General features: G+C 36.6%; 2 protein-coding genes across 4 annotated transcripts; one reads left to right on the top strand and one right to left on the bottom strand.

Moving 5' to 3' along the window:
- Positions 1-17,261: 17,261 nt before the first annotated feature.
- On the bottom strand, positions 17,262-31,512 carry LOC144444630 (mRNA turnover protein 4 homolog). Its single transcript, XM_078134125.1, has 7 exons — positions 31,410-31,512; positions 31,231-31,289; positions 25,168-25,271; positions 24,146-24,295; positions 22,688-22,839; positions 17,936-18,012; positions 17,262-17,519 (listed from the first exon to the last, which is right to left on the bottom strand). The coding sequence occupies exons 1-7, from the start codon at positions 31,435-31,437 to the stop codon at positions 17,367-17,369; spliced, it is 723 nt and encodes a 240-aa protein (XP_077990251.1). The 5' UTR covers positions 31,438-31,512; the 3' UTR covers positions 17,262-17,366.
- Positions 31,513-31,774: 262 nt separating this feature from the next.
- LOC144445126 (14-3-3 protein zeta-like) lies at positions 31,775-45,511 on the top strand. Of its 3 annotated transcripts, none has more exons than XM_078134681.1 (6): positions 31,775-31,912; positions 32,151-32,478; positions 37,827-37,953; positions 39,431-39,594; positions 42,635-42,730; positions 43,693-45,511. In XM_078134681.1, exons 2-6 carry the CDS (start codon positions 32,170-32,172, stop codon positions 43,747-43,749), a joined length of 753 nt encoding a protein of 250 aa, XP_077990807.1. In that variant the 5' UTR covers positions 31,775-31,912; positions 32,151-32,169; the 3' UTR covers positions 43,750-45,511. The 3 variants fall into 3 exon arrangements, with proteins under 3 accessions (XP_077990807.1, XP_077990809.1, XP_077990806.1); XM_078134683.1 differs by having other exon boundaries at positions 31,785-31,912; positions 32,166-32,478; XM_078134680.1 differs by lacking the exon at positions 31,775-31,912 and having other exon boundaries at positions 32,043-32,478.
- Positions 45,512-72,089: the final 26,578 nt, after the last annotated feature.

Genomic DNA, 72,089 nt, shown 5'->3' with positions numbered 1-72,089 from the left:
TGCTACATCTGATAATGTACAACATTGCATTCAAAGCTAGTCTGTGTGATTCTAAGATGCCCTGCTACATCTGATAATGTACAACATTGCATTCAAAGCTAGTCTGTGTGATTCTAAGATGCCCTGCTACATCTGATAATGTACAACATTGCATTCAAAGGTAGTCTGTGTGATTCTAAGATGCCCTGCTACATCTGATAATGTACAACATTGCATTCAAAGGTAGTCTGTGTGATTCTAAGATGCCCTGCTACATCTGATAATGTACAACATTGCATTCAAAGCTAGTCTGTGTGATTCTAAGATGCCCTGCTACATCTGATAATGTACAACATTGCATTCAAAGGTAGTCTGTGTGATTCTAAGATGCCCTGCTACATCTGATAGTGTACAACATTGCATTCAAAGCTAGTCTGTGTGATTCTAAGATGCCCTGCTACATCTGATAATGTACAACATTGCATTCAAAGCTAGTCTGTGTGATTTTAAGATGCCCTGCTACATCTGATAATGTACAACATTGCATTCAAAGGTAGTCTGTGTGATTTTAAGATGCCCTGCTACATCTGATAATGTACAACATTGCATTCAAAGGTAGTCTGTGTGATTTTAAGATGCCCTGCTACATCTGATAGTGTACAACATTGCATTCAAAGGTAGTCTGTGTGATTCTAAGATGCCCTGCTACATCTGATAATGTACAACATTGCATTCAAAGGTAGTCTGTGTGATTCTAAGATGCCCTCCTACATCTGATAATATACAACATTGCATTCAAAGGTAGTCTGTGTGATTCTAAGATGCCCTGCTACATCTGATAATGTACAACATTGCATTCAAAGCTAGTCTGTGTGATTTTAAGATACCCTGCTACATCTAATAATGTACAACATTGCATTCAAAGGTAGTCTGTGTGATTCTAAGATGCCCTGCTACATCTGATAATGTACAACATTGCATTCAAAGGTAGTCTGTCTGTGTGATTCTAAGATGCCCTGCTACATCTGATAATGTACAACATTGCATTCAAAGGTAGTCTGTGTGATTCTAAGATGCCCTCCTACATCTGATAATGTACAACATTGCATTCAAAGGTAGTCCATGTGGTTCTAAGATGCCCTGCTACATCTGATAATGTACAACATTGCATTCAAAGGTAGTCTGTGTGTCTGTGTGATTCTAAGATGCCCTGCTACATCTGATAATGTACAACATTGCATTCAAAGGTAGTCTGTGTGGTTCTAAGATGCCCTCCTACATCTGATAATATACAACATTGCATTCAAAGCTAGTCTGTGTGATTCTAAGATGCCCTGCTACATCTGATAATGTACAACATTGCATTCAAAGGTAGTCTGTGTGGTTCTAAGATGCCCTGCTACATCTGATAATATACAACATTGCATTCAAAGGTAGTCTGTGTGGTTCTAAGATGCCCTGCTACATCTGATAATGTACAACATTGCATTCAAAGCTAGTCTGTGTGGTTCTAAGATGCCCTGCTACATCTGATAATGTACAACATTGCATTCAAAGGTAGTCTGTGTGATTCTAAGATGCCCTGCTACATCTGATAATGTACAACATTGCATTCAAAGGTAGTCCATGTGTGTGATTCTAAGATGCCCTCCTACATCTGATAATGTACAACATTGCATTCAAAGGTAGTCTGTGTGATTTTAAGATGCCCTGCCACATCTGATAATGTACAACATTGCATTCAAAGGTAGTCTGTGTGATTTTAAGATGCCCTGCCACATCTGATAATATACAACATTGCATTCAAAGGTAGTCTGTGTGATTTTAAGATGCCCTGCTACATCTGATAATGTACAACATTGCATTCAAAGCTAGTCTGTGTGATTCTAAGATGCCCTGCTACATCTGATAATGTACAACATTGCATTCAAAGGTAGTCTGTGTGGTTCTAAGATGCCCTCCTACATCTGATAATATACAACATTGCATTCAAAGCTAGTCTGTGTGATTTTAAGATGCCCTGCTACATCTGATAATGTACAACATTGCATTCAAAGGTAGTCTGTGTGGTTCTAAGATGCCCTGCTACATCTGATAATGTACAACATTGCATTCAAAGCTAGTCTGTGTGGTTCTAAGATGCCCTGCTACATCTGATAATGTACAACATTGCATTCAAAGGTAGTCTGTGTGGTTCTAAGATGCCCTGCTACATCTGATAATGTACAACATTGCATTCAAAGGTAGTCTGTGTGATTCTAAGATGCCCTGCTACATCTGATAATGTACAACATTGCATTCAAAGGTAGTCTGTGTGATTCTAAGATGCCCTGCTACATCTGATAATATACAACATTGCATTCAAAGGTAGTCTGTGTGATTCTAAGATGCCCTGCTACATCTGATAATGTACAACATTGCATTCAAAGCTAGTCTGTGTGATTCTAAGATGCCCTGCTACATCTGATAATGTATAACATTGCATTCAAAGCTAGTCTGTGTGATTCTAAGATGCCCTGCTACATCTGATAATGTACAACATTGCATTCAAAGGTAGTCTGTGTGATTCTAAGATGCCCTGCTACATCTGATAATGTACAACATTACATTCAAAGGTAGTCTGTGTGATTCTAAGATGCCCTCCTACATCTGATAATATACAACATTGCATTCAAAGGTAGTCCATGTGTGTGATTCTAAGATGCCCTGCTACATCTGATAATGTACAACATTGCATTCAAAGGTAGTCTGTGTGGTTCTAAGATGCCCTCCTACATCTGATAATATACAACATTGCATTCAAAGGTAGTCTGTGTGTCTGTGTGATTCTAAGATGCCCTGCTACATCTGATAATGTACAACATTGCATTCAAAGGTAGTCTGTGTGGTTCTAAGATGCCCTCCTACATCTGATACTATACAACATTGCATTCAAAGCTAGTCTGTGTGATTCTAAGATGCCCTGCTACATCTGATAATGTACAACATTGCATTCAAAGGTAGTCTGTGTGGTTCTAAGATGCCCTGCTACATCTGATAATGTACAACATTGCATTCAAAGGTAGTCTGTGTGGTTCTAAGATGCCCTGCTACATCTGATAATGTACAACATTGCATTCAAAGGTAGTCTGTGTGGTTCTAAGATGCCCTGCTACATCTGATAATGTACAACATTGCATTCAAAGGTAGTCTGTGTGATTCTAAGATGCCCTGCTACATCTGATAATGTACAACATTGCATTCAAAGCTAGTCTGTGTGATTCTAAGATGCCCTCCTACATCTGATAATGTACAACATTGCATTCAAAGGTAGTCCATGTGTGTGATTCTAAGATGCCCTCCTACATCTGATAATGTACAACATTGCATTCAAAGGTAGTCTGTGTGATTTTAAGATGCCCTGCCACATCTGATAATGTACAACATTGCATTCAAAGGTAGTCTGTGTGATTTTAAGATGCCCTGCCACATCTGATAATATACAACATTGCATTCAAAGGTAGTCTGTGTGATTTTAAGATGCCCTGCTACATCTGATAATGTACAACATTGCATTCAAAGCTAGTCTGTGTGATTCTAAGATGCCCTGCTACATCTGATAATGTACAACATTGCATTCAAAGGTAGTCTGTGTGGTTCTAAGATGCCCTCCTACATCTGATAATATACAACATTGCATTCAAAGCTAGTCTGTGTGATTTTAAGATGCCCTGCTACATCTGATAATGTACAACATTGCATTCAAAGGTAGTCTGTGTGGTTCTAAGATGCCCTGCTACATCTGATAATGTACAACATTGCATTCAAAGGTAGTCTGTGTGGTTCTAAGATGCCCTGCTACATCTGATAATGTACAACATTGCATTCAAAGCTAGTCTGTGTGGTTCTAAGATGCCCTGCTACATCTGATAATATACAACATTGCATTCAAAGGTAGTCTGTGTGGTTCTAAGATGCCCTGCTACATCTGATAATATACAACATTGCATTCAAAGCTAGTCTGTGTGATTCTAAGATGCCCTGCTACATCTGATAATGTACAACATTGCATTCAAAGGTAGTCTGTGTGATTCTAAGATGCCCTGCTACATCTGATAATGTACAACATTGCATTCAAAGCTAGTCTGTGTGATTCTAAGATGCCCTGCTACATCTGATAATGTATAACATTGCATTCAAAGGTAGTCTGTGTGATTCTAAGATGCCCTGCTACATCTGATAATGTACAACATTGCATTCAAAGGTAGTCCATGTGATTCTAAGATGCCCTGCTACATCTGATAATGTACAACATTGCATTCAAAGGTCGTCTGTGTGGTTCTAAGATGCCCTGCTACATCTGATAATATACAACATTGCATTCAAAGCTAGTCTGTGTGATTCTAAGATGCCCTGCTACATCTGATAATGTACAACATTGCATTCAAAGCTAGTCTGTGTGATTCTAAGATGCCCTGCTACATCTGATAATGTACAACATGGCATTCAAAGGTAGTCTGTGTGATTCTAAGATGCCCTGCTACATCTGATAATGTACAACATTACATTCAAAGGTAGTCTGTGTGATTCTAAGATGCCCTGCTACATCTGATAATGTACAACATTGCATTCAAAGCTAGTCTGTGTGATTCTAAGATGCCCTGCTACATCTGATAATGTACAACATTGCATTCAAAGGTAGTCTATGTGGTTCTAAGATGCCCTGCTACATCTGATAATGTACAACATTGCATTCAAAGCTAGTCTGTGTGATTCTAAGATGCCCTGCTACATCTGATAATGTACAACATTGCATTCAAAGCTAGTCTGTGTGATTCTAAGATGCCCTGCTACATCTGATAATGTACAACATTGCATTCAAAGGTAGTCTGTGTGATTCTAAGATGCCCTCCTACATCTGATAATGTACAACATTGCATTCAAAGGTAGTCTGTGTGGTTCTAAGATGCCCTGCTACATCTGATAATATACAATATTACATTCAAAGGTAGTCTGTGTGATTCTAAGATGCCCTGCTACATCTGATAATGTACAACATTGCATTCAAAGGTAGTCTGTGTGATTTTAAGATGCCCTGCTACATCTGATAATGTACAACATTGCATTCAAAGGTAGTCTGTGTGATTTTAAGATGCCCTGCTACATCTGATAATGTACAACATTACATTCAAAGGTAGTCCATGTGTGTGATTTTAAGATGCCCTGCTACATCTGATAATGTACAACATTGCATTCAAAGGTAGTCTGTGTGATTTTAAGATGCCCTGCTACATCTGATAATGTACAACATTACATTCAAAGGTAGTCCATGTGTGTGATTTTAAGATGCCCTGCTACATCTGATAATGTACAACATTGCATTCAAAGCTAGTCTGTGTGATTCTAAGATGCCCTGCTACATCTGATAATGTACAACATTGCATTCAAAGGTAGTCTGTGTGATTCTAAGATGCCCTGCTACATCTGATAATGTACAACATTACATTCAAAGGTAGTCTGTGTGATTCTAAGATGCCCTGCTACATCTGATAATGTACAACATTGCATTCAAAGCTAGTCTGTGTGATTCTAAGATGCCCTGCTACATCTGATAATGTACAACATTGCATTCAAAGGTAGTCTATGTGGTTCTAAGATGCCCTGCTACATCTGATAATGTACAACATTGCATTCAAAGCTAGTCTGTGTGATTCTAAGATGCCCTGCTACATCTGATAATGTACAACATTGCATTCAAAGCTAGTCTGTGTGATTCTAAGATGCCCTGCTACATCTGATAATGTACAACATTGCATTCAAAGGTAGTCTGTGTGATTCTAAGATGCCCTCCTACATCTGATAATGTACAACATTGCATTCAAAGGTAGTCTGTGTGGTTCTAAGATGCCCTGCTACATCTGATAATATACAATATTACATTCAAAGGTAGTCTGTGTGATTCTAAGATGCCCTGCTACATCTGATAATGTACAACATTGCATTCAAAGGTAGTCTGTGTGATTTTAAGATGCCCTGCTACATCTGATAATGTACAACATTGCATTCAAAGGTAGTCTGTGTGATTTTAAGATGCCCTGCTACATCTGATAATGTACAACATTACATTCAAAGGTAGTCCATGTGTGTGATTTTAAGATGCCCTGCTACATCTGATAATGTACAACATTGCATTCAAAGGTAGTCTGTGTGATTTTAAGATGCCCTGCTACATCTGATAATGTACAACATTACATTCAAAGGTAGTCCATGTGTGTGATTTTAAGATGCCCTGCTACATCTGATAATGTACAACATTACATTCAAAGGTAGTCTGTGTGATTTTAAGATGCCCTTGCTACATCTGATAATATACAACATTGCATTCAAAGGTAGTCTGTGTGATTCTAAGATGCCCTGCTACATCTGATAATGTACAACATTACATTCAAAGGTAGTCTGTGTGATTTTAAGATGCCCTTGCTACATCTGATAATATACAACATTGCATTCAAAGCTAGTCTGTGTGATTTTAAGATGCCCTTGCTACATCTGATAATATACAACATTGCATTCAAAGCTAGTCTGTGTGGTTCTAAGATGCCCTGCTACATCTGATAATGTACAACATTGCATTCAAAGCTACTCTGTGTGATTCTAAGATGCCCTGCTACATCTGATAATATACAACATTGCATTCAAAGCTAGTCTGTGTGATTTTAAGATGCCCTTGCTACATCTGATAATATACAACATTGCATTCAAAGCTAGTCTGTGTGGTTCTAAGATGCCCTGCTACATCTGATAATGTACAACATTGCATTCAAAGGTAGTCTGTGTGATTCTAAGATGCCCTGCTACATCTGATAATATACAACATTGCATTCAAAGCTAGTCTGTGTGATTTTAAGATGCCCTTGCTACATCTGATAATATACAACATTGCATTCAAAGCTAGTCTGTGTGGTTCTAAGATGCCCTGCTACATCTGATAATGTACAACATTGCATTCAAAGGTAGTCTGTGTGATTCTAAGATGCCCTGCTACATCTGATAATATACAACATTGCATTCAAAGGTAGTCTGTGTGATTCTAAGATGCCCTGCTACATCTGATAATGTACAACATTGCATTCAAAGGTAGTCTGTGTGATTCTAAGATGCCCTGCTACATCTGATAGTGTACAACATTGCATTCAAAGGTAGTCTGTGTGATTCTAAGATGCCCTGCTACATCTGATAATATACAACATTGCATTCAAAGGTAGTCTGTGTGATTCTAAGATGCCCTGCTACATCTGATAATATACAACATTGCATTCAAAGGTAGTCTGTGTGATTCTAAGATGCCCTGCTACATCTGATAATGTACAACATTGCATTCAAAGGTAGTCTGTGTGATTCTAAGATGCCCTGCTACATCTGATAATATACAACATTGCATTCAAAGGTAGTCTGTGTGGTTCTAAGATGCCCTGCTACATCTAATAATGTACAACATTGCATTCAAAGGTAGTCTGTGTGTGATTTTAAGATGCCCTGCTACATCTAATAATGTACAACATTGCATTCAAAGGTAGTCTGTGTGATTCTAAGATGCCCTGCTACATCTGATAATATACAACATTGCATTCAAAGGTAGTCTGTGTGATTTTAAGATGCCCTGCTACATCTGATAATATACAACATTGCATTCAAAGGTAGTCTGTGTGATTCTAAGATGCCCTGCTACATCTGATAATGTACAACATTGCATTCAAAGGTAGTCTGTGTGATTCTAAGATGCCCTGCTACATCTGATAATATACAACATTGCATTCAAAGGTAGTCTGTGTGGTTCTAAGATGCCCTGCTACATCTAATAATGTACAACATTGCATTCAAAGGTAGTCTGTGTGTGATTTTAAGATGCCCTGCTACATCTAATAATGTACAACATTGCATTCAAAGGTAGTCTGTGTGATTCTAAGATGCCCTGCTACATCTGATAATATACAACATTGCATTCAAAGGTAGTCTGTGTGATTCTAAGATGCCCTGCTACATCTGATAATGTACAACATTACATTCAAAGGTAGCCCCCACCTTCTCCTGTGTTTCTTATGAAGGATCATGGTACCCTTGTTAGCCCAACAATTCAGTATTTTTGTTACGAATGGTGCCAATGAGTAGATAACATCTACTCTTAGCTACTCTGTGTCTTACCAGGTTTCCCTACCAGTGTTTTGCTAAGAATTGAATTGAACCTCCAACAGAAATTGATGACGATCTCCTGTACAGTTGTAAGGGAGAGATCAATAGTTCAATATAGGATAAACAAATTAATCATTTTACTTCGGCCAGAGGACCCCCCCCCCCTAATGAAATTTATTTCAGACAGCACAATGAATTTCAAATCAGTATGTAGTAGTATGTGGTGATATGAACACACAGCCAGTATGTAGTAGTAGGTGCTATGAACACACAGCCAGTATGTAGTAGTATGTAGTGTTATGAACACAAAGACAGTATGTAGTAGTATGTAGTGCTATGAACACACAGCCAGTATGTAGTAGTGTGTAGTGCTATGAACACACAGCCAGTATGTAGTAGTATGTAGGGATATGAATACAAAGCCAGTATGTAGTAAGGAAAAATAACTTTTATTGAAACTGTAATATATTTTGATAGTGCTATGTATTTACTAAAGCAACTTTTTTTTTCATTTCTTCATTTGACAATTTTTAGGAATATTTGTAATTATGGGTGTCAGAACAGATCCATTAACAGTAAAATTGATTTTGTATGATCAGAACTAGAATGATAGCCCCCCCCCCCCCACCACCACCACCCCCAGACTAAAGAATTTAGTTTATTATGCTACTTTGAGCCATTGATATAATGGACCACATTTTCATAAAATAAAAAATAATGTAGAATGGACTCCCATTTTTGACTCTTCAGCTCGAAAAAAACATACCCCATTTTAGACCAAAGGGCTAGAAAACGTACTCACAAAGGGCTGCACATATACGTATAGTCAGACCCATACTCCACTGCGATTTATTCGACTCTCGTAGCCTGGAGTAGTGGAGTATGGGTAACCGAGACTATGGGTCAACTTACCATGACAGATTAGTAGCGGTTGGACAGAAAGGTCCTTCGTTGTTTCTGCTTATGTAAGCACGTGTTCAGCTGGTGACGTAGTTATATAAGGGGATACAACTCTAGATCGTTCAGTCTTTCATAGTACACTATCGAGTGGCATGTGGGATTTCCAGTCACTTTGACCCAACCCTCTGTCATCTCGCCCCTTTTCAACTGACCCTCGTCATCTCGCCGCCGCCCCCCCCCCCCATACCCTGGTCATCTTGACCCCTGGGTAAAATTGTCGTTACAACAAGACATCGACAGCTAGCTCCACATATAAAAGTTGTAGATTATTAACCACTAGGTGTAACCATATAGTCCATAAGGCTGGGGTCAGAATTTACGGGGGGGGGGGGCTGGGGAGAAATTGGGGGCATAAAAAAATGAGAGTTCAAGGGAGGGGGGCTGCGAAAATTATGATTGTCTGAAAGGGGGGGGGGCGAAATATTTTGCTCATGATTCGAACCAAATTAAACCTCAGGAGCGTTCGTTTACCTTCTCAAACCTAGATTCAGAAATGAGTTGGTGAGAGCCATGCGAATGTATTTGTGTATGCCTTCAGGGAGAGAGAGAGAGAGAGAGAGAGAGAGAGAGAGAGAGAGAGAGAGAGAGAGAGAGAGAGAGAGAGAGAGAGAGAGAGAGAGAGAGAGAGAGAGAGAGAGAGAGAGAGAGAGAGAGAGAGAGACAGAGAGAGAGAGAGAGAGAGAGAGACACACACACACACACACACACACACACACACACACACACACACACAGTCTTTTTTTAAACATCCAAACCTCAGGAGCAATCGTTTACGTCTTGTAGTTTGCAAAATTATACACTTCATTTACCTACCATAGATTTAATTATGAGGCTGTCGATAGCCAATGTGTGTGTGTGTGGGGGGGGGGGGGCTACGAAACTTCTTGGGTTAATTTCGGGGGGTGGGGCATGAAATGTTTTGAGAGCGGGAAGGGGCTGCGAAAAAAATTGTGACCAAAATAATTTCTCCCCAGGTCCCCCTGGCGTAAATTCTGATCCCATCCTAACCATGCTTTGAGTGTGTTTTCGTATCAATTATTAATAAAAATTTTGATTTCAGTGTCGATATGTCGATGTCTTGTTTTAGAACATACTCTATAAAGCAATAATACTAATAGCAATGATTCACGATAATGTGATTATTATTGACATAAACCGGGGGGGGGGGGGGTTCGAGATGGCAAGGGTATGGGGGTCGAGATGACTCTAAGAATATAGGCAAGAAAGACCTAAGAAAGAATCGGGGACAAGAACAAATATCACAGAAAAAACAGAGTGACCCCCCGGCCGAAGGAACCGACCGATCCCTTAGTCAGCTTGCACTCTCGCCGTCTGATGTGTTCACGTTTTCGCGTTCTTTCGATTTCGTCAACAGCTGTACCGTGTTGTAGATAAAATTTTGAGAAGATGGTAGATACGAATAGTTCAGAAATAACAAGTTACCGAGTGAGTTAGTTAGTTAGTTAGTTTGTTAGTTAATTAGTTAGTTAGTTAGTTAGTTAGTTAGTTAGTTAGTTAGTTAGTTAGTTAGTTAGTTACAGCAATTCGTGTTATTTCAGATGGTATTACTGTGATATATTGGGTTAATGTACAAAGGGTCGTTAACAGTGCAAGGCCGAGTTACAGTGCAAGGCTAAGTTACAATATGTGAAAGAATATACGTACATGAAAAAAACCCCACAGTGATTGCTGTAAACACAGACAATGGAGAGTTCCATCTATTGTCTATGCTTTCAAAGATTACATTCTCATAGTTATTACGTAGATGCAGGCCAATTGTTTCCACTTTGGACTAATATAATGAATTTGAATGGATAATTTCAGATTTAATTCAACATGAGTTCAATAGTACTGAATTGTCTGTCATTTACACGAGAGATTGTATATTTTATATGTGGTTTACTCTAGTTATAATTACAATATTTTATGAAGACAAACATAATCGCAAGAGGGTGTAAATGTTCACAATAATTTACTTTTACTGTCATGGTAGTGTGAACGGTCTACAGATACGATTCACGTTCTTGAAATAAATATAAAGTACCACGCGGGTGTTATCTAGAGACAAGTGCTGGCGTCACATTGAATCTGCCCTATTAAAGGTGGTATGTAGCTAGAAATATCACTGGCATAGTATCAATGCCAGTCACGATATTTACATTGTGATAGTTGTTTTGACGTTGTTCTATGACGTCACACATAATGGCACCCTGAGTCCACATCGTCATGTGTAATATCAAGAGCAATAATTTCATGAATAAATTATACATGCGGGCATATTCATAAAAGTGTACATGTTGTCAACCCTCGACTTTCTTCGAGGTTGGCACAATTTGCACAAATTAAAGTTTTGTATTATACAGAATCGAGGTGGAGGGTCTATGGTATATTGGGGATATTTTTTTCTTTCAGGGCTTTTTTCAAAGGAGTTAGATAGTTTTCACATCCACACCATCTGAATGGGCGATCCCGACTTAAGTATATTTCTACACAATATTAAAAAAATACCTTTAACAGTGTTGTTTAAAGTGCTTGTAAAAATTACTAAATATGAACTCTACATAGTTTCTAGAAGTCCGTTAGCCGTTCACGTCTGATACGTAACCACTGGGAAGTTTAGATTGTCATTTACACGGAAGGCCAGGATTGTTTAGTATCTATCAAAATTCACATCAACAAAGCCGACTTGTAACCTCATAGGGACGTACCTACGTCATTCAGTGCAGAGAGGGAATACCAATGACCCCATACCGTAGATTGTATGCGATCCGGTTTATCCAGTGAACACCATGGAATATCTGCTTTATGTTGGGATGCACGTTTGTCACATGTGGCACACATTAACTAGAACAAACATTACAAATGTAACGAGCAGCGTGATAATCACTTTCGGGAGGGCTGTTTTCGATTGCTCCGATACATATCATCTGTTCATTTCAATTGTACGATGTAATACTAGTGTATATCTGTTCATTTCAATTGTACGATGTAATACTAGTGTATATCTGTTCATTTCAATTGTACGATGTAATACTAGTGTATATCTGTTCATTTCAATTGTACGATGTAATACTAGTGTATATATGATTGAATCGTTAAAATTTAGACAGTCGAGGGACGCGTCGACGGTTAATGTAATATATAATAAATGCACTCACAATGTGTAGATGTTGTTATTTTTTTGCAAACACATGTACATAAACACAGACAGGCAGACAGACAGGCAAACAGACAGACAGACAGACAGACAGACAGACAGACAGACAGACAGACAGACAGACAGACAGATACGCACGCACGCACGCACGCACGCACACACACACACACGCACACATACATACATACATACGTACATACATACATACATACATCATGCATGCATGCAGACAGACAGACAGACAGACAGACATACACACATATACAGACAGACACACATATACATATAGACAGACAGACGCACACACACACACACACACACACACACACACACACACATATATATATATATACAACATATATATGGATAAATGAACACCGACCACTACAATGTACATATTACCATACTGTATATACTCAGTCATCGCCTCAATGAGACGAGAGTCAGTGGCAAACACTTGAAATGAGTTGCATGCCTTCTGACCATCTGTGATTCTCATAACCAGTTAGTCAGTTGAGTCATGTACACGATCGCATTGAGTAACATTTTAATACATGCTGAAATAAATGGAACCACAGACGTCTACGATGGAACAGACCGAATTGGTTAAATTGATCCCCAGGAGACGATAAAATCTGTCAATTATGTTATTATTGTTTTGACTGCCAAGAATGTACCACGGACTGGACGGCAGGTGCAATGTGGTGAATTTAAAATGTCAGATCGTTCCTTTCGAATTCACTGATGATCACAATCACAAAAGGTGGGAAAAAATACAACATGTATGACCTAGTACCTGTTTATCTTGGGCTGAGGTGTTTTTCCTGCTTGCAGACGGAAATAATTAAGTCCACACTCGATTCTGACATTATCCCTCTATCTCTTTCTCCGTTGAGCGACATGTCAGTATTGTGTCCCATACACCGTCTGCAAACAGGACCAGGGTGTTTTATGCCTGTATTTTACAATTTAGGATCGACTGCGATGGGAGAACTGCACAGAATCTCATATAGGCTGTCTGAGCTGATAGATTTCTTTGGTCGCACGTGCCTTAATCAGTGTAGATGAAAATCTTAGGATTATTTTTATGTTTAGAAACTTTATATGCTTGCAATATTCAGTTATGGAAAGATGAAATTTGAGAGAAGATGAAAAACTGTACAAGAAATAAATATGGCACGTATACGTACATGCCCAGATTGATGATTGAATATTGACCTCTAGAGGGCGCCACATTAAAAAAATGCAAAAGACGTCTGTATTTGATTATGACGACATACACGGAAACCCCGAAATAGACGGATGACTCACCTGGGTGGAGATCTTTTCTTTCCAATAAACTTCAAAGGCTGAATAATGCAATTAAAACTGGTTTCATGGCATTATATGCTATCTTTCTGGGCAAATGAAACGCGACCCGTTGCATATTATTATTATACTTATAGCCTAGGGACCGGTCAGTTTCTTCGGCCTAGGGGGGGGGGGGGGTTCGGTGGATTGGGAGGGGGGCCACTCTGTTTTTGAAATTGGCAGTAGGGGGGTCATGCTGTTTTCAGAATTGTGGATAGGGGGGGGGGGTCATTGTGTTTTGGATTGTGATGGAAGAAAAAAATCCTTTTTCTACAATGGCATATAGCCTTGTCTGAAATGTGGTACATGTCAATATTTGTTCTTCTCCCCGTTTCTTACATGAATTCTTTAATATTACTTATTAGTTCAAGCATAACTATAAATATACATATACATGTATTACCTAGCTACCACACCACATGGACCCCCCACATGAGGTGGACATATCCCAGTCTCAAGTTCTTCCCCTCTTACTGTCAAGATGCTATCAAAGTATATTTCAAAAGTACTTCAACCCTGTGTAGTTGCTTTTTATATGTTGATGCTGTCTTGTAAAGCTTTGAAATTATTGTCTGAAAAGGCCTGTATAGTCTCAAAATTGACTTTTCAGAGTAAAAAACCTCCAGGGCTTCTAGGGGGAGACCCCCCCCCCCATAGGACCCCTCGTAAGAGATATACATATTCCCTGCCCAAGCTTTCCTATACCTTTCACTGTCAAGATGCTATTAATCTCCTTTTGGAATATATTTACCTTGTGTAGTCAATAATTATAATTATGATAGTGCTAACCCGGGATCTTATAAAGTAGATGCAAGACAGTCAAGCAGCTGTCCACACTGAGTCACGATCAAAAAATACCTGTCATGTGAATATTATATATATGGGGGGGGGGTCATGTTTTAGAATTAAGTGATGGGGGGGGGGGGGGTCAGCCTGTTTTTGGTTTTACAGATAGGGGGGGGGGGGGTCAGTGACTTTTTGTCGGCCCAATTTAAGAATCCACCGCACCCCCCCCCCCAGGCTGAAGAAACTGACCGGTCCCCTAGTTCTAGGCCTACATGTCTGCGATAGGCTCTAAAGCCTATGGACAGATCGAAAGAGTCGTCACTTTTGGTGCTCTACTAGATTAACAAACTATATCTTACTAATGTATATTTTAATCAAGTACGTGCTTCATGTGTTTGAACATGTGAAACAAATATAAACGTCATACATGTTTCTTACTATAGTGATCCCTGATTCAATTCAAGGGACGTACACAACGACGTGAATACATTGTAAGTATCTAGTCCGCATTTCAATATTTTCACAAGTTTATTGTAAAATGGTAAAAACTAAAGAAACAAAACAATAATCAACATTTTCATTTAGGTTTTGTGTTGTATGTATGTAGGGGTATGACATCGCTACCCATTTTATAAGAATATAGCCAATCCCTATAATGACGTCATCGTTCTGTATTAGGACCGTCATAGACAAGAATAAAACCATTTAGGAAAGGAATAACAGTTTACAAGCGACTGTGATACATTTGCAATACCAAAGCGCATCTGTCCTGAAAATAATATCGATTTAGCTGTTAGTTTTAATAATTTATTGGCATATTTCGGTAATTAGACGCGGTGGCCACACAAAAGAAAGTTGTTGTTTCTGGTCAGGAATCGTTGCCTAGAGTGGTGTGACGACGCAAATATTTTTGTTAATTGTTCATGATTAGTTGTGCAGTTGTTTTCCCTGAAGTACCAATTAATGTAGGGAGAGTTGTTTTGTGTTTTCCTTTGGATCTGCAGTCTGCATTGGCTGGACAAACACGAGAAATTGCGGTTTTCTTAGGAAAATATCGTACGAATCCTGCTGCTACAAATGTATCAATCTTTATACTGGTTTTTCCTTACAGGTAGGAATATATAGTCAAAAGGTTGTTATATTTAGTCTGTAGACCAGGAAAACAACAATCTAAAAAATATTACATGCCGTGGAAACGGGTGTACATATCCCGGGTATATACGGGATCACGAAAGCCGAGTAAAGTCGAGGATGGCAAGCTTTCCTGTGCTGAGAATAGGAGGCGGGCATTTGGACATTTTTGAAAACTAACTTTCATTGGAACTTGAAAAATCACAAATATAGAGCTAAATTTCTTGCATAAATCAAGAAATTGCAAGACTATACCCTTACGGAAGGCATTCAGATTAAATCTGGTGTACGTTGTCAGGCACTAGGAATAGTTGGCAAATCAATAGCGCCCTCAATAGGTACAATAGAAAGTAGTGCTTCTTTCAATATAACACGAGAGAAGAAGAGAAGAGAAGGAATAGGTAGGTGCTGTCTAAAATATTATTCTCCTCAGCCAAAGTTGAAAGAGGTTTGCCTCCCAGGTTCTTAACATCAATCTATTTCTAAGGATGTCTATTGGTGACACAATGGTCCATGACTATAAACATATATGGGCTTCATCATAGACAATGCATAATTTAAAAAGTGATAAATGTATTTCAACACACATACATCACCACATTCTCCTGTCCCTTTCTCTCTCTCCAACGTCTATGGATACATAAACATGACAGCAGGCCACTATCCAGAGCACAAAGATGAGAGCTGATCCTTTTGTGTACACACTGCAGTACAATGTGACATCACATGTCAAATGTTAGGTGTTTACACAGGGAATATATACATCTTTAATATCGAACCTCTGTCTAGGCAATTTTTCATGAAGAAAAATGTTTAGGAACTTTTCAAGGAAAGCGAAAGGTAACCATTCACTGTTTTTCATCTTCCATTGGGAGCACCCACCCTCCAGATTGGGGATATTCCTTATGCATGTAATAGTTAGGTGAACCTTTAACTCCATGTTTTGAAATTTTTCAGACAGAAAAATGGACTCATCATTGTATATAAAAATAATAATAATAATAATAATAATAATAATCTTTATTCATACTGGATAGTTCTTTAAGAATATAAACACTTGTCTCCCAAGAAGTCCAGTGAGGGCCATCCCTCATGGGTTCAGTGTTAATGCAGGAGAAAACCTGCGTTGTTCGGTAGAGTCAAACTAAACGACACCCTTCTTACTTACAGCGTGGTAAATTTAATCGAACCCTGAATGGGGTTCGAACCCCTACCGCAGTGGTAAGAGGCAAGTGGTTTAACCAAACAGCCACCGATGTTTCATGATGAGGACACGCAACCCAACGGTGGCACATACCTGTTTAATCTAGTGCTATCTGTACAGTGGCATGAAATCTCAAGATCTCTCTTTACATCTAGCTCTATGAGGTCCTGAGATGAAATTTCAAATTCATACAAACCCACCCACACAGTCATTAACATCATGTCTTTGTTAATCAATCACAGAATTCTAACCAATAACACTGTCCTTCATAAAGTTAGTGTTTATTGGGAGCAGTCACATAATGTCCATATATGGTATATTTGTCACCTCAGGATGCTGCTCATTTACATGAACAACTAGTGGTTTGTGATTTCTCATTGAGCTTGACAAGATGAGAAGATGATTTGATACCATGGGTAGCATCTAGACTAATATGTGTTTGGGGTGGGGTGGGAGGTGGGGGATGGGATGGGGGTGGGGGCTGTTTTCAACATAAAGGATGAAGGTTTCATACTTGTACATCAATTCTTTTATTGTATGCAATTAAATATATTGTTTACAAAGTTAAATCTTGGAAGTAAAGTGAAATGTATGAACTGAATGGAAAATTAAAATCAATGAAATCAGAGTTTATTCATTCTCTTCTTCCTCCTCCTCTTCACCATCACTTGTTTTGTGTGACTTAGCTGAGGATTTCTTCTTTAGCACTTCAAATTTTCCGTCATTCGACCACATGTAGTCCAACGTGATGTGAAATTCAGCCATTTTATGATCTAAAAGTTTCTGTTGAAATAATAATTGAGAGACAAACATTACTTGAAAAATTCATCTCAAAAAGAGGGACAGTGTTACACGCTAACTCAAGTATGAGGGGGGACCAAGATAAATAACTTTGCCCCCCTTTGGGATGGTACTCACTTTAATAGGTAAGAGAATTGTCACGCCTGTAAAATGTTTTATTTCCTATTTCTGAGATACACTCACTTTTCGCTGGAAATGTTTGAAAAGGTTTCTGTGCAGTTTCATTCCAGTGGGCCAACAGCCATATTGGATTATGCATATGATTTGGCAGCCATATTTGATCATGCAAATGATGTGGCAGCCATATTGGATTGTGCAAATGATGTGGCAGCCATATTGGATTATGCAAATGATTTGGCAGCCATATTGGATTATGCAAATGTCAAGAAAATACTAACCAATAATCTTGCTTGTTCTGGTGTGAGTGTGTCCCCAATTGTACAAACTGTGTAGTCTGACAACAATGTGACTACTCCTAAAAGACACAAGAAGAGCAAAAAGTTACCACTGTGAAATTTAAATAAATAAAATATGAATGCATCCACCAGCTACAACCATGGCACCTAAAGTTAGCCTCTTCATTAACATACAATGGATCATTTAATGGAATGTTGTCTTTTTCCACCTGCCTAAAGTGACAGTCGACAGTCATTATAGTCAAATTGTTTGAGTGGCTGTCTATTGATTTGCAATGCTGATGGTTTGAACCTAGAATCTGCCATTTGTTTTTGAACTTCTAAAACCTCTGGGTGAGGTGTGACCCATTATTGTGCCCAAGTCACCCCAGTTGTATAAATCAAAGATTTGAATGATACGTCTAGGTACATAGTCAGATTTTAGGGCAGTGAAGAAATGAAGTTATGATTGTCAAATATTTTTAGAGTGGCTGATTCTTGATTTGCAAGGCTGTTGGTATACACAGGGAACCTTGCACACCCCTGTAACATTCACATATCTATGACAGGGTTGTGAACATAGCTGTACCAGCTCAGTGGAGGCACAGGGGCTGTACCAGCTATGTGAAAAAATATCCATGTAACAGCTCTGGCCAACACACTAGGTGTACATACCTAGATTTGATAGATGTGTAACTGGTATGCCAACATCAATGTAACATGGATGTGAAAAATAGCAATGCAGCATAGGTTTTTTATACATCTGCTTACGCAAGCTTTTTCCCACAGCAATATACCAGCTGTGTGAGCATAGCTGTAACATGGGTATTTCCCACAGCCATGTACCAGCTATGTCAACATTGCTGTAACAGCGGTATTTCAAACAGCCATGTACCAGCTGTGTGAGCAATGCTAGTCAGATATGAACAAAAGGGTTGCTACAGGGTATTGCTACAGGGTCTGGCATCAATGTGATCGCTGAACTTCATTTTCGCACTTCTAAACCAAATTTCGACGGAAAACTTTCACTCCTTCAATGATAACAGCTTTTAAATTTACTACCATGATGTTGATAAGTTGATAAAAATTTACTTCTAATGTGAGATATGGTGCTGGATTTCTTGTAGAATTTTTATGTACTTACAATAATCAATCGTAGTTGAGTGACACTACAGTTTTCATCATAGTTTACATCATATATAAACGTTTGATGTTGCACTTGTGAATGTTCATTTAGGGGGAGGGGGTTTTGACCTAAACGACTGATGTTTGTTTGCTGAGCTTGTGCGACATTCTGTGAATCAAACAACCTCCCTAAACACCAGATTTTAATCTGACTCAAGGGAGATGTAAGCACAGCAATTGTGAAATACGGTATTTAAAGACTCATGCTAGATTAAGATTAAAATTCAGGTGAGGAGTACAGCTGTCTGACAAAGATATTAAAGTTAGTCCTCTACAAAAGAATGATCCTTTCTAATCTTGATAGCTCCATTGACAAGACAACACTAATGGGAAAACCTGGCATTGAATCATGGGAAAACCTGGCATTGAATCATGGGCCTTTAGAATAAACAAATCATTCCTACTTATTGATCAGATGAGGATTTGGAGTTTAATGTATAATATAATTTTATCATGACTTCCTACTTGCAAAATCAATGAAAAACAACATACATCAAGTCCTTGTTTATAACTCAATAAATTGCAAGAGATTAATAAAGTGGGTGAAATGTTTGTTATCGTACATACAATAACAAACTTTCTTACACATATTTTAGCTGTTTGCAATGTAATGATTTACAAACACAGACTTGCTCAATGTTGTTTCACATTGATTTTTCAAGTAGGAAGCCATGATAAAAGTCCAAAATAAGTACCAAATCGTCGTCCATATGATCACTTTAATTGCTTTACTAAGATTGTGTAATGGAGTCCAGTGGTCAAAAGTCTCTGGGTTAGATTTGGAAACGGAGGCATTATATTATTTTTTTTCAATCTAGAAATCCTAGTGCTGCTAGCTACCTTTGCCTAGAAAATCAAAATAAATATTTGTATGCCTGGTTTACAGTATATCAATTGTTATCAGCCTGTGTACATCTCTCTGGTTACTCTGCATGTTCTGAGCACATACTTCCATGCTCTGAAGGTGGTAAATAGATGTTTCACAGGTAATGTCAGATCTTTCAAGAAGTCATAAAAACAGACTCCTGATTTGGAGTGAACATTTATGTGCGTGTGTCACCTTAACGATTCACATTGTCTAATGTAACACTGTCATCCATGTTGTAGAACTCAACTTTATTACCCGTGCAGTAGAGTTTTGTGTAGCATACACAATCTCCAAGCAGAGATGTTCTTGGATTTTCCACAGCTACTACCATAGAAAATTGAAAGACAGAAAAGGTCCATGATGTATATATTTAGTATACATATGAAATACTTTGCATGTATTTTATGGATGTGGTTACATCATGAAGGGCGGGGGGGGGGGGGGGGGGGGGGCACCAATGTTGCCTGCTATGTGTCATCAAGAACACATGATATGTAAGGTGAGCATGACCTTTGTAGTAATACCGAGTCTAAGTACAGTCATTCCTAAAAACAGCACAATAAAATGTACGTCACAAGCTTGCTCCATTTATGAAAATTTCAGCAATTTCATCTTATTTATCAAATATATATTGCCTATGGTGTCAAAGTCACCAGCTTGTTACTGTTTACATCCTGTCACCCTCAGGGGAAACCAGAGAAAACTATTCATCAGATATTATGTTGATAACAATGGTTGTCATGGCAAAAAATTTGGATTGTTGTGATTTGTGATCATTAAAGGTGGCACACAGCTTGTTAATCTGTATGAATAGTTCACTAATGAGCGATGCATTCTATTCTCCAAGTCATATTCTAATTTGCGAAATAAGAATAATAGTTTCTATTTCCAATATATTTTAAAATAGCAATCTTGAGGGGTTTCTTTGAAGTAATGTCATGCCAAGATGAATAAACAACATACAGCGTGTGTTGACCATATATGAATTTAACAAGTCTTAGTAGAAGACACAGACACCTCAAAACAAAACATTTCCTGTAAATATGTATGTTGTTGTAAACTTGATTCGAGTACAATGAAAATCAGCCATACTACAATATTATCATACATACAAATGTCATCAATTTGTAAGATTAAGGGCAAAGGAGTCACTACCAGGTTCTCACATTCGAGCTAACTTATCAGTGGAGCCATAAGGACAGTATATAGTTATTCTTTTGTTGTGTGCTAACGTTTTCTGTAACTCTGCCAGACAACTGTGTTTTGACACCTACATATTAATTCTAAACTGATCTTGGCTTTTCAAGACTTGTTTTGCCTCAATAACTTAGTGTGGTTAATTGTCCAGTGAGATACATGCACTGAGAAGAGAAATATTTCATGACATCCAATCTAACTGCAGACTGTAAGAAAACATGGTCTCACTCTGCCCTCAATGGCCTGCGCGTATATACCAATGCATGAGGGGGCAGTGAATCATGGCGTACATGACAGACAAGTCTGAATGTAGATTTTGAAATTTTCAGTGTATGTCATCCTGTACTGTTGGTTCTTTGTTCAGTCCAAGCAGTCCAAGATTCTCACCTTAGTGTTATCTCTTATTAGTGGAACAATAATGCTAACACAGTATCACTCAATTGATAATTTATTCCAGTGTTTTCAAATCATTATATCATACTGATTGGACATTGCTCATTTTCCCATCGCACTTTCCAAAAGTTTGTTTGTCAATAGTTTGTTAGTGTTCCTATTTGATTTCTATAATTTATCAGGTATTTATAAAAATGGTATTACAGTAGTGTTCTGGTGTCTGATGTTTGGGGATGGTGGCAATAAATGTATTATGAATTAAACATCTATCTTGTCTAAAGATCATATTCATAATCAGGTTGACTTATTAATAAACTTGATATTCACATTGTATGTCTACTTCTATACAGTATCTAATGAAAAACTCAACATTACATTGGGTTGCAGGACATGATTTTTTTTCACGTCCTGTATATACCAAACTTTGAAATTGTATTTGGCAATAAGGACATTTAGATATTATTCTCCAATATTTTCCTTTGTTCTTTGCATGAGCTTTCCATTATATTATGCTGGAAGAGATACTGGGTATATGACAAATGATGTTACTACGCTATTAATGCACAAAAATCAGCCTTACAGGGAAATAGTCACGATGGTCTAATACTTAGAGTGACCAGCTTGGACTCTGTGTCAGTTCAGTAGATTTGTGCCCTGTTGCTGCCATTTGTTTCTGAATGGCTGAAGTCCTTGGGCAAGATTTGAACAACGACAGTGCTCCAGTCGATTCAGCTGTATATTTAGGAACCTGGTAGGATAGAGGTCACTGTTTGAATGCAGAAGCTGCAATGAACTGTATGCTCCCCTGGGAGTTCAGGAAGTATAAAGGGCCATTGTGCTGCTATAGGTTTATGCTAGGGGTATTAAATGTAAAGTACTTTTAGCACAAAGTGGGTAAGCACTATTGAACGGCTATGTTTCAATCCTTTGTCTTAGCATTAGTGTTACCTTATCAGTGGAGTCGTAATAATCATTTGGACCATCCTTTTCTATATCTCTGCTAGAAAACTGTTTTTCTTACCTAAATTTTAACCCTAATCTGAAATGTGCCTTTAATTAGACCAGGAAGTTGACAAAAACCTCTAACTAAAAATTTCTCCAGCCTCACTCACCTTTCGTTAGTGTTGTTGGCAATCCAAGTTGTCTGAGATGGGGTTCCATTGAATGTGAAAACTCTACAAGTGGGCCTTCATTAAGAGTAACTGTGTATGCAGCTTGGTTTCCAGACCTAGCATAGTCTCCTGCACTGAACTTACTGAACCATCTATCAACAACAACAAAATGATATTAAAGTACTTTTAAAGGCCTACCCTGCATATAAATAGGGGATTACGCTGACGCTCACAGTCTGTAACACACTCACAGAGCTTATAGAGCACCTCTCAAACTACCATTTTAGAGAGTATTACAGATTTTTTATTTCCTTATGTGGGACTAAAATATTATGAATATACAGGAAAGAAACCTGTCACTCTATTTTTGAGATTAGTTGTGTTTTGAAGACTGTATTTATGAATATGTTGGTTTGAATGTTGGAGTGTCAAGACACTGACCTGGGATTGAAAAAAGGAGCATTACTACAACTCACCCAAACATTTTTAGTCACAGCTTCAATTCTATTGAACTTTTTTTTTTTGAATTTCTTCAGATTGAACAAATCTTTTAAATACAGTCTGTACACTCATCTCTTTAAGCAGTAACACAGAGCGTGACTATGTTGTAATCTTTACCTTCATTTTTAGCAATGTAAATTTAAAAAGCACATGGGTAAATTAGGTGACTCAAGGTTTTCCCATAAACCTTTGCAGAAAAACCCCAAAATAGCTCAACACATGTCAAGTGCAATAGCACCTCCTTACAAGATTTCAAAGGTTGACTAAATTACTGCAGTGTTATTTTATCACCCAAAAGTCATGTTTTAAGTTCATAGGCGTGTACAAAAGGTAGAAATAAGTCTGATTGGACTTTTCCTTTAATGCAAATCGGTGACCAATTTTCCTCAAAAATAATGTTCTTGATATCTCTCCAAACTTTGTCATATGAAAGCTTGTAACTTTCTGGAGGTTCACTGTCTAGATTTCAAGGAAACAGACGTTCTTTTATACCCACCGTGTTAACACTGCATTAGGTGGCCATATTGGTTTTAAAATAGGGAACTTGCAAACCCGCCATGTTGAATGTTGCATCATGGGAAATATGATAATAAATACTAATGAATTAGTATTGTAAACAATACTGTCACATTGTTTGCAACCACGAATGATCAATTCATAGTTGCCCTGACCAGTGTGGGAGGTTTATTTTATCGGTAGCTCCAGGTAATAGGTATTACGATAACCACAGATAATCCCATAGTCCTTTACATCTGAGCATGCTCAGTTTGGATTGCAAGTTCCCTATTACTTAATTTCAACATCATTTTGACCTTTATTCCATGGTGACCCCGGATCATTTGTTCTTGAGTTTAACTGAAAGTGATCGTGACTTTTTGTTAAAAAGTAACAGCAATAGTTTAAGATTTATATTTTTCAGGCACATACCATGTTAGAGACTTGACTGCAAGAACTTACTTGGTAACTTCATCTTTGCTTTGATTTGTAAATAACAGTCCAACATTTCCTATTAATTTGTCACTTAATTTGTGTAAGTTGTCTCTGTATTCATCTTCTTTTCTTCTTCCAAGTGCTAGTGATGTCACTTTATTTTTACCAAAGAAAAACCTGGTGAATATTGAAACATGATGGGAGATTAGGCACCATATCAATACACTGCACAAACAGGAAAGTTGAACCAAATGACTGGCGACAGTAAGTTCAAATTATGAAACGATTGGTTCAAATTATGAAATAATTTTTTCAGATTATCAAATGATTGGCCCAGATTATCAAAGTACTTCTCCAGATTATCAAATGATTCGTTCAGATTATCAAATGATTGGTCCAGATTGTGAAATGATTGGAGTCTGCAGCTTCACATTACCAAATGCCTAGCGACTAACTTCAGATTACCAAATGATTGCAGACTATGTCCAGATTATCAAAAGATTGGATAGTAAATTTAGATTATCAAAAGATTGGATAGTAAATTCAGATTATCAAAAGATTGGAGATAGTAAATTTAGATTATCAAATGATTGGAGGTAGTAAATTTAGATTATCAAATGATTGGAGGTAGTAAATTTAGATTATCAAAAGATTGGAGATAGTAAATTTAGATTATCAAAAGATTGGAGATAGTAAATTTAGGTTATCAAAAGATTGGAGATAGTAAATTTAGATTATCAAAAGATTGGATAGTAAATTTAGATTATCAAATGATTGGAGGTAGTAAATTTAGATTATCAAATGATTGGAGGTAGTAAATTTAGATTATCACAAGATTGGAGATAGTAAATTTAGATTATCAAAAGATTGGAGATAGTAAATTCAGATTATCAAAAGATTGGAGATAGTAAATTCAGATTATCAAATGATTGGAGATAGTAAATTTAGATTATCAAAAGATTGGTCAATATCATAAGATGATTGGAGACTATAAATTGTTTACTCTGCAGTATCAAAACTGAATAGTGGGGGAAAAAAGAAGAAGTTACCTGCTGTGTTTCCATTCACTTCTGACATCTTTCAATTTGTTATTCCTCATATTTTGTACTGAGAAAAGAAAAATTCTGGCATAACTGTCAACAGACCCTTGAATCTATAAAAAGGAGAGAGACAGAAAGAGAAGCTGATGTCAGGGGTGAACAAATCGTTTTGTGAACTGGTGGTCCCCGGACCAGTGCCTTAAAAAATCCATTGGTCCTGCTGGAAGAGTTAGTGGTCCAAGGTCCCGCTAATGTGAAACATTAAATCTTGCCTATGAATCTGTATATTCAGACGACTTTTTAACATAGTTATTAACAGTAAGGTACTAGTCCGACAGACCAGACAAGGTAAAATTTGTGTGGTCCGCCCAAAAAGTCACTAGTCCTGGACCCAGGACCAGTGGATTTGTTCACTCCTGGATGTGAATACCAGGGATGTTTTATTGCCTATGTTCAGTTCAGTTTTATCGATGGGACTACTAATTCTTTCAGATTCTAATCATCCCTCTAGTGTAGTTCATGGAAAAGATTTACAGATGTTGATGATATATTATTCAGGTTGTTTGTTCCACTTGGTCATACAACTCTGCTGATGCAAAAATGGTTCCTTATATCTAGATATGATTCTTATACAGTGCATTCGTTTCCACAAAATGAGTTTTATAATGTACAAAAACATTGGGGGTAGATTGGGGGTAATGACAGTTCTAAGCCAAGATGGAACAGCATTCCACAAGCATGGAGTACAAATTTAGAATGCTGAGTGGTTGACATGGATAAATTCAATCTGATTAAAATCTGATGTGGTGAAAGCGGCTACATGCTTTATTTACCTCTATTTCCATCGTTCTGTGTCGTTTGCTTTTGTTCCGAGTGATTGCCACCTTCCCACAGGGTGAAAGCGGCTAATTGCTTTATTTGCCTCTATTTCCATCATTTTATGTCGTTTTTTTTTCTGAGTGATGACCTCTTTCCCACATGATGAAAGCAGCTAAATGCTTTATTTACCTCTATTTCCATAGTTTTGTGTCATTTGTTTTTGTTCGGAGTGATTGCCATTTTCCCACATCAGATGCAAGAGGTAAATAAAGCATTTAGCGGCTTTCAAAAACATCAAATTTTAATCAGATTGGGATGAATTGCACTCCATGAGTTCATTCCTGAGTAGAGCAAAGCTGGTGCTATGCCAAGTTAGCATCTCACCAAGATAGTTTGGTTGAAGCAAAACCACAAAGGACTTTGAATGTTAAGCAGGAGGAGGAGGAGGGGAAATATAATCCAAGTTGACAAAATTATAAACCTTATTAGCCTGAGCTGTGCAGATTGGTGATGTCACTATCTTGGTGTCAATAGATGCAGCATGTATATGTGTATCAAGTCAACCCATGTGGTTAATTTGTGTAGATTGGTCTCGCTGGTGTTGTACTGGTAGCCAGTGCAGCTCTATAGGGCAGGGGTGTGGTTAGTCTTGCTGCTAGACATTCAGGCTTTCTTTCGATGCTATAACTATAAGCGAACGAAGTTCGCATGTGAGGGCCTGCCCGAACAGTCTAGCGAATGTCATTTTCAGACCGGACATTCCACTGAGATTACGATAAGCGGTGGGTTGGGCCATCTATCCATATATATACTTTAATATATTCAATCTCTGCATGCAGGTGTTGACAAACACATTTATGTCATTACTATGTCTTATCAGTTTATGGTAATTGTGTTTGATGAGTGTGTAGACGTTGTCATTCACACATTTTAGTTAACGCATTGGTGGTTATTTTTACAAGCCCCTCCTTAAGATGAATATGCATGAAAATTTAGCCATTGTCCTCTGTTTGTGCTTGTCGCTAATACGGTTCTCTGATTGGCAGTTATTTATATCCTGATGACATTCGCTAGACCTCGGATGTTCCATCCTCGATAGCGTTGTTCGGCTGTGTGTCGTATTTTATCGGAAGAACATCCGAGGGCTAGCTGATAGACTAGGGTGTGGTTACACTTGTCTTTAGTTAATAATTTGGTCAAACAGCAAAGTGTTTACAAATCTCATATTCTAGGTGGTCAAACAGCAAACTCTTGCAGTAATCAAGACATGAATAGACATACATGAATAAGTTTCTCTGGGAATTTTATCAAGCAATGTTTTCCAATCTTGCAGAGGCCAATCTACACAAATTAGCCACATGGGCTGACATGATACATTGCATCCATTGACACCAAGATAATGACATCACCAATCTTCACAGCATAGGCTAATGAAGTTTATAATTTTGTAAACTTGGATTACGTTTCCCCCTCCTCCTTTCGCTAAGTCTTGTATGTTTTGTTGCTTAGGCCTTCCTCGTACATCTATTTTCTACTCCGAGTGAACAAACCTAAATTTACATACTGTTTTATTTACTTCTTAAAATCAGCTCAACAAGGGAAAGAACTAATACTATAGATACTGTAAACTTCTATATTTTCACGTGTGTATTTTTGGGGAATTTGGTACCTTGTGGCACATTTCTAGCCTATACCATGTCATCATGACAACCAATTTTCCATCTCTGCTGATGTGTGATTAACTGTAGACTTAATTATAAACCGATAAACGATACCCAATTAGATTATATAAAATGAATGCCTCATTAAAAATGTTAAATAAAGGAAGTTTTTTGTCACATTTTTTTGTATAGCTGTGTTGTAAATGGGTTGTGCCTTCACACGTATTCTTTTGATACTGCTTGGTTCTGCCTTGTTCACGCCTCGCATTTGCTTAAAGGTTTAGTTTGAATGTAAAGCAGTGCACATACTGAAAGTGTGAACGTTTTCCTTTCATTTTTGCAGTTAAATATAAATTATCAAAGATGTTTTCAGTCTATCAAACGTAAAAATTGCATATAAACTGTTGGTTTTGCGTTAAACTTCACTTGCGATCTGATTGGCATACATAGCTGTTTACTTAACATCACTGATTACGACTATAAAGTATTGACATGTGGCACTACATTATCTGAATACGAATGCTTAAATAGTACCTGGTCTACCTCATCCTATGAGCACGTCCAACCCTGAAAACACTGCAAAAGCTAACAAAGAAGTTTCAAAAGTGCTCACTGAAGTCAACTCAAGTGGTTTAAAGAGAAAGAGAGGCCAGTATGAATACTACAGTTCTGAACTACGGGATGAAATTGGCAAGTTTGCATCAGAGAATGGCAACACAAAAGCTGTACAAAAATATACCACTTTGCTGGGTAGGAAGATCAACGAAAGCACCATTCGCTCGATGAAAAAAGTCTACTTATAAGAAGTTAGAAAGGGACGACCCAAGCCAGTCATGGCACTTCCCATGCAAAACATGGAAGACCATTCCTGCTAGGTGAGCTCGACAACAACATAAAAGCAAACATACACAACATGAGAGATTCAGGCGGTATCATCAATAAAAAGTTTGTGGTAGCCGCTGCAAGAGGCATCGTACTACAGAACAACTGAGGTCTACTCAGTGAATTTGGCCGCCCTATCAACGTAACCCGTACCTGGTCAGAGTCACTCCTTTGATGAATGTGTTTTGTCAAGCGTAAGGGAACCAAGGCAGCTCATAAAGTGCCCGTAGATTTTGCCAAAATTAAAGCCGAGTTCTTAGAATGAATCACCGGCATCGTTTCTACAGAAGCAATACCCCCTGAGTTCGTCATAAACTTTGATCAGTCAGGCATAAACATTCTTCCAGTAAGCTTGTGGACTTTCGCAAGACAAGGTGAAAGTCAAGTGCCGATCATTGGTTTGGAAGATAAGAGGGCTATAACAGCATTGTTTGGTGTAAGTTTGGTGTAAATTTTCAGAGCTCACCAAAGTTAAGTGCAAGTTTTTTGCAGAAACTTCATGATGCTGGCATTGCAGCAGTTTTTGTTCTGGCGAACTGTACCTCAGAATTACAGCCTCTCGGTCTCAGTTTCAATGGCAAGTTCAAAGAGTATATTAAAGAAGAATTCAACAAATGGTATGTATCACAAATTTCATCAGCCTTGGATCGCAATGAAGACATCATTCATATCAAAGTCAACCTGACCCTGTCACATGTGAAACCGTTACATGCAAATTGGTTTTTGACAGCGTATGACAAACTCCGTAATGATCGTGCCACCATTATTGAAGGTTTTGAGAAATCATCCATCAAAGCCGCGATCTCCAATATTCAAATATAGAGAACATTCAGAACTGATCCAGAAACATTTTGCTGAGAAGTAAATACTGTATGTGAATCTTTACTATCTTTACTATAGGAACTCGCTATTCTTCATTAGTGATCTTGTGAACCGCCATTTTGAGTTGTTGCTTACAATATTGCTAGATGCTATCAGTATCACATTACATTGTAATTTTTCATAATTTTAATGTATATGAATGCCATTATTTTTTTTACAAGAAGTGGACAATTTATGAAGTAATTTATCAAACTGTGGATTAGGAAATGTATCTCTATTTTTCATGTTGACAGTATGTTTCGACCGTGATTAGTCGTATTTCAGTATTTTGTGTCCCTGTAAATTCATAACTTTCTGGGAATTGGTATGAAAATGCATTTGTTCTGCTTTTGAACTTGAGAGAATAAAGCAAAGATAAACATGACAATATAATACACATATTATTTCATTCTTATTTGTTTAATCCATAAAAGTAGATGTCTGATTGTGTTGAAGTGTATGTGTGTACTGTTTGCAATGTGTTCAGAGCACAAGAGAACATAAAGTGGGAGATGCCTCATTGATCCACATATGTAAACACTTGCTACCCGTCAGTTTCTCCCTATGTAATGTGGGGCACCACTCACTATCTCCACATTACATAGGCAGAAAAAATGATGGATTGATGATCACCAGTTTAAGTGGACACAGGCTTTATTTGTAAGGTTTCGTTTACAACAAACAAATGAGTGTGTGTATGTGTGTATTTGTGTGTGTGTGTGTGCATACTTGTACGTGCATTTATTTTTGTAACTGTACATGATGTATGTAATATGTATCATGTACTGTTTGTACATTAAGTAATGTATGTATGTATGTATATATGTATGTATGTATGTATGTATGTATGTATGTATGTACTGTATGTATGTATGTATGTGTGTGTGTGTGTATGTATGTATGTGTGTGTGTGTGTGTGTGTGTGTATGTATGTATGTATGTATGTATGTATGTATGTATGTATGTATGTATGTATGTATGTATGTATGTATGTATGTATGTATGTATGTATGTATGTATGTATGTATGTATGTATGTATGTATGTATGTATGTATGTATGTATGTATGTGTCCCGTATCTATGCATTTTATTACCAACGATCACAGTGTATCAGATATGTCTATTTCAGGAATTTGTAAGGTTTCTGGTGATGAGAAAGTAAGGGAAGAGAAAATCACTTTCCGTCTCGGAACGCTGGAGCCCCTTGGAATTAATAGATTATTCTCGTCATTACCAGTCTAATCAGGTTTTTTTTTAATTCCAGGCGTGTTCTATTGGGTTCTATTTGGTGCGTGCGAATATTAGAACTTATCACACGTATAACCGTTAATCACTAGCGGTTGTCGTTCTGTTCCATAACATTCAGATGTGTTTAGGTGTTTACCTAACGTGTCTGAAGCTTGTTGATAATACCTTGAAAAAGAATTTTTATTCGAAATGTTGGATTTTACATCTATTTATACAGACTGACTTACAAGTTCCATATGCATTTTTATGTATGAATGTATGTAGAAAAAAAAATACATATTGAACTTGTGAGACAGTCTGAATAAAGAGATGTAATCCGATGTTTCGAATAAAAATTCTTTTTCAAGGTATAAGGCAAGACAGTTGGTAAATACCTGACTATATCTGAATGTAGACTATATCTGAATATATCTGTAATGTCTGGCTGTCTGTATGTATGTATGTATGTATGAATGTATGTAAGTTTTGAAATAATTTTGTTCGAACAAAATCAACATTTAAGCATGTGTCCCTACGATCAAAGCACGTTCAAACGGTGTTTTTCCTTTTCTGAACACATAAACATCACTATATTTCATAAATCAATCAATTTATGTTTACCTCTTCTACCAGCTTCTGCTTCAGCTCGAGTCCCTTCTTACGTGTGTTGGTCAGGGCAACTAGACACGAAAATAGATGAAGAGTTATTGTAGATTATTCCTATCTTAAATAAACATATACAGCCAGTATTTCTAAATAATGGAACAAAAACATTCGACAAAAATAATACACATTCCTACCCCGTCTGTCGCGTTTCGATTTCGGCATGATGGTGAAAGAATTTCGTTGACACCGACCGGAAGCACGTGTAGCGGTATTCGTGTGTTCGTTATCTTTAATCGTCTTTCCTCAAGCGCAATAACGCTAACACGCATGCGTAATGCTATAAAAACCATATCGCAGAGTGAAACAAGCAAATGTCAATCTCACATATTAGTTCGGTCTATTGAAATGATTTTTTTGATATTGCAAACTGATATGCAGCCATACATATCAGGTTCTTCTACCTTTCAAAATAAAATATCGTGGGAAAATTTACTGATATATGATGTCATTTTGGACCAATAACAGTTCCTAGTAACCATGACGTCATTATTTTCCCTAGATTTGAAATACTGAAACCCCGTGCACTGAACTGTGGAAGAGGAATCCAGGTAACCGCACCACCTACAATTTACTACGCTGGACCAATATAGTCCCGGAATTCCTCGTATACTCGATTTTCGGGTTAAATTTAAAGCAGGTAGGCATTTTGTAAATTACTTTTAAACTTGTATATTATGAACAAATTCCTCGATGTTGGTTTTATGTGTGATGTTGTGTATGATATGAGGTGAATGAATATTTAAAATTTTCTCTGAATGTGCTCGGTCTAAGTGTCCGCCATTTCTAGACCCTTGAAGTCCTGTAATATAGTTAGAATATTGTGTAGGAAGGGTTCCATTTCTTGACTCATCTCATTGATTTGTTTGAGACGACAGACTTTTTGATTATAGAGAAATGGATCCAAAGCCCACAGATAAAGACGATCTGGTGCACAAGGCCAAATTGGCCGAGCAGGCCGAGCGGTATGATGATATGGCCCAGGCAATGAAAGCTGTGACAGAAGGAAACATAGAGCTGAGCAACGAAGAGCGTAACTTGCTGTCAGTGGCTTACAAAAATGTTGTCGGGGCAAGGCGTTCGTCATGGAGGGTGATAACTAGCATCGAGCAGAAAACTGAAGGCAGCGAGAAGAAAAGGTCGATGTCAAGCGAATACAGAAAGAAAGTTGAACAGGAACTACGAGATATCTGCAACGATGTATTGGTAGGTAGAACGATGTTTCATGGCGAGAACTACACTGTCTGCATTATAATGACATGTTTATTTCTTGACATTTCAGAATTTTTTATATCTTGACTTTTACTGTTCTTTTCAAATTGATATTTTTTCTTCTTATATACAATGGCATATGTCTAGACTTGTGGTAAGATTTTGTGGTTGCCCATTCATTAGGTGTACGGGTCGGGTCATTCAACTCGCCGGGCACGTCTTTTATGTGGATGGTAATGTTACATAGAAAAGATTTGACAACACTTTGGCCCCACTCATTGTATTCTCTTTAAATAATTAACACTATGGTAATTTCAATAGGAACGTGTTTTCGTAAATTCAACACAACAGACTCCCGATTTTCATGTATTGAATATAAAGAATGTCTATGGTGCACTGTCGAACGATCGCCAAAGGAGTGAGTAATGTGCAACTGAAATGACAGTGTTACATTGCTTGCCCCACCCAACAATTAACTGTTTAGTATTGAATCCCTACTAAATATCCAACTTCGCCTTATTTTCTTGAGTGAAATAGTCAGACTTGACACCATGTGTGCATCAGTGACAAAAATGTGAACATGGAGTAGTATTTTTTGATAAAAAGGGAAGTTGTTACTTAAAGAGGTAACGGCAGCATGACCATGCAAATGAGGGGTTCAATGTGCTATATATGGCAGTGAAACATGCAAGCTATGTAGTCGCTCTTCTAAACAGGTTTTAAGTGCTCAGTAGTTCAGTAGATGAGTTGTTATACACCAACATGGCAGTTCTCGAGAGCTTGAGTAAGGGAGATCGGTATAATTGCCATGATTTTGTTGCAGTGAGAGGCTGTCATAAGTTGATAGAACTGTCATGGTTCAATACGTTTCAAATAGAGAGACAGGCTTTCATGTGAAGTAGACATGTTTCAGTGATGTGTGTAGAGGAGAAATTGTCATATTGGCCATTTCCTGAGAGTAGGGTTGAATTGAATTATTAGTCTCATCTTCTCCTAATGCAGGGTATATGACCATACAGGAAGTATCGTACAAATCTTATGAAATTAGTCATAGTGACTGTCCTATTCTTACTGCAAGTAAACTATTAGTGTCTTGGGACAGAACACATGGGTTCAATATTCAGACTGTGTGATGGATTATCAGGTGTTGGAATCGTGCCAAAAGGACTAGACATAGACTGCAATGATTATTAAATCCTTCAAGCACTCCTGAGGTCAAGATCTCGTAAAAATTTTACCTGTTTTTTTTTTTTTTTTTCACTGTACATGATATGGATTCTGAACACTTGTGTCGTTGTTTTCCTATTTTTAATTCTAGTCTAGTACTTGTGTTCAGAATGCTAATAGAAAAAAAATCACATTTTTTTCCTAACCCACCATAACCATTCATAGTAAAATTGTATTGATCAAGAGAAATATTGTCTTGTTCTCTCTCACTGCTCATAAAATGTTATTCAAAAAATGACATTCTAGTTTACAGCTTCTTATATTCTGCTGTGGCCAACTCCTACTAGCTTTGAAACAATTTTTATATTTAAAAGGAATACAAGTCTTCAGGAAGATCAGCTTTATTTCATAAAAATAAGTGAGCATTGGTTGAATTTTGCCAACAGGCAATTGAAAATAATCTGGTAGTAAGTAGGCAATTTTTCAGTGATGATATATGTGTTTTGTGCACTGAAGTGTTCAAGCCTAAATTTAGTAGAGTTTGCCTTATATACTTCAAGGAAAAAAGCTTACTCATTTGACTGTAGAAGAAAAGTATTCCTATTGGGTGCGTTATGGAAAGTGAATTAAAATCTAAATTGATGGAGCTATGTCATATACACTATTGTATTGTAATTCTTTCAGTGTGGGTATTTTTTAAGCAGTGGTCATGATTTTGTGTGTATGCCTAAGGTATTTCACTTTTGGGCTAGTGACAATTACTGACCTAGAAATAATTTGTTAATGACATAACAGACAAGTTTGGAGTTGATGACAAATTCTGTACCTCATAGATACATATTATGTATGTAAATTATGTGCAGACTATATAACTGTTGTATAATTTATAAAGAAGCACTGTGTTAATTTGAATCCATTGTGTGTGTGTGTGTGTGTAGTCTGGTGGTGATGTATGAATATCAAGTTCATATAGGTGCAATACACATCTGGTGACACATTCTCAGACTCCTAATTTATTCCTCTCTTGTAGGGTAGTTCTCATACAGTACAGAAATGAAAGTGATTACAGTGTTATGCCTTCTGATGAAAAGCGACTTTTTTATTTGTTGTGGGTGAAATATGACTGTTTTCTTGCGAGTTATTTCAGTAAGGGGATAGGGACAGGTTTTGGTGCACCAAGCTGACAGGGCACACCATTACAATGTCATTATTATAGATAGCAATACATTTTAGACATGAAACGTAGGTGGTTTTGCTTCTTACCAATTTTAGTACTGCTGATGGGGAGGAAAAACCTTTAGGCTACGACTCTCACAACCATAGGAATACTGAGTGTGTGCTAAAAGGTATTTAGTTGGGTACCTGCATTGGATATAATTATATCGCTCTGAAATGAAGGAAAATTTGTACATTAGATATCTAGTTTGAATTGAAATATTAGAAATTTATGGATGGTTTGAGGAAAACATGACTGCCTGTTAGACTAGCTAGAAAAGTGTGACAGTGGAGAAAGAAGTTACAGAACAAAGCTTGGAAAATGTTATGAACATTTCCTATGTCTAGTGAAAATAAAAACATTCAGATAATTCTTTATGGTCAAAGTTGATTAGCACAACTGTACTGAGGTTCAGTAGTGCTATAGGGATTGTGTGTGTGTGTGTGTGTGTGTGTGTGTGTGTGTAAACAATTTAAAGTCAAAAACCGCTGAACCGATTGCCACGATATTTGGTGGGTCCATTACCTTGGGTGTCTAGTTGGGAAATTGTTCAAATCAAAATGATCGCAAGATAGATGTGTGATTTGGGTAAAAAAATGTGATTTTTGGTCAAAAAACTTACACTCAGAAACTACTGGGCAGATTGGTGTGAAATTTAGTGGGAACATTGTTAAGGGGGTGTAAAGTAAGATTTGTTCATGACATGATGATTCCATCAGTAATATGCAAATTAGGGCTAAAAATGTGTCTTTTGGGTTAAAAATCTATAATTCCAAAACTACTGAGCAGATTGGGCTGAAATTTAATGGGAATGCATCTAGGGATGTATGGATGAAGAAGCATTAAGCATACAATGATTCTATGAGTGATATGCAAATTAGGTGTAAGAATGTTCATTTTTGGTCAAAAATGTTTATCTCAAAAAGTACTTGGTCAATGAGTCTGAAACTTGGTGAGACGTTTCTAGAAGTGTTATTCTGCAGATTTTCTTCTAAATGTTTTGACAAAATTGGCCCTAGCAACCATGACCCGCCCTTAGCAACAACCAAATGGCAGTATATTTTGGTTAAATAACATCATCTGGGAGGCAAGTGAGTAAACATTCCAAAAATGTATGCAAATACCCTAGCAACCATTACCACACACATAGCAACAGCCAAACGGTGGTGTATTTCACAAAGATAACAGGGTTTAATAGACAATTGAATAAACATTCAAAAAATGTATGTAAATTTGCCTAGCAACAAGACCATGCCCACAGTAACAGCCAAATGATCACGTATATTGCAAAGATAATATCAGGAATTCACAAGTGAACAAAAACACACAAATGTATGCAAATATATGTAACAACATGACCACGCCCTGAGCAACAGCCAAATGATAGCATATATCATAAAGATAGCAACATGGTTGGATAGGCAACTGGATAGTCATTCAGCAAATGAACACCTATTGTTAGCATGGACTAGCATATGGATAAACGTTTTTAAAAAATGTACAGTTGTGCTACAACGCCATTGGGGGTATTTTTTTTTTATTGCATTAGAAAATGATTTTTGCTGCTTGATAATTGTAGCTTTCAATGTCTGGCATTGTCATTATTTGTGTCAAAATGTAACGGTAGAAAATTGAATAGTTTAACTCAGACTGTCTTGTATTTTAGTGAACATGGTCCAAAATGTATGTTGAAAACAGTTCAAAATATATTTGAAAGAAAAAAGGATTTACCCAGGCCCTATTGTATTTGATTTGCTGGTTATGCCTTGCCAGTACAGTAGGCAATATTTTTTAGTCAGTTTAACTCTGTTATGTGTAACATAAGACTTGATAGAAATATTGGTGTCAGTGTTCATATTTATAGCAAAGCAGTTCTGTTACAAGCAGTGGGGTATTTCTTGAAATTGTAGTGTTAATTACAAATGTAGATGTCATTGTGTGTAATTGTGATAGTGTTTGTCAGGCAGTATGCACATGGGCAATTAATCATGTCATAATCTATGAATTTTAAAGAAATGGTAATTGTTTTAAACTGTCTATGAATTGACCGTTTCCCAATCTGTAGGTACATTATTTTCTATATGTTCATGTGTTACAGTGGACAGAATTTCTGCTGATTCCAGGAACATTTATCTGCCCATAGGCCATTTTATATTTATTTGTTACTGTGGACAAAATTTGACCCAATTCCAGAAACATTGATTCGCTACTGTGTATAATACTTGTTTGTTACTATGGATAAAATGTGAGAAATACTTACATGCCAATATATGTAATATTTATGTGTTACTATAGACACCATTTATTTGTGCCAATCCCAGAAAGTTATTTGCCTTTGTATGTAATTTTTGTGTTACTGTGGATGAAATGTGCACAGATTCCAAGAAGAAACGTTTATGTGCCCTTGTAATATTTCTATTGACAAGATTTGTGCCGATTCCAGGAACAGTTTTGTGGTATTTGTGTGTTACTGTGGACAGAATTTATGTCAACTCCAAGAGACACTTATACATCCATGATGTAATATTTGTGTGTTACTACGGCTCCTATTTTTGCCAAGTCCATGGTTAAACATTTGTTACTCTAATATGTATGTGTTAGTGTAACTGAAATTTGTGTCAATTCCAGTCATATTTATACGTCATTCCACATAATATTTATGTGGTACTTAGGATAAAAATTAATTCTAATTCCAGAAATATTTGTACCAATATGCACAACATTCATATGGATAAAATTTGTGTGTAGAATGTTAGTACCATTATTATGATATTTATGGACACAATTTGTGGCAATTTCAGAAACATTAATATTGATATCTTTGGATTTCTTTTAAAGTGTGATTACCAGCATCTTTGAAATAATATCAATATTAAAACTTGTAACAATGATATCACATTTATAAATATTCCTTATGGTCTACAAATGCCTGATGGTATGCTTTCATATTTTTTTTCAGGAACTTCTTGAGAAATATTTAATTCCTAAAGCTACAGAACAAGCCGATAGTAATGTGTTTTATTTGAAGATGAAAGGAGATTATTATCGTTATTTAGCAGAAGTTGCAAGTGAAAAGGATAGAGATGGTAATTATGTTTGTGAGGTATTTTTTTGGCGATGTCTTGTAAGAAGGAAATGTATGGAGTATCAACTATTTTTATTCTGATTGTATCATGGACATGATGTGACTAACATTCACCGTCTCGGTAAAGGACAGGATTTAAAATGCTGGAAGTAGTTTTAACCAATTTGACACACTTAGAAATATGAAAGCATTACTGCGAGCTTTCAATCTCTAGCCATGATTTCAAGAAATTTGTATCCTTCATTCAGTTGTAAAGTATAAGCTGCAATACGGGAAATCCAATTTGAGCATTATAAGCCATTGCCGAGAGAAAGTCTAGTGAAGTAACTCTACAACTTGTATCTGATCATGAATTGAAGAATGAGTGATTTTATTTGAGAACAGCAAAGTTCCTGCGAGAATGAATGTTCATCAACTCTGGGTTCATACTTGGTGATGAAAATTTCTAGTCAGAGTCAAACAGTTTCTTTAAACCAAATCCCAATAGTAAAGCGAATGACAGTAGCCCATTGCACAGTATACCCCTGACGATACTGACAAGGTATTAGTGAAAATTTGGGATTTTGAATTTTGTTGACACTGTCAATAGAAATTTTCGTTAGTAGGCAAAGTTCCTATCTATTTGTTACCCAGTGATTTTGTAAATTATATGGCTTGGAGTTTGGAGAAACCGTACATGACAAGCAGTCGTGTCAAGACTCAAATTAATTTCACAACCTGTTATATTTATAGTTCCCAGCGACTCTCATCAGTATTTATGGCTTACAAACGATTCTCTGATATTGTGAAGAGATAGGTTTCCATTCTTCAACATAGCATGAGTGAGTGAGAGAGAGAGAAGTATGAATGTGAAATTGCTGTATTTTTACAGTTTGATATCTGTTTATTATCCTTTTGACCTATAGTGTTGACAAAGCTCTAGTAAAATAACTTTTATACACTTAGGTGTTTTATTTTCCAAAGCTCTAGACAATCATGCCTTTACAATGAGAGAGATGCCTGTTGAGATGCCTGTATAACTTTGCAAGCCATAAATACTGATCAAGTTGCTGGGAACTATAAATATAACAAGGCTGTGAAATTAATTTGAGTGTGGAATGGACTGCTTGTGATGTATGGTTTCTCCTAATGCCAAGCCATCTGTGTTCATCTGAGCTTGATTACCAGACTTGCATTTAATCAGCTCTACACACCATTCATTCTATTCCGTAATAAGACTAGCGCGAGCCAATATTCAACTTTGTGTGTGTACATGAAATCATCAAATACGTAGGCTCACATTTCAGATTTTGTTAATACATCCATATTATGGTTGAATATGCCTCTGAAATTAAAATCGTTTCCAAACTTTGCCATATTGAGTTTTTGGGAACAAAGTGGTAAAAAGAGTTTAGGATTTTTATTTCCGAAGTAATTTCATTCTGCATTCTGATCTGAATATTTGTTAAATTTTCTATTCTCTCTTGTTCTTTCTGTAGGAATTGTAGAGAGTTCACTAGGAGCTTATAAAGAGGCGTTTGAAATTAGTAAGCAGAAAATGCAGCCAACACATCCTATTCGCCTCGGTTTGGCGCTTAACTTCTCAGTATTTTATTATGAAATTCAAAATGCACCTGATAAAGCATGTACTCTTGCAAAAAAGGTGAGGAATGGGTAGATATAATATATATCAACTTCAGTCTTTGTTAGTCCCAACAGGCGCCACCCAGAGGGGACTTGTGCATTGAATTCCGTCATCTTCATATCTCTGGCATGCACCAACTAATTTCAACCAAATCTGGCACAAAGGTAGCATATGTGAGACATAAGCATGCCACTATGTTTTACAACCGAATCATATGTGGCCGAATGGTAGCCATATTTGTTTTTAAATTTCACAATATGCACCATAACTTTGGAGGTGTAATACGTAGTGACTTCATTCAAGTGGCTCCACCCATATTATCAAATATGAGCTTTTTTGTAAAAGACCCTGGCCCTTGACCTTGAAAGACTTATTCAAGGTCAAATAACCAAATTTGGGTAATCTGCATAGCTTTTTGAATCAACATTTCAAGTGATGATATTTTAATCACATGGTTTTTACTAAGGGAGACATATGCAAGTCACTTAATTTTGTGACCTTGATGTGAAATATGGCAGCCATGTTTGTGGTAAACAAACACAATAATTTTCTATGATGTTGACAAGATAGCTAAACATTGGGATTTACTTCCAAGAAATGTTTGGACGCTGAGTAGATATTTTCATTATAAAGTATGAACCCAGAGTCCATAAGCAACTATTCTCGCATATTTTGCTTGTCATCTTCAAAAGTTGATACATATGAACACTATTCAAGTGTTTACCCACACATTATCAATGGTGATAAGAGATTGACCTTTGACCTTGACAAACATTATCAAGGTGCTATGACCAAAAAGTTTTCTTTCTATGTTAACTCAAGAAGTTGAATAAACAAAGATGCCATTTAAATGTCTATACCCCAAAGGTAAATTCTGAAGCTTTGTATCTAGAGACAGTTACACCATTCAAATTTGCACACTAACTTGGCCATTAAATACACAAGTTAGGGGTATGTCTTTGATTGAAGGCTTGTTCTATCAATAAGCTGTTCTAATGATTGAAAGTGTGTATCATCAGGGTTCATACACGAACTGGAAAGTCCTGGAATTCCAAAGGACACCTGGGAAGACCTTGAAAATGTGGTCAAATCCTGGAAAATCAATCAAACAGCATTGTCCTCCTAGATAGGTGAGAAATGTATACTAAAAAAGCAGGTATGTTGACAAATAAAAATGTATTTTGGTCGTCAACATTCCTGAAAAATGACCAAAGTTGATCAGAATAGTCCTGGAATGTTATTTGACCTGGTGTATTAACCCTGATGATAGCATTTCAGAATTTTGTGTGTGTGCATATATGTACAGTGACAAGGACATACAACAGTTGTAAATTCTGATTGCCCTCTTGATGAAATGACAATCATACTCCACACCACTTCATGTCATGCGATAATGCTACCAACACTTTCACCAGACCCAGAATTTTCCATTTCACGTCTAACTAGCAAGTACGAAAATTGCTGTCTGTGAGCCATCTTGTGAAAAAGTTCTCGGAAGAAAATTAATTTGCTTTTAGTCATACAATGTAGATTGTAAATTGATAACACTAGACAATTCTGTATACATTTTACTGGAGGTATAGATTTCTGTGAAAGCTAGGGTTGATTGTTTAGGGAATACTTTAATCAGTTTTCTCTTTTGCTACAAGGTTTCTAAAACTGATAAAAAACTGCATTTATCCACATCATTAAGGACATTTACTGTTCAAGCTAATGAAAGACACTTAACACAAAGTATTGTTAGTTTTTGTCACTCAATCATGTTGTCATATCTCAATCTGACGAGATTTGTTGTCTAAATCTTAATGAGTCAAACCTGATTAATATTGTACTTGTAGTGGTGGTGGCATGAGTAGTCATCTCACTAGACAAAGTACTCAGTTATTACTAGTACGGTAGTTCATAATCAGTAACAACACTGTAAACTCATATCATGCTGGTTATTACACCAGTCATGAATGTTTATGGACATTCTCCAATATATGCTTAAAATGTGGTGGCTTGGACTATGATTTTCATTTCACCAAGAGGGCTTTCAGAGATAACGAGGGTTTAGGCAACTATATTACTTTGTTCGCAGAGAATACTATGCCAACAGAATGAGTTCCATCAATTTCCTAATAATCAGCATTATTGAAACTAGTAGAAAGTGCATGTATATTGTTGGTGCACACATCGGATAATCATACCAGATTTGATAAGCTACCGGTTATATCTTGTTACTGTCTTAGCGTGTTGAAAGTCTTCTTGCCAGAGTAATACATATTCAGTAGGGTGAAGTCGGTGCTATAAATTCATTTGCCTTCTACCACTATCGTTTGGACTCCAATCCTAACCAGTAGTGTATGATTAAGCCTTTTTCCCAACTAGTAATTACACACTTGTTTACAAATAAAACCCCTCTTTAGAGAAAGAGGATTTCACCTCACGATTACCACAATTACGAAGTGGGTTGTACAATCTGAACCACCTGAACATTATACAGCCCATTTCAAGTTACTGGCTCACTTTATACGTTAAGATAGCAAGATTGAAGGAATACAGTTTCTTGCTACATTTTGTCTACATGAAACAAAGTAAAGTACCATGATGCCGAGAATCTGCAGACATCAAATGCAGAATGCCAAAACATTGACATGTCCACTTTTCTGTTGTGTAGTTGAAGCAGTTGTATTTATTTATTTATTTATTTATTTATTTATTTATTTATGTGTTTGTCTGTAGCAGTATGTTGAAATGGTTTATTTCATAATAGACAAAACGTAGCATGAAATGGCGATTGTGCTTTCTAGTGTCAAATGTTCAGTTTCTTATTGGTTTTTGTGTGGTTGTATCAAAGTGAGCCAGAGATTGGTAACTTGAAATGGGCAGTAAGAATTTCTAGATACTACAACAGTCCAAACCAAGGTGTATTTAAAACTATAGCGCTATCCTGTAAAAAAGGAAATATTTATTTAAAAAAAGAAGTTATAAGATGTGATACTAATAATATTATTACCATATTGTAGCTATCACTGACATAATTGCATTTGATTTGTGTATGTTCACAACACTGCAGGCGTTTGATGATGCGATTGCAGAATTGGATACACTGAATGAAGACTCGTACAAAGACAGCACTCTTATCATGCAGCTGCTTAGAGACAACCTAACAGTAAGGACCTTTTATTGTGTCTGTTTATCGAATAAAGCTATTTGTGTCTGATTATAGAGGCTTTTCCACCAGAGGACTGCGTATTCAATTTAGCCCTCTAAGTGTACACCATGTAATGTAGTGAGGTATTGCTTCCTATATTATCCTCATTTAGTGTAGTCCGATATGCATGACAAAAAAGGAGGGGGTTTCACTTTTATTTGCATGTTAGAAGGGAGGGTAGTGTGTCCTCTAATCAATGACAACAATTTTTGTTGTGGGTCAAAATGGGTGAAATTTAGATTTCTTGTGAGTCACTCCATGGTAGAAGGATAGGGTATTGCTAAATGTTGGTGGGTGACAAGAAGTAGCAATACATCAATGATGTGTCAAGTAGGTGTAGATGACACTGAGGGGAGGAGGGTACTTTGGAATTTTTAGTGCAGAGATTAAGGTCTAGTCAAGTGAATACTTTTTTCATGCATTAGTCTTTGAAAACCAGTCACAACTTTCTCTGTTAATTGTGGTCTAGTACCTGAAGAGAGATGAGGGCTGTTGATGTGGAATGTAGATTAACCAAATTACACATGTCCATTGTTGCCATTATAATTTGATAGCGTATAGGTATAGTTTTGTTATTCTCCAACAATTTCCTTTGTTCAGCTGAGGGACGTAGGGGCCTTATCACTTAGAATGGAAGATTAGTATTCTTTAGCTCAAGTAAGAAATGTATTTGGAATAATATGAATATAGCATACAACTTACAAACTTGAATGCATGACGCATTTTGTTGTCAGAATCGAAGATCAATTTTTCCACTGAATGGAGAACGTGTAAATGCACATTGCCATGACAGTGAGAAGAAGATTAATACCATATTTATGGTTTGAACATATACAACTTAGCTTATGCAAAGTACAGTACATGTATAAGGTGTTCCTACCTGGTAACGTGTAGATGTTGTGTTTTGTGTTCTCTTTCAGTTATGGACGACTGATCCACAAGGCGATGAAGAAGGTGGTGACGGCGGTGACAACTAGACATCCCTAAAGTATCTTATATTACACAAGAACTATCAGTCTCTTGAAGTCTCATTCAGAAAATAGGACAAAACATTTAAATATTAAGTTGAAATCTTTTCAGATGTTGATAATACCAAACATGCTCGTCTCCCCCAAAGAAGTCTTTTAAGTGTGAGCAAAAAATTGCTCACTATTCCTAGTTAGTCACCTAAATGGTTTCCTGTTAATCTGGTCTTACACTTTTTGATCGTCTTGTACATTGTCAAAAATGTGTTTTCTAGTGCTCCGTCTTCACCAGTTCTGCTAAGCTTTCACAAAACATCAGTAAGAAAAAAAAAATTATAAAAAAAAAAAAAAAAAATTTACATGGATAGTATAATGTCATTACATCTCAATGCCCTTTGTAGTGTCACATGTTTAGATTGTACAATATGAAGAGCCAAATATTCCTAAGGGAAGAAAAAAAAATATTTTATTGGAGTCCGTATACCATATTGCAGAGATAGTTTTGTTTTAGCATGATATTGCAGAGAAAGACGACCTTCTAGTACTGTTATATTCTGAATTTTCTGCTTTCCTCTGTATGTAGTAATTAGACTCCTAATGGCATATATCATGCAGCTCTTACATTGGTGTGTTTAAATGTGATAGTCGGAAGAATTAATACCTCTCCATTGTACTCGCGAGAAAAAAAAAAGTATGAAAAGTTGTGTAATACCTGCAAGCAAAACAACTGGACTTGTTGAGAAGGAGGATGCATCACTCTATCGCTATAGCAACCATAGGAGGACAGCACTGTTGCCAGGGGAACTCCATTGTGTAGGCCAAGTGTCAAGACCTCAGTAGAAGCGCTTATTCTAATATTCCATCACTTGATATTTGCTATGTGCTGCAAGTTCTAGACGGGCTTTTTTTTTAAACTTTGCACTTCAATGGAAACCAAAAAACCATAAAACTACAAGTACTTCAAACGTAGAGGTAACCATTCTCAAGATAAATCTTTATTTGATAAAGAGATGAATTTTTTTTTTCAAGTTGTAGCTTTATATTATTTTTTTGTCATGTGTCACAAAATTATTTCAGTAATGCATGTTTTATCAATTTGCCTTGTTAACATGTAGGCATACTATAAAGAAAGAAAAAAATATGAAAAAAAAAGTTTCCACGAATTCCTTTCAATATATTGACAGCTGTTGGCCTCTTATTTTTTTCGTGAATTTTTTTTAAATATTTTATCGACAAAAAAGTACTAGAACTGCCAGCCTGGAGGTTCTTCCACTTCAAGGTTTGTGGAAGTTCTTAATAAAAAGAAAGTAAAAAAAACCACAAAAAGATCACACTTAGGTCTAGTGAAATTTCTAGCTGTGACCTGCTGTAGAGAGATTCTAAATGTTGTAGTTCTGCTTAATTATTCACTATATGAGCACAGTTGTTAGATTTAGTCAGTATTTCATATAAAGTAGTTAAAAGAAACCAGGCATTCTTGGTGCTGAAGTAAAGTTGCCTTTCTGGCTCAGAACCCTGTGTGCTAGTGTCCTCTGCTTCTAGTAGACTAAAAGTATGGTTGAGGATGAATTACTTAATAACTGCGGACAGCCCTTGAATTTTCAAGCTGTTTTCACAAAGGAAGGAGTCAAAAAAACTCAACAAGATTGAAGTAACAACGTATTCGATTTAGAGAAGTTCAGACTGTGGAGCTCTCCCAGCTTTGCTGACGTTCAAATTCTGTATTATTCCTCTTGGCAATAAAAGTGTGGGAATTGCAGTTGCGTGAGCTTTGAGTGTTTTGCATCTAAATGTGTATTGTACTATAAATACAGCTTTTGTGAGTGGAACTGTACATGCACACACACACACATTCTAGGAACAGTACTAGTAAGAATGTGGTATGCTAACTTTTGCATTAACGTTACTTTTGGAATTCCCTTTTAGTTCATGTCAAGTTCATACATGTACGGTTAGATTCACACTAAATTTGATGTTTAACTCTTGTAAACATTGGTGATGAGTTTACTTGTGTAGAAAAGTATCTCTATCTGAGAATTTATTCCTCAGTCCACCATGTACTGTCCTATTGATCTTTGAACCTGAGGCAAGTTCTAATAAATTGACATGCAGACTATAACTAAGGCCCGGTTTTCAGCCAAAGTTGGTTTTGAAATTGCACAGAAGCTCATTTACACCGCTACAGCCTCATATATGAAGTTAATAACAGAGGAAACTCTTGGCCGTGGGTTATATTTCCATGAAGATGGTTGTAGCCTACCTGTAGACTTGAAAATAGCAATCACTAAACTATTCCACTATCCTAACATTTTGAGGGAACGGAGCAACAATTTAAAAATTCAAAATGTCAGGATAGTGGAATAGGTTATGTCAGCAAAATAATGAGCACTACTGTTTGAATCCTACCTGAATAACTGATGGGTGTTGTACCACTTGCTTGACACAATTCAACATGTTTTAGTAGTACGAATAATGGCTGTAAATGTAAACTAGTAAAGATTGTGCCCCGTTATCTTGCAATGGTAATGGTATGATGATGTAACCAGGTTTGAAGAAAAAAAGTATACCAAGTTCAGATGTACAAAATGACCCACTCCTTGCAAAATAACAATTAAAAAAGAGCATCCGCTTTTGCACATTCATTGTCAACATTTTACAAACTGTGCATACAGAATCAGAATTACCCAAATTAATCAACATGGAGTCTGACGAAAACCATCTTTCTTTGGAGACAGGTTTACCAGGTACGAAGCTTCCTAGACAACTACCTGCCCTACGACAAATATAGGTACATACATACATGCATACTTAATTATAGGGGATCTTCCTTACCACCACGTTGTGGCAGTAAATATACAACATTCGACGAAGAATTGTAGCCAGTCCTATAACCCTTCAAAGTAACTGGTTTCATTACCAGGGTACCAGGTCACAGTACTGGCAGGCATGGAATTAATACGTATATGGATATACCATAGATAACAGATAAGATTACATGCGATTACATATGTTATAGAATGGAGTGTTGTGCGATGCATGGTGATAGTACCTAATTACATGATGGTATCCCGGGGGTGGTATATCCGATCCTGTATCATCTGACATAAAGATAAGTGGATCACCAAGGTTACTAGTACATGAATACTTCCCTTTGATGAAATAGATATATCAGAAGTCAATGCCATGACGTCAAGAGAACTGGGAGGAGAAAAGGGGGGGGGGGGGCATCTTTTCTAGTCAAACTGTTTCTGTAAGATGTAAGGACTTACCGGTACTTCTCAATATTGTACACCATGAGGTGTATTGAGTCATTGATATAGGTATAGCCATTGTGTGTAGCTGTTCACAAAACACGGTAAGGATATTTTATGAATTTAAATGTTACGGTACGGTATCAGCGCCAGCACAAAACTGCAAACAATTTGAATTTGCACATAATTCACGAGCGAGACGCCCCCGGGGAGACTCGCGCGTCGCACCATAAATTAATCATCGACTGAAAGTGTATAGCTGATGACGTCTCGATATTGAATATTTATATGTAAATGAGCACTACCATATTAGTCGAGGCATTCAAAAAACAAAGCTTTCGCTCAAGATTTAATCTTGTCACTACTCCGACTAGCTACGGATAAAATCGACCAGTAACTACTGTAATAGGTGTAATGTCTTCTAATTTAGAAACAAAAAATGAATAATTTTTAGCATTGTAGCCAGTGCAAGTTTAATATTAAAATAACACCCTTTCTTTTTAGAGCAGACGATCAGTTTGTGATGAAATGATCCCAACTGTAATGGTTACAGTCAAGTCTTTTATTTTGTTTCTACACTTTTATCGTTCGCAATAATAAGAATAATACATGTCATTTTGAGTGCAATTCCCGGGAAAAAAAACTCCTAAAATAAGCCTATTACACAGATAATCCCAGATTGGACAGTAGGTCTATTTTGGTGAACGTTTTTCTTTTTTGTGGAATGCAAGTAAGTGTAATTGCAGAATGTACATATAATTTTGATGGTACTATCAATCCAAATAAAATTTGTTTCCACGCTTGTTACATGTCTGAAAGAAATGCCATATGCAGTACAGACATATATCGTATGACAGCCGTGTATTAAACACACACATGTTCTCTGACGCACGTATCTCCCATTGCCCATAGCTAGCTGTGTTAACCTCACTTCAACACGTCGTTGTTGTGTAGGAGTAGTGATCTACACATCGTACAGAATTTAAAAAAAAGAAGACGTATATGCCCCTCCGGGTTGCTGTATACAATAAACAATATATTTAATAAAAGCATCTATTGAAATTGACCTCCACAGTCGTCCTAAAATGCAAGAGAGACAATACGTGCACAGAGCTGCTGAAAATACGGTAATGTGAGAAGTACATAAAGTGTTGAATATTTGAACGACTGAACGTGATGAGTCGTTATTACCTTCTGATCAAATGCCATGTATTGGTAAAAGCTTGGAAATGAGGCCCTCAGAAAGTAATAGGTTGACATTTACAGTTACTGCATGTCTAGTGTGACTTGACACAAACGGAATGATGTCGTCTCGGTGACATTTTGATGTCGTGGGTAAGCGACTTCCATATATTTTTAATCCCAGGTTCACCCATTTTATTGTTGTTAGTATTACATCAGTCATCACTGAAGTCGTAAGGATACCACCACCACCACCACCACCACCACCACCACCTTCATCATCATCATCATCATCATCATCATCATCATCATCATCATCATCATCATCATCATCATCATCATCATCATCACCACCACCACCACCACCACAACTGTGAATGTTTACTTACATAAAGTAAGAACGAAATTCAAACCTAATGTGTCTGAAATATATCCCATAATAGCTTCAGTTTTCTTTCTTTATTTCTATCGTAATTGTTGCTGTAGTCTTTAAAGACGATTCCCTTCCAAACAAATGCAATTATTTAGCTTTTCCCACTGGCCTTGAATGGGCACACAGAAAAACTACATTTTCACGGAAAGCGCCACCATCGGTGTAAACCAAAGAATTGTAATCTGAGAAGCCATTATTAAAGGGGTCATATAGGTGAGAAATGGGTAATTACTTTTGATTGACAGTTAATAAAACAACTGTACTATATATTACTTCTTGGACGGCAATGTGAAACAACATAGACCAAGTCCGTTATTTGTAATTCAATAAATTGTGAAATAATATGACATATGCATGCTCAGCTCTGGACGTGACGTAGTGATTACGCGTATCTACCCATGCAGTTTATTTATAAATTACTTTGTGTATATACATCAAGAATTCTGAATTTTTTTTTTTTTTTTTTTTTTTTTTTTGGGGGGGGGCACTTTATTGAGTACAAACACATACTTGGATGGTCTATGTTGTGGCATTCATTCATTCATTCATTCATTCATTCATATTCCAAAATAACTACAAATTTCTCACCATATGGCCATTTTAATAAAACCAACTATCAAATAAAATAATGATGACAATAATAGAATACAACTGCCGACATCAGACCGTGGACATGCAGGGAACCTTTTACAAACTGTGAAAGTAAACAAATGAATTGGATTGATAACACTTGGCTCTGTACTTCCAACATGCTGTGCCAAGTGTTATCATTGCAATTTATTTTTTCACTTTCCTTGTTTTGTAACAGGTTCCATTCGTCCACGGTCTGATGTCCGGAGTTGTAAAACAATAACAATGACAAGAAAATGACGCCCTCATCGTCCCAATTTGCGGTGAAATGTAAAGAACAGAATGTTAAACCATAGACAGTCTCCACTGTCTATGGTTAAACCATGGAAGTATAACCCATTATACTTCCATGGTTAAACTTAGTTCGGGACCTTAGCATAATGTTTGTATTTATTCATATGAACTAGGGAACTTTTGTAATATCTGATGATCACTGAATATTATCCTGGTTTTTATATGTTACGACCTCCTTTGTTTCTGATGAGGAAATTCGATACATGCCAACTGAGATCTCGGCGAGATTAAACATACCAGCGATGCATGGCGATAAGGACATTACGTCACTAAATACATCCGGCTTTAGCGAAATCTAACGAACGCATGTTACAGCGCCTTTAAACAAGATTGAATGAATACAGTTTCTTGCCACATTTTGTCCAAGTGAAATGAACTGATATGCAGACATCAAAACATTGGCGCCCACATACATGCCTCTAGTTGCAGTACTTTTAAATTGTTCATTCAATTTAGACAAAATGTAGTAAAAATTGCGATCTTGCCAAGAAGTGTACAATGTGGGGTTTCTTGCTGTTTTCTAAGTGGCTGTGTTAAACTCAGAGAGTAAACAGTAACCCGTAATACGCTGTAAAACTATTGAAACGGTAATTGTAGAAAATTGCCGTCTCTTTGGAATATTTTACACAGTCACACCCATTACTTATAATTTGAAGTCGTTTCGGGTTACCAATAACTATTTGACAACGTGGTGTGGTCGTGATAGTTCCAAGGGTAAACAAAGCGGGTAAGAAGTAGATTATGTGTGAAATATAAGTACATAGAAAATTAACCGTTGGTTAAAAAAAATATAAAAGGAAAAAATTATCTGTCCACAATCATTCAAATTAGAGTGAACTTCGTAAATCACTTCATAGTACTTCTTTAGTGGTCTCAGATAGTAGCACTAAATGTCAAACTATTGACAATATGGAAGGTAGACACGATGAAACACCGTGATATCGTCGTCAAATGACAAACTTCTTTACGCGTAAACTCGCAGAGCTCTTACGACATTTTAGAAAACGCTCAACGCGCCGCCAACAATACAGGTATCATACCCAATCTGATTAAATCTGGTGTTGTGAATTTGGCGCGATTTCTTTATTAACTTGTTTCCCATTTCTATTGTCGTTTGTTCTTTTTTTTGCTCTGTGAGTGACAAACGACATTAAAAGTAGTTCACTACATCTGATTTTAATCATGATCAGATTCACAAGCCTCGTTATGGATTATATACCCAGTTCGTTCAACGTCACGACAACCCGTGTCCACGTCACTGGTTTTGCTGTTCTCAATACATATGGGTCAAAACGTTCCAAATCGTCATTATTTTTCCTGATTTTTTTCATAAGTTATATTTAAGGAGATATGAATAGATTGTTCGCCAATATTTTTCTTCATTTTCAGCCGGAAGCGGGGGCCTAAGTGACGACTGATAAGGCCCCTTAATAGGTCAGTCGTATTTTCGTTGGCTGAACGAAGAAAAAATTGGGGAATAATCCTGTTCTGGCTTCAAAACTACCATCAACCATGATCAAATAATCAGGGTACGAACTACGTACATCAACCAATTTACTTTCAAGAGAATACAAATGTATCTGATTAGTCTGTGGGTTTTACATAGCAACTGTTACATACATAATAATTTGACTTGCAGAAACTATAGAATGACCTGAAACAGTTGTAACCGTACAATAGAATATGTCCTGAGATAGCTTGTTACGATACAATAGGAAAGACATAGGACAACCATATGTCCTGACAGCTTGATATGGTACAATAGAAAAGGGACTGACCTCTGGTAGCATAAAATTAATTCTTTGTAATTAACTCTATACAAGTTCAAGAGCTGACACAGGACTAAAGACAAAAGAAGGGTATTGAAGCAACTCGATAAAAGAATCCATTATTATCAATAAGTCCACGTCAGAGATATGAGATTTTGATCCAGTCAGCAATCTTAGAATTAAGATTTGTAATATCTGTTTTGTATATGTAGAAACGCCCAGTTTCTGTTATGTGCTATACATATGTTACATTTTAATAGTACGGGGTGGGGGGGATCTGGAGGGTGGAATGTAAGGGATGAATATATGGTGAGAGCTGGTTCTCTCCATGGAGGTAGGAAGTCCTTCAGAATCCTACTTCCATACAGACTTCTGATTTTATCTGCCTTATACTTGCCGCTAAGCTGTGAAATAAATCTATCTACAAGCATCCTGTTGGTCAATGTGCATTGATTCCTGAGTGAGTACCTCTAAGCTAGCCAAGTGAGTGTAATTCCCTGTAAGAAGTTGATGGTATCAACGCAAAGACACAACGTAAAATATTAATACAACTACCAAAACTATCATCTCTTTGAAAAGTTAAGAGATTTAAGAAAACGATATACAACCCCCCCCCCCCCCCCACTAGGACGTCTTCTGTGACCGGGAGGTATAAAATCTAAACACTTTCGTTATTTTCTAAGAAGTCAACGTGTTGTTGTCAAGGTTCTACAAAATGTTTCTATCAAACTTTGAACATCATAACTTCTACAAGAATTGATAAAGTCTTGATTATTTCGTTTAGATTTCAACCCTCTTACGTTCCAAATTAGAAAGGAGATGCCCGTCTTCTGTGAACCTTAGTCACACACTATTATAGCTAAGTATGCAAACTGTGGATCTCGACAACTTAGATAGGTGACTTTTGGTGTATTCAGAATGCAGACTTTGCAGCCTATATATGTTCAGATCCGACTGGTCTGGAATTCTGCTCTGCTTGAATTAGCCTTGTTATTATACTTGATATCTAGTTTTTTTTCCACTAATTGTCCAGGCGCTGTTTGAATGGGTTAATAGTTGGTGCTGCTGTGACTGTATTGTTTGATAACGACTTCCAGGGATCAACAATGCTGTTTATGAATGACTATTTTCCGATGTCCACTTGTGCATGCTGTTTCGAGGAAAGAATGTCCACGAATTCTATCTGATATGTTGAGTGTTAGCAAGTTTGCAATTGATCTATCATAACATCCATTCAAGATATCCTATGTCTCATCAATCATATCTCCTCTAAGTGTTCTATATTTTCCAGGCGTTCACTATAACTCATACCTTTAAGAGATGGAATCTGTCTTGTTGCTCTTCTTTGAACACTCTAAATTAGTTCAATATCTTTTTCCTTGTAAGGGTGCCATACTGAGCTGCAATTTTCCAGATGTGGTCTGACTAGTGCTTTGTAAAGGAATGTGAAGTTTTCAGTGTCTAAGTACCTGTAAGTTCTTCTGATAAGTCCCATGATCATATTTGCTTTGTTTAATTTTTCATGTATATGCTTATCGATATAGTTCTTTGTCAATGAATATATACTCCAATGTCCTTCACATTGTCAGCATAATCCAGAACAACTTCACCTATAGACCCATTTACTTTATACTCTATCTTCCCGTCATATTCTTTGACACATATCAATTTATCACAGCGATGTCAGCTTTGACGGAATCGTCCTCGTCTAAGAAATACTTGTGAATCTGAACAAGTTTGGGACAGATATTACGCATTCTCTTCGAAAAATCTTCTCCAATACTGATATCGGAGTTACACACTTCGTTGGCATTCGACATCGTCGTAAACCACAGCCTCTTTTACGGCACCGTTCAAGAATACCAACTCAGCTGGTTTGCGTGGCTGGCATTGGAAAATATCTTACTTTTGTACTTTGAACTTTGACAACATGGCTCTGATTGATTTTGGACCCCGTACTGTTGTATTTGAGAGACAATGATATCTTTTGAAGTCAATGTTTTCTGTCAATTCGCGATCATATCTAATCACACTTTTCACTTTCTCCAGCCTTTATATGGGTTTTCTTAGGATATTAAACTGTATCTTCGGCTCATATATAAAGTACTTCAGGTTGGAGGGGGCAACATGCAGGGGGTGGGGGGCAGGCGCCTTGTGCATTCTTCTCCTCTTATCTAAATTAAAGCACCCCTAATCTTATAAATTGGCAAGAGATCACTTACATTTAACAGTTTGCGTTATCTCTTATCTTCTGGGAGATTATCACCATCGTTCATACATTAACTAGTACATAACTTCCTACTAGTGTGTGCATGATTGACTCTTTGTCCCGGTGCGATAATCTCCCAGAAAATTAGACATAAAGCAAATTTTCTCGGTAACTGATTCATGCTAATTATAAGATTATGGGTGTTTAATTTAGATAAGAGTAGAAGAATGGACAAGGTCAATAAAGAGATAATTGCATACAGCTGAAAGAGAGAAAATTAGCCAAGGAAAGAAGAAAAAAAGTTCTATATCACCACACAAAACTCAGTGAATAAATTGATCAATATCACACACAAAATAAGTTATATTGCACCACAAAAATTGATCATTCAATCGGTCAATCATTCAACCAAATAATAAATCAAACAATAAATCGATCAATCGATCGATCAATCAGTTACATGCTCGCTGAACCCTATGGTCTGGATAAGAGGGAACAGGGGTTTTAATTTTGTTTTATACGACGACTTTCTTTACTCCAACAAATTTAGAAACGTGAAACTATACTCTCAAAGTTACTGCATTTATCATTTTCCGTGAAATACTTCCTTATCGAACTTGTTAACGTAAATATCAGCGAGTATGAGTCATGGATATTTTAGGACATATTGATCGCATATGGATACCATGGTTACGACAATAGCTGCAACTGAAACGGGATTTGAAACTGTTTAGTTAGATAAATAATGACTTACTCATAATATCGCATACCCTGAACGTTAAATATGCTAAATGACATGTTGGTAAATGTGTGTGCTCAGCAGCTGTATTAACAAGTTTATGGTACAATAAATCCCATCAATTTGATTTTTGGATCTTTACCCAAAGTTAAGTTCCCCAATACAATCACGATTTCAATCTGTTGCTGTACTATTTATAGATACAATTAACCCTAATTATGAATATGTAGAGTAACTAATTATTGCCATTTAAAAACAAAATCTTAATGATTGTATTGTTGGCTGTTTGGCCGTCAAAGTAGTACATTCTACTTCCTGCTAGTGCAACCCTTCCCCTCCATTGTCTATGCTTTAACACAATATCTTAGCGTGATGTCAAGAGGGAATTTCACACATCCCATAAATTGTCATTCCATTCAACACCTAGTTACGTACTTTACATATATGCATATACATGGCAGTACCATCCTGTTTCTATAATATATACCTTTTGAAGAACTTTGTGTGTATTTCACACTCCTTAAAGTGTGTCAGATGATATTACCTTTGTAGAAACAAGCCTGACCACAATTAGGTCTAAAAATAAACGTTGTGTTACGTCACCAGACAATGTGTCGTGTGGAGAAAATGTATAACAAGGTCCAGCAGAGAAGTGAAATGACAATGTGTGGTACAAAAAGTGAGAGTTTTAGTCAATAAATCGTCCTCTCTATCTCTCTTTGACTCTGTCTCTGTCTCAGTCTCTGTCTCTCTCTTTGTCTGTCTGTCTGTCTGTCTGTCTGTCTGTCTGTCTGTCTGTCTGTCTGTCTGTCTGTCTGTCTGTCTGTCTGTCCGTCCGTCCGTCCGTCCGTCCGTCCGTCCGTCCGTCCGTCCGTCCGTCCGTCCGTCCGTCTGTCTGTCTGTCTGCCTGTCCGTCTGTCTGTCTATCTGTCTGTTTCGCCCTCCCTCCCCCACTCTCTCTGCCACAATAGCACAATACAATTCACATAATTATGTTGTTATTATGAATTATAGATATCGACGTATATATTGCCCGATATGAATGTATTCATCGTGTATTAAATATCTACATTTCCAAGTATTGAAAACTGCCTCCAAGTCTATCAGTTTACATGCATAGTACATCATGTATACAATTCAGAATTCAGATAATGCCACTATCATTGAGAAATCTTAATTAACCGAGATTTGATAAAATTGTCTCAGTGGTTGATTTACAAAATGGAATAGATAGAACACAACACGACACTGTCATATTTGAGTAATCGCCGGTACGTATCTCGATTTATCTTTGTCGGTACGAGGTAGTGTTCGACCGCCCTCAATTACGCACTGATTTTCTGTTGCTATGGTGACCCAGTTATATTAATATGCAGAGCAAGAACGGAAAAGGATACAGAGACTCAGTAGCGTTGCGCAGAAACCAATATTTCAACAAGCCTAAGTACAAACAACATCGTCCGATGTGCACTTCGTTCCCATTATAGACAGAATAAAAACCTGTCTTCTGTATTTATACATTTCATCTACAAAGCCACAAAAGGAATACATCAAGACAAAGCCACGTCGAGCAGAGAGGTAAGTCTTTATCTTATTTTCTCCGACCGTCAAGTGTGTATGTGAAAGCAATCGTTGGCTACGTCTTCCTTCCGATAGATGAATCTTACACATTTTCAAGATGTACGACGTTGATATTCTTTAGATTGCGTTGTTTCTTATTGGCGATGAAATAACAGAAAGATCACCTAGAATTGTTTTGGTCAGGCAAGATTTATTCATCCAAGGCTCACGTAAAGCTCTGTAAAATAAAACATCGATTTGATATAAATTTACCCTCTTATTGTCCGAAATCACATCCGTCCAGCAGCGCTTGACAACCACGTACAACGTCACATAGGCGGACGTACGTTTGGATCAACGGAATAATTACAGCCGTGGTCAAGAATAAAAACAATGCGCGTTTGACTGAAAATCAAGCCAACAGAAGCAAAACGAAGATTTTTTTAAATAAGTTAAGCGATCTTGGTAAAAATTAGTTAATTAAGGCTTTACAATGCAAAGCATCAAGGGAGTCACTTCAATGGATACTTGTTGTGTACACACAATAGCAGCGCATGTGATTGTCTTGACTCCCCGCGGTTTTGTGCCATCCGTGTAATCTCAATTGAGGTATTTACCATAGTATAACAGCCCACATTACACTACCATACGCATTTAAACCATAGACCTTACACGTGTAGGGTATATGTTTCAACTAAGCTACCTGATTTAAATCACGGGTTCATAAAACCATATCAAAATTATACTCTTCACTTTATTATTATGATCTTACTGATAACGTAGCAAAAATATAAGATATTTATTTTTTGCATTTCTAAATATTCTTGTTTCGTTGGGTTATCTTTAAGTTTGCGTCAATGTCCTGCTGAGAACGGGTTTTCGTTTCTTCCGTCAACTGCCCCTTCGTTGGATTCGATTTTAATACACTTTCATACTCTAAAGGTATCTACTCTAAAATCGTGCAAAAATGAACACACCTGTCACCTTATGTTATTGTGCGTGTGTTTATTTTTGTAGTAATTTTACATGTAGATGACTCTGCTTTGAACCTATCCCGTTTTGAAGTGATCCGTTATTAGATTATACAAATTCAACTAATTTCACGTCACCGGGATTGTACAAGCTCATATGACCTTTGACCTGTTTGATACTAGTATTGGTTTCGTATCCGAGAATTGAATATTCCTATCCATCGAGTCATACTTAATACGATGGTTTCTGTGACGCAATCCACTGTGATTGTACGTGTCAACATCTTGCGTTTTCTTTTTCTTTGTTCTCTGTACACCTTTAGTAATAGTCGCCGATTGTCAATTTTTAACTGGAAGCCAACTATAAGCTTTTTTTTCTGTACTAAAACAGTAAATATATAGACAGAATTTATGATTGAAAGACACATTTTACCTTGCATTATAATAGTGAAACTACTGATTGAGATTTTATCAAAACAATAATTACGTCACTGGTTTTTACGAAGAACGTCGACAATATTGTTAGTTTCACTTTGACGATACGTCAGCATAACATGTACGGAACAGCTGTTTACGTAATGCATATTCACAATGCGTATGCTATTGAAATAACAATTATACGACGAACCGTATGATTGTTTAGTCACGTGTCATTAATTACGCCAGTCTCACGTGTTCCTTTGAGAAATTATCGTGAGCACGTGTCATTATACAACACTACGTCATTATACACAACTACGCCTTGATTGACAGATTTGTTTACACAGTGTCAATCTCTCAGAAGGGCAAATAGGGCGACACTTGTGTACTGTTGAGTACAAGAAACTGTCCTTGCTGATCGTTATAATTAAAAACGTACTTCTAGCTAAGAAGAATGAGACTCAGTGTTTCCATAGCTGATGTCATGACACTTTGCCACAGTTATTTTTATATTCTGATCATGTTTTCAAATAATGCAACTTGAGGGTAAGGTGGATTTTTATGTATTGCGTGTAGAATCTTAGCGATGAGCTTATACTAGTCATACCAGTTTCACAAAAAAATGTTTCTTACCCGTTCTGTCAAATATTAGTTACATCATGGAAGTATCAGGTGATATTTCCATGGTTACATGTACTTTAGAATCATATGTCATATGACTGAATTGTATACTTTATGCATATGTAGGTTATGATTCCGACTAATATCCTGTTCATACACGCGCAGTTACATCAGTGATGCACCGGCGTTACAACTGAATTCTTAAAGCTACCAAGTTTGCCTGTCACACGCTATACATAGTTTCAGCAAAGCATAAGACAGGCAAACTTGGTAGGGTGATTGAATTCAGTTGTAACTTTTATAAAAAATGTATAGAATTCAGTTGCAGCACCTGTGTAACTGTGTGTGTGTGTGTGTGTGTGTGTGTGTGTGTGTGTGTGTGTGTGTGTGTGTGCGCGCGCGCGCGAGTGTGTGTGTGTGTGTGTGTGTGTGTGTGTGTGTGTGTGTGTGTGTGTGTGTGTGTGTGTTTGATCAGGGTATTACACAGAGTGACGCAATGTCTTTCTTGGAGGAACATCATTAAATATCCTAGGAAGGCCATGCAAAGAATACATAGTTTAGTTAGTGAATAATTCTGTAAATTTGTCTTAGAAACCTTTGATCTCCCCCTTTTAGTTAAAAAAAATAAAAATAAAAAGTAGAATTTTATTTTCGTAAAATGCATCAGTTTTTTTCAGACAATGGAGTGTATAGTAGTGTATATCTCGATTATGTGATTTACAGAGAAAGGCGTGAGACGGACGACGTTTTGTGATTACGTCTCCAGTATGTGTACCTCAAATTATAACAGCTAAACACAGAGGGATATGCCAGTTAAATATTGACAATATTGAAGTAGGTAACTTATAAATACAAATGTATGCAATAGATAGAGGTTACTGACCTATAGTGACACTTGGCTGCATATGATGATCATTTAAAAACGTGGCAATGATGTAGAAGGGTTGGTGTGAATATCATTTCCTTGTGGCCACACGTACACATCATTAATCAGATAAATGTAAAACGAAGTCGTTAGTAAAATCGTCTTTGTCAGGTTTGGCAACACAGACTGATGAGTACCAGAAAAGTGACACAAACAATATTACAGAATAAGTGAGAGAAGTCATTACTTTGTCTAGAAATTGTCTAGTACTAGTGAGACTAATAGAATAAAACGGAAGTCGTGTAAAATGAAAACGAAAACTAACTTTGAACAATATAGCGATAACGAATGTATTTAACCTCAGACCACTAACGTTATAGTGGTCTAAGATTTAACGCAATCAATAGGAATGACAGTTGTAGACAAAAACCATTTGGTGTCAAAATGCAATTAATGCTAACATATTAAGGGGGACGAAGGTGACGCTGATTTTGTCTGAGATGCATTTCTCTATACTTATACTATCCATCTAGGGTAACCTTGGTAACGACCAACAGAAGTGCTCAATTATTGACACTAAGGTAAATGAACCAGGAAACTTCATTTGTTGATATAATACTATCAGGTATGAAGGCAACGATTTCTTCAACGAACCAGCAATGCCATGCGCCGGATGCATACGCTCTCAATAATACCTGAAAAAAAAAACAATCTATTAATTCTTGACAGTTGGGTTCAAATCTTTACGTAAATCAAGAATGGGACGTGTAGAATGAAAAAAATATCAAAATTAAATTTGAAAGTTGAAGTTAAAAAGAAATATTATGTTATTATGTCTCAGACGTTCGTAGATAAGGGCTTAACCTAATATTATATTCGTTGAAAGCTTTGTAGGCGGGTCAATCGAAGGACAAGGTTTACGGCACAGCTGAAGGCCATACAAATCTTTCCATAACTTCAAATTTTAATATGACGAACGATGGTTTATTGTGAATTTTACGACTCAATCTGGACCATTAAAACAAAGAAAGGCTTTTACAATATGAAAATCGTAAATGAGGTTCTGTTCTTTGTGACCATTTAACAAGAGCTCCAATTAGGCTCTGGTGACAACTCTTGTCTCCCTTTATAAGGCATTATTCAAACGATGACGTACAGTCACTTTCCGCGTCGTGCTTTACTATTCACAGGATCGCTTACATATTACACCACACAAAGGCCGATTTTGATCTAAAGCAACGAAAACGATCTTAGATCGGATTTAAGAAAAGATCCCCCAATGGTACGCGTTATGACATTCTCGTTATAAAATCTGGGTCGATATCGCGGTCGTCTCAAACAGCGGTCTAACATCACAAATTCTTCTTTGAAGATCTTACCATCATAGTAATGGCTTACGACAATCGTAACTCGCGTTGCCCGAATTATTTTTCGTTTCGTCAATGGCAAAAACAGGCCGTGGCTTGCGAAAATAGATCTTAGAAGTTCCACTTCAGCAGCTGATTGATTTTGATTGATAAATTAAACAATTGAATTATTATCGATCTGTATTTGGTAGGTGATTGTAAAGAAAATCAAAGATGTGATGTTCTCTGAAATATTATAAAAAATTCTGTCCTTGACCTCAATATTAATACTAATAAAGACATCGTAAATCATAATTATCCAGATTTGACATAACTAGTAATAATTTATAGAAAATGTTGTAGGCGGTAAGCTTATTTTCTTGTGAGTAATAAAGATGATTGACGAGGGAAAACCGTGATAGCGTAGTTAATGTTGTTATTGTACAAAGAACGTAGGTTGGACTACTTTGAAAAAAAGATGAACTCTCATTTTACGTTTAAATTCGAAACAATTGATTCTAACCTAAAATACCATTTGTCGAAAGCACCAAGTCAGTATTTTAATAGATGAAATAGTTTATTTAGCATTATCAAATCTAGGAGGAATATGATTAATGTCTTTCAAATACGATAATTTCTTTGCCATCTTCATATGCAAATTAACATTTCGATGTCGTCTTGATATGCAAATGAATTACTTGGTTTTGCAAATTAAACGTTTACATGTAATCTTGATATGCAAATTGATATACGTTTCGTCGTCATCTTGATATGCAAATTATACGTTTCGTCGTCATGATATGCAAATTAATTATTTCATTGTCATCTTGATATGCAAATTAATTATTTCATTGTCATCTTGATATGCAAATTAATTATTTCATTGTCATCTTGATATGCAAATTAATTATTTCATTGTCATCTTGATATGCAACTTAATGAGATAGTTGATTAATATTCAATTCCATGTCTTTTAATAACGTACAAGCAATTACCTCGAGAAAATTATTGTCACAGAACACATCAACCTTCATTTCAAGTACAACAGTTCCTCATTTGCATATAGATTCATGTACCATGTCATCGCTGCAAGGTTAATTCTTGACCAAAAACAAGAAATCGTTACTTGCGGCAACCTCGATGGAGAAGATACGTAGGGTTCGTTTAATTATAGGGCAAACATACGGGATCATAGACTTAAGGGATCACATATCGACAAATTTACATACTGAGTCAGTATGTCGTCAATGTAGCATTGTCGTCAAAAATACACAATCGCCTGACTTTCTCTACAAATGGGTTAGTCTGTACTCAATATGGGTTTAATTTTTAGAAGGATATTTTCGATGGTTTCTTACGACAACTTTCTAACCATAACATTTGTCGTATTTCCATGTGAGAAATTTCAACGCTATCTAAACTGTAGACTTTCCCGCCAAAAGGTCTTTTTAACACGATTCTGTTTCCCGCCAAAAAACTGTATAAACAAAATTATATTTTATATGTGTAATACCCTTCGCTCTTCAAATTAATCTTAGGTTGAATTAAGGTTTAAGATCATTGAGCAGTTCTTTTTCATTGCTTCATATCCCTAGATAGGTTTCCTCTAAAATATCATAAATGGTAATCTCGGTATATAGTAATAGCTAGAAGCAGAGCGATTGATCAGTTTCCTAAGGTCATAGGTCAAGGCGATCCACATTAAGACAGACAGTGAAAGTCAACCGACTCCGGATCAGATTGAACATTTATTTGACTATCGCAGTAATATCTACCTGAAATGATTATATAGTATTGCGTTTCACACATTATGCCTAAAGGCTATTAATTGTTTTTTTTTTCATGTAAAGCTTCTCTCGGCCTTGACCTTCTCCATACCAGGTCTACTGTAAACCCTGCAAACAAGCTGTGAATTGAAATCCTGACCAGGTTGTTTATCGTTGTAAAATTATCATTACCTCTTTACGGCGATGGTACATACAGCACGCTTACCCTTTTGCGAGAACGGAAAATACTCGAGTTTGCGAAAATGAGTAAATCTGGTATCACTTAGGGACGATCGCACAATGTCACACAAGCTCAATACCCGAACTTCGTTCTTTTAGGGGAGAGGGTCTGGCGTGAATGCAATTGCTGAACTTCATTTTCGCACTTCAAACCAAATTTCAACGGAAAACATTCACTCCTTCAATGATAACAGCCTTGGTATTTACTACTGAGATGTTGATAAGTTGATAAAAAATTACTTCTACTGTGAAATATGGTGCTGGGTTTCTGATAGTATTTGATAAGCTTACAGTCATGTTTTTAGATTACATCGATCGTTGTGGTGGTGTGACAAGTAGTTTTCGTTATAGTTTACATCATTAACGTTTTATATCGCACTTGTGAACGTTTGTTTCGTTTGTTTAGGGGGAGGGGAGGGATGTTTTTTTGACCTAACGAACGATGTTCGTTTGTTGAGTTTGTGCGACATTGTACATCGTACCTTACACCCAGGGACTTCTACCAACCATCAACTGTCCTTGCATTTGAAACTGAATAAAACAAAGTATCAGGGAACATGGTAAGGTAATCGTCGGTCTGGCTACACGGTATTATCTGTGTACGTAGAGAAACATCAGAAGTTATACTCTAAAGTCTAAGTCGATTCATTCAACTTGAATGTAAAAGTTTAGAGAACATAATATGATGGAAATGGAACACAAGTTTTCAAAATGGGAAAGAAGAAACGATTTTTCTGTTAGTCCCAAAATGTTTCCTTGACACAGACCATGAAAGCTTATGAATTGATGTACTTGGAAATAATGCATTCTGGGAGATGAGTTTAACATGAATATATTAAATGGACAGAGTCTGTAACAGTACCGGTCTTTAGTGCTTACAGGTATTTCATTTTTAATATACTTACAGTCCAACATATTGAATAATATCTAGCAACTTTTAAAACTCTCACCAGGGATTTTGTCATGTTATATGCCGTATAAAATATCGCGATGACTGTTTAAAAAAACAAACATCAATGAGCTGCCATTCGTGATATTTCTAAAGAATATATAGCAAACAACAGGTACGGATATTTCGGTAGGGTAAATGCGCAGTCATTTGTGAGCTGAGAATCAATCAATCAATGGATGTCCTAGTACAAATGGCATAATTAGCTATTTTAGAATATTCATGAACACCCCCCTCCCCGCCGTAACCATACAGGCAGTACAGTCGAAAATGATGTAAAATAGCCAATTGCGCATGCGTGAATATTTGTAGGTTATAAAGGAGGACAATGAATGTTCTGGAATACCTACTAATGCAATTATTTTGTACTAGAACACCATTGGATAGACTCTTAGCTCACAAGTGACTGAATAAATGCAGACTGTCGAGAATAAAAAAACCCCGAATGAAATGCTATATTCCCACTGTGTTCGTGTAAACTGATACCAACAATCACATTTAATATACATAAATGTCAAATCTGAGGTTTAGTAGTAATACTAGCTCGTGTAGTGTGTATTATAATATTCTATTATAATGGCTCTTGCTAGCTTCTTTATATACAATGTCATGTACGAACGCTTTATTTGGTCTAGCACTCATTGCAAGGCCGACAAAGTATTTCCAACAGCTCTAGGTACTGTACTTTCACCAACTATCTCAAATTGCCTTCTTGTCTCTGTTTCTCATTCTCACTTGAAGTTTCAGTGTTTGCTCTGTTATCGAAATATCTAGCTCAGCCACCATTCCCTTTGCGACGTTCATAAATCAAAATTGTCACAAATCCCTCAGGTCTGTAGCTGTTGCCTTTTACGACATTTACCCAATCTAAATTGTGACAGTCGCAACATTGATAGGCCAAACTCCAGTCCTTTCACGACATGGTGCGACCCTCTAAATTGTCGCAAAACAGTGATCAGACTCCGTTTCTTTCACGACATTGAACCATCTAAATTGTCGTAAATCCTCCGCAGTTCTGTATCTGTTCGTTTTACGACATTACGCCATAGTGATTCTTGCAGCATCATTTACTACCTTTATCAATATGGGATGTGACTATATTTATTTGTGGCACACTCTCTTTCCCCTCTCTTTTACCAAATGCAATCTATATTCTTACAAAATCTTCCCGAATGTTCCTTCCAAAGCATAGACTACTAGTATTTTACCTGACACGTACCTCCACCCTTCTTTTTATTTCGCTCTATACTCACCTGAAAATATACTCTACCTTCTACATGAAGTAGTCTCGGGACATAATCATCTCCCTCTAGCTTACTTCATATTGTCAGCATTTGTATCACTGAAAAAATACTAAAATAAATTGGTCATGCTATTAGAAGAAAAAAGTAACATTCACTGGTGAAAGCACTGCAAGCACAAAATTGTTTCGCAATCGACACACACACACACACACACACACACACACACACAGATATATATATATATATATATATATATATATATATATATATATATATATATATATATATATATATATATATATATATATATATATATATATATTACAAATGCTGTACAGCTATTGTGGGCAGAATTGCATAATTTAAAGTACAGTTAGGTAAGTCGTACTTCTTGGGTTGTCAGACAGTGAGGCATCCAAATACGATTAAATCCATCAGTTTATTACGTCTTAACAACTGCATGAAATCATCGTAGAAAGACGGTAATAATCGAATCCCAATCCTCATTCTTTTCAATTGTGCTAAGTACCAGAGATTTGCAGCGTCTGTAGAAAAGTAGTTTGTCATACATCATTTTTATTCTAAAGTTTACACGGAATGTACGTGTCCGGTCAATAGTTCACAATTTTGACTGAATTACTGAATATGACCTAAAGTTACCTCGTATATGACTGGTCGTAGATTAACAATCCGTTGAACTAAGAGAGAATAGTACAAATAAGTACTTGTAAGTGTGTGATTGTGTGTATATGTCTGCTTGACAGAAAATCGCTGGGAGTAATTCCCAGCACAAAAAAATAACTATCTATACTGCAATTTGTTGTGCTTTGGATTGCACCCTAAGTCTATAGGCTATCCTGGCATAGAAGTATATCAACAATACAGAGGTGAATATAATATATGCAGGTTTTTAAAAATCTTTTTTAATTTTTTATCTTTTTTTATAGATGTAGATATATTTTTCAAAAATCAAAATAGCTGGAATCACCCAAATCTTTGCCACACATAAGTTTGTTGCTGGTTATTTCCAACCATTACTGAAACATGGTTTTTCGCCATCTTGTTTTCAAGGAAATTGTCAATTCAATATTTCTCCATAGTGCTAATACAGTGTTCGATAGCCATCTTGAAGTAACGGTTGTAAAACTGTTCAGAATCCAGCAGCAACAGCAACAGGTTGGCCTAGAAATGTGTATGACAATGTGAGCAGCACTGAATTCCCACTAAATATCCCGACCAACGCTTTCAATTTTCTCTCCAAAATATTTCATTGGTGGTTTTGTATTGCAAAATCCAGGATTTGGTTTGTTAGATTGACTGGTAAGAGTAATTAAGAACAGCAAAATAGTCAAATTATAATATGTAACTCTGACATCAGCCGTAAATTATGCGCCTCTATGTCCTAGTATCGCTCTATATTATGCAGTCATCAGCTCGAAAAGCGTCAGTTTAATTCTGTGGAAAAACGACACTAAATTATATCAATTTCTTTGATAGCATGTATTTATTTATTTAGGTATCTCTAATATATAGCTTATAATAATGTGCTTTATGCATAGTACCGTGGCCACCGGCCTAACGTACAGAAATCAATATATACAAAAAACTGCGAATGTAGAGGTTTGTTGTGACAAACAGCAATGGTGCATACAAATCCACATAATAATAGGAAATACAACCAAAATTAGTCTATCATACTTTGACGTAAGCGGAAAGCAAAAAATACAAACTTTGCTAAATGATTCTGAGTATGAACATGATTTGTTCTTATCAAAGAATAAAATTTAAATTGCGAAGGGGGGGGGGGGAGAAAGAAAAATTGTGGGTTATACAATTCTCTCAATATATAGCTTATATATAAGGTGTTGAACCTTCTTCCCCATTACGTTAATACCAGTAAGCTATACTGAGTGATTGTGGTGGGGATGTCTGTCAACATGGTCACGTGTACACTTTGGTGATTACACATAGTTTACATCTATTTCAAACGTCAAGCCATGATGTGACGTCATATACAGACATGCTGCACACAGAATGGACACCATGGACACTGATATCATAGGTAGAAGATTTCAATGTAGACACATTGGTTACCAAGGAGATAAATAAACACATGCAAACTATACATGGTTACATATATATATATATATATATATATATATATATATATATATATATATATATATATATATATATATATATATATATATATAATACATACATACATGTACAACGTACATCCATCCATCCATCCATATACATACATACATACATACATACATACATACATACATGCATACATACATACATACATACATACATACATACATACATACTGTACATACATACATACATACATACATACATACATACGTACATACATGCATACATACATGCATACATACATACATACATACATACATACATACATACATACATGCATGCGCGCCGATATGAACGATAGTTTAGGTATGGGTGACACAGTTCATTTGATAAAAGAATGTATGTACGATTATCCGTTCCAGTTTGCTGATAGGTTCACAGTGAACACCTGTTCTTTAAAGAACCAATAGAAACCATCCTTGCAAGCTTACATTGGGGCATGGAAACCTCACTTAAAAAGGTGAAAGCATAAAAATTGTCTTAAAGCCGTTGTCCAGACAATCTGGTGTCAGTATTGAACATGCCATTACAGTCATATGTGATTTGATATCAGACTAATTGGTCACTTGGGAAACCACTTGAATTACCACATAATGAATATGATTACCAAACCTAGAATGTTCACCATGTTAGTGAATATATATAGTCACATTTGTGGGAGGTCAAAGGTTGTAAGTAGACTCATTTGTTATGTATTGATTGATTGATTGATTTGATATGGCTTAGCCGGCCTTGCTGCCGATTTGAGGCCATCAGCTGACGATCTGTCTGAGTAACTGTTGTCACAGACAAGAAAAATATATCATTCCTTGTTTGTCATGTTATTAATATGTCTTATTTAGGAAAGTCATGAACTTTCGGCTATCATGACATGTACAAAGGGGATTTTGATGTTGAATGTGAACGTGTGGTGAGATTTGATAGGGTAAAATAGTTTTGTTTTGTTTTGTTTTTCATTTTGGCCTCGTATCTGTGATTATAGTATGCTTATATGAAATGTGATGTAATTTCACATTTTTTTACACGCAAGCACACACGCACACACACACACACACACACACACACACGCGCGCGCGCGCGCGCGTCATACACATAGTGTGTATGATGTGTGTGTGTGTGTGTGTGTGTGTGTGTGTGTGTGTGTGTTTGTGTGTGTAAGCCACAACAAGAAACCAATGAACTGCCAGCAGTATAGCGAAACTAAAATAAAGCAATGCGTTGGCTGAATATATGTTATCTAGGGTAGCATAACATTTCAATCCAATTTGTTTGGCAACTCTTCGACGTCAGTTTCAATTTATCAAAGTGGCATTGGTTTTGTTAATGATATTGCCAAGTCAATGTTTACTTGGGATTAACCAATCGGCCAAGTAATTCAGGCTATTATTGTGTATCTACATACAAATTGTCTTCTGCAAATACAATGACGTATGTACGTACACGTAAAGGAACAAATTCTAGTAAAGCTATATCAGGAGTTACGTTGCGTTTGAAACAGTCACCAACAAGCTCTGCCCGTGTTAAATCGACATGTGCAAAAACAGAACGATCCAAATGTACACAATTTTCTAGTACCAACCTTTTTTTTAATGCGTTGAGCCGAACTGTAGTGCTGGAACAGGTCTGGCATTTCTGACGTCAACCACAACCGGAATATAACCAGCATAAATTATATATCAAACTCTTCGTTAGCGTCTCAGAAACATGGAAATCCATGATGACAAAGCCAAACATTATTACAAATTAATTTAGAACACAATATGTAACATGGTGTAGGAAGACTAAGACCAACATTTGCTCGGATATAAATAAAGATACTATGTGCTGTGTTTGTGGATCATATTAAAGTTTTTATCAATATTCGTCTCAGTCTATCATCATCATGTTGCAAACTGTTTTGTAACATTATTTGTGTTAATCTCCAGGCATTGTCATCATATATTTCCATTAGATTCAAACAAAGAGTTTAATGTATAGAACCCTTATTACTTATTTTAAGGTTAAAGCCACCCTGCAAAACTTTAGGTGATTGTCCGGGTTTCTATTGTTGGAGTACAGGAAGGCGAAATGCCATTTTGCTCAAAGTATGGCCGTTGCTATGGTAACGCGTACATTCTGTGGGAATAATCGTTCATGTGTACCGGTTGATACCTAACACACACATTAAATCTTTAACTTGATACACGAACCCATCACATGTATGGTATCTGAATAAATGGTAGTCTTAGTTTTCCTGCAACATGATACAAAAAGTGTTGTAACTTTCTTTGGATCAGTCTCCAGGTCTGTCATCATATATTTTCTCTCTTTTGTTAGACTCTACCAAAGAGTTTGGTATATAGAACCTTACATTATTTTCAGCTTAAAGCTGTCCTGCAAAACTCTTCAAGTTTCCATTGCTGAACTACAGGGAGACAAAATGGATCAAAACATGGCCGTTACCACGACAACACGCACGTTTTTGGGAAACAATGGTTCCTGTGTGCCGGCTAATACCTATCACACACAAAAACATATACATGTTCAACTTGAACACATTAAAACCCAAACACAACACATAGTATCTTTATTTTATCCAAACAAATCTTGGTCTTAGTCTTCCTACACCGTGTTACATACTGTGTTCTAACTTAATTTAGAATAATTTTTAGCTCTGTCATCATGGATTTCCATATTACTGACACTCTAATGAAGGGTTTGATATATATTATGCGGTTGCGGTATCTCAGAAACTAGGCCACTTTTCAGGACTCTTCTGCTCCACTATTGGTCAAAAGGAGCCCGGTGTATTTGGGGACCTTTTTGTTCGATTTCCTTGTTTTCACATGCAAAAACGTATATAACAGGGTATATACGACATGTAATTTTGCTAAGGGGTATGCTTACTTGATATAGTCAGATAACAAGTTCGGTGATAAGCAAAAGCCTGTAGGGGGACAAGGGTATTACAGTATTATAGTGGTAAAATTATCAATCTGCAACAATGTCTGTGACAAGTGATCGATTTTGGTTAAGGAGACGTAAGCTCGTTTTGGAGATGTTTTTTTTTTTAGTTGTACAAGTTATAAGACACGTGTTATACACCGAAACATCACTTGGAATTGGCAGATTGAACTGACATCTTGTTTTCAGACGTAATTCTTGAACAATTGATGACACAATTCAGTATACCTATAATGGTAAAATGTCGAGGAACTCTATGCTGTCAAATGTGCTGGTAGACGATTTCAACGTCCATCGAAGGCATACATAGACTTTTCAGACATACTTTAATTGAGGGTTTATCCAACTATCACCTGAGTAAAACAGAGCTCATAAATCCAACATATGCCACTATCAAATTAGAAAACAGTGTTTGTGAGATTTCTAACCAATCTATTAGCATAGTGTAAGGACGGCTATATTTGATCATATTCGATGGCTTTGATGAAATAGATCTATTTTTTACCTCAGGTAGTATTTATGGCCGATTGCTGCCAGTATTAAGAGATTGCCGATTGCTGCCAGTATTAAGAGAAAGCCGGATTTGGAGTCCACAAATCATATTTGGCAGAATGCAACTTATGTTACATTATACGAATTAATTTAAATACTTTCTGGCGGTTTTACTGAAAGTCGCCTGTTTTCATCTATTTTGTGGGATTTGATCTGTCATGTAGTAATTTGTCCTGATTTGTGTAGTTGTGGTTAAGTTATACAATTCACTCAATTTCCATCCACGAACAGTACTATAATGACATTCTTAACTTCAAGTTCCTAATAATACATGACTACCATCGACCTATTTACTGCTCCTAATAACATCGTCAATCACAGGAATATATATGTGCGGTTGGTTGTCATGATAACATAAACCTTTTTATAGTAATATGGAAACATTTTTTTCCTTAAAAAATAACCTACCAAAGTGACTCGACAATTAGGTATTGTAGCGTGTAAATATTAACTATAATAACTCCAACGGAAACAAAGCAATTCTTCCAGTGTGCATCAGATGTCTGATTAAAACACACATACATCGGGGTCCCAAGCCACCTATACACCGTAACCAGAGATGCTGAAATAAAACACTTTCTGGGCTGTAATTTACATAATATATGAAAGACCTTTTCTCCAAATGAACCTTCTTTTCAACAAAGCGAGGTTATTACCGTGTGTCAATAACCAAATTTCGGACACACGTATTTTTGATAAAAATGTCTTTACTTTATATTACGTCATTTTTGTATTCATGAAAAGATCGATTTGCTAAACGTATAAAACCTTACCTATCTAAAAGTTCATTTTAAACAATTCCATCTTCATTCGAGAGGAATGAACAGCGCCTAACCGGATGTTGATGACGTCACACCTTTTGAACAGCGAATAAAAGAATCGTTTTTTTATAAACAATCATACCAATGTAGCTAATCAATATGCCTTAACTTGATCGCTTTATATTATTCTATATAAACATTCATAATATGAACTGATTAACCTTCATACAATACATTGAATACTACCATAATAAAATAAAAAAAGTCATCGATTTATATGCTGACTAAATTTCACGTACGTGCTTCGTCGCAATATTTAATCACAGTTTGTGTATTTAGTTGGGGCTATTTTACACCAGACATTCCTTACAATTTGTACCGATCCCTGCTGTTTAGGGACAAGAGCAGTTCACGAAGGAAGATTTAGGTATATAGTATGACCATAATAATGACACAAGGGCGGTTTTCTTTGGTCACCAAAAATTCACACAGCTTGAAACATATATAAACGAAAGATTGATGTTAATAAAACACGTATGCACACTGCTTTATTTCATCACATAGCCCTCCCATGGCTATGGTGAGTATGGCTTTTTAACTTACATTGCAGACGGAAGTACAAACAGTTTACTACATCGACTATTATCCAACGACGAAAGCCATGAATCTCATAGCATTCGATAACAACATCGGCCTTGACAATAGAAACACTATTTAATGACTGTAGTGGGCATGGAATGATTTTATAAAATTTGTTGTTACACCTCAGCGTTCTTACACAAGCTGCCATGGGTTAAGAATCGAATCACACGACATTCTTTAAATAGACTATTGCATCGAACGAGGATAGCATTCCTACTTCCGTTTCGGTATTGATAAGTGATAGAGTACATTTTATTTTAATATCGATACCGAAAACAGGAATACTGTGTGTGATGGTAATAATGTGTTCCCTGATTGTGTTAACAAGAAGACAGCTTCTATATATGCTCAAGGCGACCTTATTTTATTATGATCTCATCATTACACCTAAAAAAATGTGTAGGTCGGTTAAAAATGTATTTTAAAAAACAAGTAACCAAAAAAGAAAGTGTGTATGTACATGTTGTTGATACTTTGATAAGTGGTAGAATATACTTTACCGGTCGTAATACGTAATCACGGTATCTCTAGTTACCAAGATGGTTTCCATGGAGGTTATTACAGCACTTTTATGTCAGAGTCACGCACACGTACACCATAATGTGCACAGAACAGCTGCATTAATGAGATAGAAGAGACTTAAAGTATATCTTCAGAATGGGTCAATAATGGAAGACAAAATAACCAATTGAACAAATTGGTGTTGTACACTGATTAGTTTCAGATGTCTTCTATATATTGCGCCATTATTCACATCAGCAAGAACTCAAGGTGATGTTTGTCTAATTAGACAATGATTGGA

This window comes from Glandiceps talaboti, chromosome 13 (genome assembly GCF_964340395.1).
Source record: "Glandiceps talaboti chromosome 13, keGlaTala1.1, whole genome shotgun sequence".
NCBI classification, from domain to species: Eukaryota; Metazoa; Hemichordata; class Enteropneusta; family Spengelidae; genus Glandiceps; species Glandiceps talaboti.
This window is presented reverse-complemented; position numbering and strand designations above follow the sequence as displayed.

What these genes read in the sequence shown, in the direction of transcription:
- LOC144444630 (XM_078134125.1), bottom strand. Translation starts at nt 31,437, where the DNA reads ATGCCGAAATCGAAACGCGACAGACGGG. An exon ending in AGCAGAAGCTGGTAGAAGAG is followed by an intron (nt 25,272 to 31,230) that starts GTAAACATAAAT and finishes TCCTTTTTATAG; the next exon opens with ATTCAAGGGTCTGTTGACAG. An exon ending in CAGAACAAGCAAGATTATTG is followed by an intron (nt 17,520 to 17,935) that starts GTTAGTATTTTC and finishes TTATTTCAACAG; the next exon opens with AAACTTTTAGATCATAAAAT.
- LOC144445126 (XM_078134681.1), top strand. Translation starts at nt 32,170, where the DNA reads ATGGATCCAAAGCCCACAGATAAAGACGATCTGGTGCACAAGGCCAAA. An exon ending in AAGTGAAAAGGATAGAGATG is followed by an intron (nt 37,954 to 39,430) that starts GTAATTATGTTT and finishes TTCTTTCTGTAG; the next exon opens with GAATTGTAGAGAGTTCACTA. An exon ending in TGCTTAGAGACAACCTAACA is followed by an intron (nt 42,731 to 43,692) that starts GTAAGGACCTTT and finishes GTTCTCTTTCAG; the next exon opens with TTATGGACGACTGATCCACA.